Consider the following 72,089-nt stretch of genomic DNA (forward strand, 5'->3'; position numbering starts at 1 on the left):
ACTCTCCTCAATTTCAACCTGTACCGCATGAAGATTACTGGATCACGCACCCTAATATGCCTGTCTTACATCCTGATCCATCGTTGTTGAGAAGACCTGGTAGACCGAAAAGTTCACGTTATCACAACGAGATGGATTGGATAGAACCAGCCCCTCGACAATGATGTGGATTTTGAAACCAGTTAGGACATAATCGAAGGAAGTGTCCTTCATTACTAAGACGAGCTCCAGATACTTAGGGATTGAATAATAAATAATAAATAATTTTTTTATTATATATTCATTTTATTGTATATTCATTTTTTTTTCTTTTATAATTTATTGTATATTCAATTTTTTTATAATAATCTACTGTATATTCATTTTTATTTTTTTTTTTTGTAATCAATAAAGTTTTACATTATAATAATCTAATATTTTCAATTTATAGTATAATAATCTAGTATATTCAATTTATTCAATTTATTGTCTAATGATTATTCAATTATAGTATAATAATCTAATATATTCAATTTGTTGTCTAATGATTATTCAATTATAGTTTAATAATATAATATATTCAATTTGTTGTCTAATGATTATTCAATTATAGTTTAATAATCTAATATATTCAATTTGTTGTCTAATGATTATTCAATTATAGTTTAATAATCTAATATATTCAATTTGTTGTGTAATGATTATTCAATTATAGTTTAATAATCTAATATATTCAATTTGTTGTCTAATGATTATTCAATTATAGTTTAATAATCTAATATATTCAATTTGTTGTCTAATGATTATTCAATTATAGTTTAATAATCTAATATATTCAATTTATTGTCTAATGATTATTCAATTATAGTATAATAATCTAATATATTCAATTATAGTCTTATGATTATTCAATTATAGTATGATTATTAGCTCTTTTTTTCTCTTTTTTTATATATATTTCTATGGAAAGTTCAAATAAAGTGAAGACTCTCGCTCTCTCAATCTTGCTCTCTTAGTCTCGCTCTCTCCTAAGATCTTGCTCTCTCACTCTCGCTCTCTCCTAAGGTCTCGCTCTCTCCTAAGATCTCGCTCTCTCACTCTCCTAAGATATCGCTCTCGCTCTCTCCTAAGATCTCGCTCTCTCCGTTATTGTTGTTATTTTTCCATTAATGATTACTAGCTTTCATTTCTTCTGGAACAATCACAAACACTTTTTTGATTATGGATCTACTACCAGAAACTCAATGTGTAATCTTAGCATTCAATGTATATTCCTGAATAATCTCATTTTTCAATTATTCAACCATTTCATTTTACCAAGTTCAATGTTAGTCAGATTAGTCATCTCGCTCTCTCCAATATTCTCGCTTTGAATCTCACTCTCTCCAACATTCTCGCCTTGAATCTCGGTCTCTCTTAAAATCTCGTTCATCATCTCGCTCTTTCCTACTATTTCGCTTTGAATCTCGCTCTCTCCTTAATCTGCTTCAGCCCACTTATCTTCTTAATCGCTTTGAAGTTTCGACATGTGTGTAACCTTCGACAACCTAATATACAAAATTTTGTTCGTAGACAAAGCTAATTCAGAATTGTCTTTCATTCCAAGGCATAACTTGTATCCATGCGCTTCATATTCGCCTGGAGTTTGCTTCCAGAAATATAGCCATCCTCACCCCCTCACGTCAATCCCACAAGCCTCCGTCTAATTCGAAATGATAACAAAATGCATAGGTTGTTAGAAGCAGCTCGAGTACACAGATACATATAGTATACCATCTCATTACTTTATTTCCTCTATGAGGGAAAAAGAAAAGTAATAAACTTGCAATCTCGAAGGTGGATGTGTGTCGAAACTTCAACCTTCGACAACCTAAGCGAGATTCGCGAGATTTCCCTTGTCGAGAGTTGAAGTTTCGGCCTATGTATTGTTTCCAAAGTTCTCAACGTTCGACCTCCACATTAGTCAAGTTCTCAATGTTCGACCTCTAGCCTCAAACTTCCAAAACAACAATATTAATATTAAAGGTCCAATTCTATTTAGTACAATTTATTATTATTTTTTTTTAAAAAAAATCTTTTCACCCACGAAAATGACCACTAAGAAAAGAATAATTGTACTCAATACAATTGTTAGAAAAGAAAAGTATGAAAGTAAAATCTAATTAATGTGTAACGGTTAATTAAGGATCAAATTAAAATTTGTGATAAATATATCCAAAAAGTAACTGAAATCTATTTAATCTCTTCCCCTTCTTTCTCTTGACATTTATAAATAATAAAGTAGAGACCGTTGAAATTAAAAATAATAAAACTAAAGAAGAGATTGATTTATATAGAGACAAATTGAGGATGCCAACTCAATTTGATATATATTCCAACCAAATCTTCTTTCTCAAACAAGTCAAAGCCAATTTATTTATACCTTCGTCAAATGTATGGTTAAATACGATCGAAGAGAACTGAAAGATGATATCTATAGTTTCTAGACAATTAAAGTGAGGCACGACAATTACACAGTGATATGACATAGATTACGACCCAAATATATAATGTGTGATTTTAGAGGTGATGGACGATATTTTTTTACTAGAGTAAAAGAGAATATAGTAAATGCGATAAAGAAAAATTTCAAGTGCTTGAATTAGGATAAGATCAAACAAATATGTATGTCAATTTTTATTGTAAGTCAATTAAAATTTTTGTTTTTTTTTAATCTTTTTTAGTGAAATATTCCACTCTCTACTTTGTGTGTGTGTTTTTATGGCATAGATATGCAGGAAAATGCTCCAAAATTTTGTGATGTTATATATATATTAGATAAAAGTTTATTCCACGTATAATTTATATTTGGTTTTATAAACACAAAATTCTCTATTTTTTAAAAATATATATATTATTATTACTTCTACTCCAATTGTAGCATCTACTTATTTTTGAAGAAAAATATTATTATAATTTTGGGTTTTTTTTTAAAAAAAAAAAACTAATGGTCAATATTATGTTAATTCCAAGGAAACGTAGAAACATATACAAATAATTGAAGGATCAATAAAAGAATTCAGTTTTATTTATCTTTTATTTTCAATAATTAAAGTGTAATATATATTTACGTTTTGTTATACTTTTTAAAAAGGAAAATTAAAAGGATATTGTCCTTTTAGAAACTATTTAGGAAAATATTGTTGTTTTCAAACTATTTGTAAAAATATTGTTTTTTTTTAAAAATAAGTCGAGGGTTGAAAATTCGACCTAGATAGGTCAAATTTTGAACCCCCGACCTTCCTTTCTTGTACATCGAACTTTGAACCATCGACCTTACCATTCCTAACATGATTATTGAGTCTGTTTAATTATCATTTCGGAAACCTTCCTCTATCAAAAGATCGTATTTCTAAACTTTCATAAGGTCCCCCTGGAATTCCTTCCAAAACTTGTTGAATAATTTTTACGGATTCTGTCATCTCGGCAAGTTTGACTAAATAACGAGCTAATGAATCTCCTTCTTTTTGCCACTGAACTTCCCAATCAAATTCGAGAGCGAGATTATGAGAGAGAGCGACATTTTGAGAGAGCGAGAGTTTAAGAGAGCGAGATTTTGATAGCGAGAGCGAGATAGCGAGATTTTGATAGAGAGCGAGAATACCGTACAAATTTTTCTTTTTTTTCTTTTTAATTATTACACATTCCACATTCTTCTTTCTAATCCCTTTTTTTTTTAATTTTTCATTTTATAAAAATAATTTCTAAAAATATTTTATTATTTTATTTAAACTCTAAAAAGAATAAATTAAAAAAAATAATAACTCATAAAAATTTAAAAAAATGTAAATTAAATATCTCATTTATATAAAAATAATTACAAAATCAATGTGTCCCACGAGGCGGACGTCGTATATTTCAAGCTGGTTTTCGTCGTCGATTTCGAACTTGAGGTTGCTCGGGTTCTTCTTGATGTTGCTCTGGTACCTCTGCAGGCGCTTCATAAAATAAATATTCATTATGCTCTCCATGACCCCGATCATGTCCATGCACGTATGAAGATAAAGGACCAGCCTCTGAGTCATAATGTCTTGAACCAAATGCTAGCATCATCTTCATTGGACTAACATAATTAGTTTGACTCTGCGTCAGCGTCATACGGGGCAACTCTTCCACATTATGTGCAACCTCATCAAACTCATCCTCTTCCCAAACAGGTCCTCTACATCTAGGAGCTGGTGGAGGAACAATAGGTATATCGTACATATAATGAATTTCCTCCATATAGCTTTGGTTGTCACTACATATAGCAAGAACCTGGTTCGAATCATTCGCAACCTCACGGAGTCTACTGTTGTTCGATCTCTATCTCTCGACCAAGGCTGTGATCAGATACCAGTCCAACTGAATAAATCCTGCCTCTCGACGTCTGCAAGATATTTCTCTAGTAGTACGATCTCGCCATACAACATATGATCGATGAATGGACTGGTCGTACAAAACATCAGGATCAACAGGTCCTGGGTTTATCTTGATGCTCCAATGTATCCCTTATTTCTGCTCTTATTTTCTCGAAATAGTTCACGCATTTGAAGAATGTTATCTGAGCAAGAGTATTTATAGGCAACATTCAAGCTCCTTTGAGGACTCCATTTATGCACTCTGATAGATTTGTCGTCATCCACCTATATTTGAATCCTCCATCATGTGCTTGAGTCCATTGCTCTAAACTAATATTGTCAAAAAAACTTAGACAACTCAGATTTATTCCTTTGATATCTTTAATTGGTTTGTTGAACTTTTGAATTTGAAACTGACACCCGACACGATAAACATAATTTTTCAATGAATTAAATTTATACTTTTTATTAAAGTTGCTAGCGATATGTCGTAAGCAGAAACGATGGTGACATTTCGGTCCCGTCCAACCATTTGTTAGGTTGTTCACTGCTGTAATTATATGAGCATGTCGATCTGAAATTAAACACACCTTTTCGTGTGGTACAATTTCTCTCAGGTGTTTCATACTTAGTAATCTCGAACAAGCCATCATACCGAGCGGTACTGTTCATGTAATAAGTGGCAAGCATTCGGCATTCCATGCTTGCATTTTATGGCCGTTTGCTCACATTTTAACATGAACTACATAGATTTTATTGAGGACTACTACAAATTGTCAACGTATGCTGAATGTTACTCTCCTCAATTTCAACCTGTACCGCATGGAGGTTACTGGATCACGCACCCTAATATGCCTGTCTTACATCCTGATCCGTTGTTGTTGAGAAGACCTGGTAGACCGAAAAGTTCACGTTATCACAACGAGATAGATTGGACTGAACCAGCCACTCGACAACGATGTGGATTTTGTAACCAGACATAATCGAAAGAAGTGTCCTTTGTTACTAAGACGGGCTCCAGATAGTTAGGGATTGAATAATAAATATTTTTTTTATTATTGTATATTCATTTTATTGTATATTCAATTTTTTTATAATAATCTATTGTATATTATATATATATATATATATATATATTTGTAATCAATAAAGTTTTATAATATAATAATCTAAAATATTCAATTTATAGTATAATAATCTAATATATTCAATTTATTCAATTTATTGTCTAATGATTATTTAATTATAGTTTAATAATCTAATATATTCAATTTTTTGTCTAATGATTATTCAATTATAGTATAATAATCTAATATATTCAATTTATTATCTAATGATTATTCAATTATAGTATAATAATCTAATATATTCAATTATAGTATGATTATTAGCTCTTTTTTCTCTCTTTTTTTTATATATATTTCTATGGAAAGTTCAAATAAAGTGAAGACTCTTGCTCTCTCAATCTCGCTCTCTCCTAAGATCTCGCTCTCTCCTAAGATCTCGCTCTCTCTCAATATCTCGTTCTCTTAATCTTAGCATTCAATGTGTATTCCTGAATAATCTCATTTTTCAATTATTCAACTCATTTCATTTTACCAAGTTCAATGTTAGTCAGATTAGTCAATATAAACTAAATCTCGTTCTCTCCAACATTCTCACTTTGAATCTCGCTCTCTCCTAAAATCTCGCTTTGAATCTCGCTCTCTCTTACAATCTCGTTCAACATCTCGCTCTCTCCTACTATCTCGCTTTGAATCTCGCTCTCTCCTTAATCTGCTTCAGCCCACTTATCTCCTTAATCGAAGTTTCGACATGTGTGTAACCTTCGACAACCTAATATACAAAATTTTGTTTGTAGACAAAGCTAATTCGGAATTGTCTTTCATTCCAAGGCATAACTTGTATCCATGCTCTTCATATTCGCCTGGAGTTCGCTCCCAGAAATATAGCCATCCCCACCCCCTCACGTCAATCCCTCAAGCCTCCGTCTAATTCGAAATGATAACAAAATGCATAGGTTGTTAGAAGCAGCTCGAGTACACAGATACATATAGTATACCATCTCATTACTTTATTTCCTCTATGAGGGAAAAAGAAAAGTAATAAACCTGCAATCTCGAGGGTGGATGTGTGTCGAAACTTCAACCTTCGACAACCTAAGCGAGATTCGCGAGATTTCCCTTGTCGAGGGTTGAAGTTTCAGCCTATGTATTGTTTTCAAGTTTTTCTTTGTTCGTCGAGTTTTCAATATTCGACCTCCACATTAGTCGAGTTCTCAACGTTCGACTTCTAGCCTCAAACTCCCAAAACAACAATATTTCTCTAATAAGTTTTGAAAACAACAATATTAATATTAAAGGTCCATGTTTTAGAGAGAACCCATCCATGTATATAAATTCAACCAAATTTATTTTATCGATTAAAATAAATTATAAGAACGAAAAAGTTTGTTGGGTAAAAAATATGAATCCTTGTGACACAACTAGCATACAAAATTATATATATAATTTAAATTTAAATAAATTATTAAGTTCGTTACATGAAAATTAAATTTACAAATAAATTAACATATATCGAATAAAAATATTCAAACCAACTAAATGAAATAAAAATAATGAGAAAAATATTAGAAGTTATTAAAAAAATACACGAGATATTACACTAATACATTAAAAGGTGAGTATTTTAAAAGATATTTTTGGACCATTTTTCCCTTTTAATTATTAATAAATAGCAAATATGGGATTACACATTTAAAATTAAATCATGTATATACGCCTTCTCAAAAATATAAATGTGTGTACGTTATTTTATTATTTATTCCATAACAATTAAGAGTTTTCTTATCTAAGAAAGCTGCTACAATTTCTTTTAATTATTTAATTATAAATGTAATTGTTATATGATAATGAATATTGAACTGTTTTGTTATGTATAAAATGAAGACACATTAGCCATGTTTCCGAACGAAATTTTCTCAAGCAAAATTTACAACCTCCATTAGCCATGTCGTCATATCCTTCGTTCAAGTAATCTGACAACCTAAATTATACTCAACTTAAACTATAAAAGTTGCATTGGGCTGAGTTAATTTTATTTTTGGGTTTAGGACTAGTTTCTATTTTTCTTAGATTGGGTTGGATCTAAGATTGAATAAAAAAAAAAGGAAAATTCGAGGGTACAAAATTTTAGGTTTCATACTGATAAATGGCAAAACTGATTCGGAATAAGATTTATGGCAATTCACTTGACATGCACATGGTCACAAATTTCTAAAACCGTTATTTGCCTTTGTCTGGTTCGTAGTTGTTATTGATGAAACTACAAATACAAGGTAATTGTAGAATAAAACATAAGGTCGAGTTATGTATACAGTGTAATTGAGATTATGTTTAACCACTTTTTGAATTAATCTCATCTGAATTAAATATCCAGATTTTTCTATCAAATTAATGTTTTAAATATTCTTATATTATTAAATTTTATTTTATCTAATCAAATTTCAAATGTATTCAAATCTTTGAATGGCTTTTCATTACTTTTTACATATTCAATTTTATTCAAATCTTTGAATTGTTTTTCATAATTTTATATATATATTCTTAATAAATTAGTTATAAATTTCTTATATCCTTGCAGGATTAAATTGTTTTATATACTATTTTTGTTATTATTTTAATGATTTTCATAATTATATACATATATTCTTAATAATTAGCTGTATATTTCTCACATCCTTAAATGACCATTTTTTACGAAGTGATATTTCTTTTTTCCATTCAAATATTCTTCAATTTTTTTTAATCAATTTTAGCACTTATCATATTATTATAATTATGTTTATATAAGATTTCATCAATTAGCTAACATATAGTTACACATACACTGCAATAGTAACATGAAGCTATGAGATTTAATTATTTTACATTTACACATACAACGTAATTGTAATGTAAACTTATGAGATTTTAACCATAATTTTTTTTGTCCGTTATTATAACAAAATTATATATCTTCTTGATTTTTCTTCATGATTATCTATCCAAATCTATCTTTTGTCATAAGATTTGACTTGATCTTATTCATTGTCGATTTATTTATACATTTATAACAAAATTATATATCTTCTTGATTTTTCTCCACGATTATCTATCCAAATCTATCTTTTGTCATCAGATTTGATTTTATCTTATTCATTGTCAATTTATTTATACATTTTCTTATCAAATTTGGTTTTATCTTATTCCTTTTTAATTTATTTATACGTTTTGTTATCAAATTCAGTTTTTTATTACCTTCTTTTTTCAAATTGATTAAGTTATATCTAATTCTTTTTCAATTTTTTTTTATATATTTAGGGATTTGTATTCTTATCATAGTTTAACTATTTTTTTATTTCATACATCTTTTTCTTTTATACTATTACTATTTGTATAATTTATTTTTAAAAAAATGTAATATAATAATATATCATTGGTATATAAACGGCAATATTTTGAGATCTTGTGAATTTAAATTAATTATCTCAAATTATTAGATTTTTTTCCTTTTAATTTTGTATTTTAGTATCAAAACTAATATAATTGAGAAGATAATCCATTTAAATTTATTTGATACGAGATTTGAAAATTTTGCATTTAAATCAATAAAAGATTTGAAATTTAAGAGGGAAAAGTATAAGAGTCAACCTTACTTGAAATTATGTATATGTATATATGTATATACGAACGGCGGCACACACCATGTAGGAATATGAACTTCAGATTTGGAGACATATGATTAGTGTATCAAGTTTGGGTGCTTATTTATCAAACCGAGAGTATAAGAAACAGAAAAAAATGACTAAAGAGAGAGCAGCAGAACGGGCGTGGCGTTTTGACAGAACGAGCTTCACCCACGATCAGATCCAGGTTGGCTGTGGCACTTTGAAAAAACGAGCAGTAGATCCAGGCGACTGGGTGCGGCGGCACGGGTTACACGACGAACAGGTTTGCACGGAAGCCAGATCTACACCACGACAGACTCTTCACCCATGATCGACGGACGAATGACAAGGGTTTGGAAGAGAGAAGTGAGAAAGAAGAGGGTCTGAAGAGGGAAGTGTGAGAATGAGAGGAAAAATAAAATAGGAGGAGAGTGAAGAGGAAAAAATGAAAAAAATGGGGGAAAAATAGAAAATAGGGGGAGAGTGAAGAGGGAAAAATTAAGCGGGTCTTTAATGTCGCTTTAAAATCGACATTAAAGGTACCCCTATAATGTCGGTTTAAAACTGACATTAAAGGTCCGCTTTTTTAAAAAAATAAAATAAAATCGACATTATACATTCGATTTCACTTTTTTCAACCGACATTAAAGCCCAAAATTCTTGTAGTGTACCTATAAAATCATTAAATAAAGACATTAAATATAGTTACGACCTATAATTAAGAAGTAAATAGCACATTTTTTGTGCTATCAATCGTGTATTACTTACTGGGCTATCAATTACTTTAATAGCAATTCTAATCTAATTGTCAATTTTCTGATTGTAGATCAATGACGCTACTTTCATTTTTGTATGATTTGGTGGGGAATGGAACCAGTCCGGAAACAATTATATTGGAGGTCATATGAAAGGTTTGAAGGTCAGAAATGATATAACGATTAATGAGTATTCTACACTAATGACTGAATATTAATCTGGATATGCTTGATATACGCATCAAATATTGATACATTCTATTGGTCCCAACTCTCCCGATTCACATAGTTGATGATGAAAATCTTAGCTTTTTTTTGGAAGGCAGTGACGCATCCCGGATGCCATTGTTTGTATCTATTACATCTCATGAAAGTCATCGAGTAGGCACAGATAGTATGTACCAACAGTGCAATCCAACGATTTGAACCAATCCAACCAATTAAAACTTTGACTTTGCAACCATTCCATCACATAATATTCCCACCATGTCTTCACTAGATGAGAATATTAAGTCATGTAACCTAAGGGATGATAGAAATGAAGATTGGATTGGTGACAACATCCAATCTAGATGTACTCCACAATTTGATTCTAACCAAGTACGCGAACAATCTTCGGGACCACAAACAATTCCAACACCCTCCATTCATGTTCCAACCTCACCTGCTCTCATCCCACTAGTGGCGATGCCTTCAGTTAAAATGAATTCTATTATTCCAACCCAACCATTTATAAATATACCTAGTGAAGGAAAAATTGGATTCGAGATTTCCATGAGCAGCGAAAGAAAGATAATTCCAAATCAAAATCATGAATGAACAATACATTTATAGTCGACTTCAAACAAGCGGTTATACAATTCATATAGAAATTACAGCATGAAAAACTCAAATGCACAAAGGGAAAAACTGTACAAACAATTGCATATGCGTCTCCACACTCCTTTGCACACGACCGCTTGGGCAACAGCAACTTCGAATGCTCGATCTACATGACCGCAACACCGTAGCACGAACACCACGGTGTGCAACATGAAAACGAATTTCTATTTTCTTTTTAAAACAAAAAATTATATTAAATCATTTTAATTCAAAATTTTATTTTCTTAAATTAATTTCATAAATTAATTTTTTCACAATAATCATCTTTATATATTTAAATCATACTTAAATATTTATTATCTTCTTCCGTTTAATTTAAACGTTTCAAATTAATCTCTCAAGCTACCCTAAAGCTTATCTATTTACGAGCTAGTAGGGGGATCTCACGGACCTACAGATCATGAGCTCCAACGATTTGAGATTAATCGGCTAAACTCATTAGTCTGATCTAACCCCCATTCGTTAACTATGGGACACTCCACTGTAGCCCATAGTTGAACTCCCTTCACTGTAGATATATTATGTCTACTTAATAACCATAATCAGTAAGTTGATCATTCACAGGTTGTTCGTAATCACAACTAGGTCAAAATACCGTTTTACCCCTGTGACTACATCTTGTTCCTTAGATTCCCACTGATTCTCTAATGAACAATTCTGATTCATAATCTCTATGAATCAAATATTTTCTCTATCATGAGAAGGGGGGGCGCCAATTGTTCAAGACCTAGAGACAATACTTAAGAGAACAATCTACTTAAGAGAACAACCTATCTGCTAACTCTAAATAGGGAAGAAGTGAATTCTATCTTGCAAGGCTATGTCCCCAACTATTCATCCGGTCTTATCCCCAAAATGGTAAGCTTATTAAGCAGTGCTATTAGACTACTCTCACCGTTTGCAGATCAAAGGATAATCCCGAACAAACAAGAGTTCATAGCTAGCTCAGGATTAAGATCAAGTTAACCTAGGGTGTATAATAAATGAAATAGTTAGTTTTAACAGTAAATGGCCGTTATAAAGAAAAGTGACCATTTTCGTGGTCTAGTCTATATGCAAACTCATTGTATAGGATGCCCCACACTCATGTCTCAAGATGAATGATTTGTGGATCACATCGTTTGTAGCACCTTACAACTTCTTGTAATAACTACAGAGTGGGCCACATCCAATAATGTTACCAGGATGAGATACCCAATTTCATCCATATACTTATTAGACCATTTAGGCTATATACTATCAACTTGATCCTGTTTATGTCACTACATAAAGTTACAGCATTCAGACTATAACCAATGATGCGTTTACTGGATTTTCATAATAAGATGCAAAATCAACAAGTCATTGTTATTGATTAAATAGAATGTTTAACACGAACTGCGAGTTCTAAGACATTCCCAACAATCTCCCACTTGGACTAAAACTCCAGTGAGAATAAATATATACAATATAATGTTGAGATACATAATGGGAAAATACAATAAATTAGGGCATCTACAATACCATAAACATTCTCCCACTTGCCCTAGATTACACTACTCGGAGTCCTAGTCCCACTAAGTGGCCCTCGAAAACTTTAGCCGAGAGGGCCTTGGTGAATGGATCAGCAAGGTTGTCTTCAGAGACTATCTTTGTGACGAGCACATCTCCTCTGTGTACAATCTCCCGAATGAGATGGTACTTTCATCCAATGTGTTTTCCAAGCTTGTGACTCCTGGGTTCCTTTGAGTTAGCAACAGCACCACTATTGTCACAATATAGTATGATAGGCAGGTGCATATTTGGAACAACTTCCAAATCAGCTAAGAATTTGCGTAGCCATACTGCTTCCTTAGCAGCTTCGCATGCAGCCACGTATTCTGCTTCCATGGTGGAGTTAGCGATACAACTTTGCTTGATGCTTCTCCAAACTATAGCTCCTTCGTTAAGAGTGAAAACTGATCCTGAGGTAGATTTCCTAGAATCTACGTCAGTCTAAAAATCAGAATTAGTGTATCCTGTAAGGATCAAATCTTTATGTCCATACACAAGCATATAGTCCCCCGTTCTCCTTAGATACTTGAGAATATTTTTTTACAGCGGTTCAATGATCGTGTCCAGGATTGGATTGGAACCTGTTGACGGTTCTAACTGCAAAACATATGTCGGGGCGTGTACACAACATAGCGTACATTAAACTCCCAACTGCAGAAGCATATGGAATTATGTTCATCTCCTCAATCTTTTGAGGTGTCTTAGGACATTGTTCATTTGAAAAATGAATTCCATGCTTGAAAAGTAATAAACCTTTCTTGGAATTTTGCACATTATACCTTGACAACATCTTGTCAATATAAGATACCTAAGACAGTGCTTATGTTCTATTCTTTTGGTCTCGAAAGATCTGTATTCCTAGAACATAATGAGCATTACCCAAATATTTCATTTGAAATTATGATGCTAACCATCTCTTTACGTCAGCAAGAAAGCTTGTCTCATTCCCAATGAGCAAGATATCATCAACATACAGAATTAAGAATGCTACAGTTTTGTTGACTATCTTCTTGTATACACAAGGTTCGTCAACATTCTGTTCAAAGCCATAAGATTTGATTGCAGTGTCAAATCTTATATTCTAGGATCTGGACGCTTGTTTCAATCCATAAATGGATCGATTAAGCTTATAGACTTTTTATTCCTTTCCTGTTTCGACTAATCCCTCTGGTTGAGACATAAAAATACTTTCAACAAGATAGCCATTCAAAAAAGTTGACATGACATCCATTTGCCATATTTCATAGTCATAATATGTGGCAATGGCAAGAAGTATTCTTATTGATTTAATCATGGCAACAGGAGAAAAAGTTTCTTCATAATCAACTCCTTCTCTTTGGGTAAAACCCTTTGCCACAAACCTGGCTTTATAGGTTTGTACCTTGCCAGTTTGGTCTCGTTTTCTCTTGTAGATCCACTTACAACCTATAGATGTAACACCTTGTGGTTGATCTACAAGTTCCCAGACTGAGTTGAAGTACATAAACTTCATTTCATCCTCCATGGCTTATCCATTGTTTCCTGTCAACATTTTCCATTGCCTTCTTAAAGGTTAACGGATCCTCTAAACTATCATCTTGTATGTTGTTTTGAGTTTCTGTTAAACCCATGTAGTGTTCAAGTTGTTGAATAACCCTCCCACTACGACGAGGCATCCCCAATTCTTGGGATGGACATGTCGAGACAACAACTATTGTTGATGGACCAGCTTGATCAACAACTCTTGTTGATTTATCTGAAGTATCTTTAGACAGTTCTTGCAATATTCGTTTACTGCGAGGTAGATGATTCTTAATATGATCCTCTTCCAAGAAAGTTGTATTTGTTGATACAAACACTTTATCTTCTTGGGGGATCATAAAAGTATCCTCCTTTTGTTTCCATGGGATATCCTACAAATAGGCATAATTTTGAATGTGTTTCCAATTTTTTAGGATTCTGTACCAACACGTGTGCTGGACAACCCCAGATGCGGAAATGACGTAAACTCGCTTTGCATCATTTCCATAATTGATATGGTGTTTCTGAAACACTTTTGGATGGAACAACATTCAGAATATAAACAGCAGTCTGTACTGCATATCCCCAAAAGGATTGAGGTAATTGAGCATAACTCATCATAGACCGAACCATGTCTAACAAGGTTCAATTTCTCTTTCTTGCAACACCGTTTTGTTGCTAAGGTCCACTTGTTAAACGATCGTTTAGCTTTAGACGTTATACGATGAGAAGAAAAGCTAAATGATGGTTTAGTAATATGTGTTGTTCGTTGTGATGTTGAGCACTAAACGATCATGTACCTGCGGAGCTAAGTGATACGTTCATTTGCTATACGATAGCATTACACGATTGTTTAGTTTTTGTCGTGGGAACTAGACGATTCATTGATTTTGCTAAATTATGGCACTATACAATTGTTCAGCAATGATATGCGCTAAACGATGCGATGAAGTGCTACGTGATAGCACTGAGCGTTCGTTTGGTCGCGGAGCTAAGCGATTGTGTAGATAAATGCTATGCGACCCGATGATGTTTTATACGATGGAGCTATGCGATCGTTTAGCTATGGGCGGATACTAAACAACGACTTGAATGCGGTGGGCGATGGTGTTATACGATCACTTAGTACTATGCAATGAAGCTAAGTGATTGCACTGTGATGGAACGAAACGATCATCTAGTCCTATGCAATAGAGCTAAACGATCGTTCAGGTTTCAGGAAACACTATGCGATCGTGTACTTCCTCACAACCCCAAGCGATGACACTAGACAATTACATCTAGGCGTTACACGATCGGCCTTAACAGCATATTGAGGTTGGACTGAAAGCAACTATTTCAACCGGTTTACTCAAGCTTTAATCTGATTCAGCCTCAATGGTTGTGGTTGGTCCGGTTCAGACTCGTCCAGCCCGGTTCAAGTTGTTTTGGGTTCGGTTTGGCGGTTCAAAGACGGTTTTGAAGCTGTTTGTAATAATTAGCTATCTGTTTGCTTATTTATGCCAAAACAAAAACCATAACAGTTAGTATTTAATTGTTTATGCATGAGATATAAGTGATAATTAAATAAATTCATGTATATGCATACAGTATGCCATGTAGATTTAAAACCCCACCATAGGAAGCATGTTACATGCATTGACAGTGTATTATAATTGTTATAATATATAGTATGCATGTTAGGGTTATGTTTAATATAATAGTTACATTAGATACCTTTGTTGAATGTTGTGGATGTTAAGCATGCTAAATTTTGTAAGTTGCTATAAAATTGGTTAAAATCCATACCAAAGAACAGTTGCATGCTCAATTAGGTTAACAACTAATTTTAATCATTAAAATAGATTGTTGTCTTATAAAATACGGTTACAAACTCATATCGGTTCATAAACATGTCTAAGGCTGGGGGTACTTAAGTTGACGGTTTACGGAACACTTTCTACCTGGGGATTATGACCAAATAATTGAGAGTTGTTAACTAATTTTATGAGCTTACGTGAGTGATGTGAGGTAATAAAATGGTTTATCACCTAGACATTTTAGGTTAAATTCAATTATAAGAGTTATATTTGGATAAACCACTTACACTTAGGTTGTATGAAATTAGCCGTCATGCCTAAATAAATTACCCAAACATTTAGAATACTTCAATGGGAGATTAACAATATATTTGATATATAGTTATTAGCTCTCAAGAGTTCACACCGTGAGATCCATGCTCGGCTTCTTGTCGATTTTACCTCAACTACTCCATACGGAAAATGTTTGCATGGGTCAATAACAAGGTGAATGAAGGAAGTGGTTCATAGTAAGTGGGTGAAGGAAATGTGTCAACATTGTCCTATGGTCTCCTCCATTAGTTTGAACCGTGAGATTCTTATATTGCGCCTGCTGTCGTTTTTATGCAGTACTAGCTAATCATTAACCGCGGCGATCCCTACGGAGGGTTGTAACATATGATTTAGAACAACCCAAGCTTCAGTAAAATGAATAGGGTCTTATAGTTCCATCTTGGATATTGTCTTCTCTCTCGGAGGCATATTCATACCGTCCTATAAGATCTTAAAATGGCGGGTCACACTTACAAGAATTACTAAGTGTTAGTAAAGATCTTGATCGAAAACAATAACCAAAAGAACTATTGGGATATGAGTTATTCTAGATAATAGTATTTGGTCAAGAACTGTCTTGCTTCTGTGAAGGATTCTTAACTGCCCCACGGTAGCACTTGTTTTAAATCACTTAAGTATCGTTGCAAATAAATAAAGATTTATTGGATACTTTATTAGTTTTAGCAAATGGATTTAGATGCATATTTTAATAGAATTTGTTTAAAATGTTTTAGCAATGTCGAATTCGATTATACAACTACTTGCTTCTGAAAAATTTAATGGAGAGGGTTACTCCAATTGGAAATCAAATATCAATACAACATTAGTAGTAGATGACTTGAGATTTGTGTTAACGGAGGAGTGTCCTCCAGTTCCCATTTCAACGGTGACCCGAAATGTTCGTGATGTTTATGATAGGTGGGTAAGGGAGAACGAAAAAAAACCCGGTCTTATATCTTGCCGAGTATATCTGATGTACTCAACAAGAAACATGAGGTCATGCCCACAGCTTGTGAGATCATGGCATCATTACAGGAGATGTTCGAGCAGCCGTCATCGTCTGTTAGACATGAAGCCATTAAATATGTGTATATGACACGTATGAAGGATGGGACCAACATGAGAGAACATGTTCTTAACATGATGGTTCATTTTAACATCGCAGAGGCTCACGGGGCTATGATAGATGAAACAAGTCAAGTGAGCATGATACTAGAATCTCTTCTTGAGAGCTATCTGTCGTTCAGGACAAATGTTGTCATGAACAAAATCACTTATAACTTAACAACGTTGAATGAATTGCAAACTTATCAATCGATGATGAAACTCAAGGAAAAGGAAATAAATGTTATTTCTAAACCCAAAAAGTTTTACAAAGGGTCAACGTCTGGTATAAACCCGTTGATGATAAGAAAGTTGGCCCTTCTTCTTCTTCTAAAGATAAAACCGTACAGATGAAAAAGAAAGGAAAAAGGGAAAAAGAAAACCGCTACGAAGAAAAACAAAAATAAAACTCCCAAGGAAAAATGTTTCCATTGTGAAGAGGTTGGGCATTGGAAGCGTAATTGCCCAAAATATCTGGCTGAAAAGAAAGCAGAAAAGAATAAACAAGGTAAATATGATTTACTAGTTATTGAAACATGTATAGTAGAAAATTCTCACCTTACCTGGATATTAGATTCAAGCGACGCTAATCATGTTTGTACTTTTCTATAGGAAACTAGTTCTTGGAAAAGACTTTCTGAATATGAGATGAGTTTCAAGGTGGGCACAAGTGAAGTTATTTCAGCTAAAACAGTGGGAGATGTGAAATTGTTTTTTGGAGATTCTTTTATCTTACTCAAGAATGTGTTCTTTGTACCTACGATGAAAAGGAATATGGTCTCCATTTCTTGTCTTTTAGAGAATATTTACGGTGTATCTTTTGAATATAATGAAGTGTTTGTTTATTCAAGAGGTGTTCATAGTTGTTCTGCTAGACTTGCAAATAACTATAACAGCTTCTTCTTCAAAAAAATTTCTTTCGAAATTCTGTATTACCCTTTTCTCCAACAACTCCACTCTTCTTTATATATAATAGATGAACATGCAAAGAGATGGAGTGCATGGCTTGCAGCTCATGCTTGGAGAATCAAAATAAAGAAGATAATGCATTTTGTGTGAGCATAAAGATGATGTTAATGGAAAAAACCCATTTTCTATTTTTGTGCAACATGCAAACAAATTTCTATTTTCTTTTTAAAACAAAAAATGATATTAAATCATTTTAATTCAAAATTTTATTTTCTTAAATTAATTTCATATATTAATTTAATATCAAATATTAAATTAATTTTTGCACAATAATCATCTTTATATATTTAAATCATATTTAAATATTTATTCTCTTGTTTCGTTTAATTTGAACGTTTCAAATTAATCTCTCAAGCTACCCTAAAGCTCCAAGAGCATAGTAGGAAAGGCTTTGAGGTGGTTGACGTTGATAACAAGTGAAGACAACAGCTAAACATGCGTTTTTTGGAGAGTTCATCAAAGGTATGTTTAGAAAACCCACTTTTTGATAAGAGCATGCTTTAGTTTTTGCTAAAATTAGTGAATTAGAAAGCTTATGAATCCTTGATACTTCTACTGCATATTGTTTTACTCTTTCAATTGGTATCAGAGCATCTTTTAAGCTTTCAATTCGCTCTAATTTTGGCAAGGTGGATGTTTTTTCATGAGATATATGAAATTAATGCACAGATATGATTTTCTCTATTTTGGCATTTTAATTCTCTTTAATTTCTCAATTAAATTTGTAATTGGCTCTTGTTTGATGAGCATTTATGTGTTAGCAAGAGTCTGTAATTTATTTAAAGTCATTAGAGTTGAAATTAAGATGTAATTGAAGAAACAAGCGAAGAAGGTCGAGTTGCTGTTCGAGATTTTTCACCTTCTGCTTAAATTTGTTGCTGAGGTCCAGTTGCTAAACAATTGTTTAGCTCCAGACGTTTCACAATGAGAAGAAAAGCTAGATGATCATTTAATAATATGCGTTAATCGTTGTGATGTTAAACGCTAAACGATCGTGTACCTGTGAGAGCTAAGCGATACGTTCATTTGCTATACGATAGCATTACACGATCGTTTAGTTTTTATCATGGGAACTAGACGATTTGTTGATTTTGCTAAACGATGACGCTATACGATCGTTCAGTAATGATGCACGCTAAATGATGCGATGAAATGCTACGCGATAGCACTGAACGTTTGTTTAGTCCCGGAGCTAAGCGATCGTGTAGATAAATGTTATGCGACGCGATGATGAATGCAATGTTGTGTACTCATCCCGACATATGCTATGCAATAGGAATTGTCAGCAGATTTCAGTATAATCCTGGTCATGACCATTAGACTGCGGTTAAAAACATTCACAAGTATCTTCGGAGAACGAGAGATTATATGCTCGTGTATGGTTCTAAGGATTTGATCCTTACTAGATACATTGATTCTGACTTTCAGACCGATATTGATTCAAGGAAATCAACTTCAGGGTCAATATTCACTCTTAACAGAGGAGCAGTTGTGCAGAGAAACATCAAGCAGAGTTGTTTGCGGACTCCACAATGGAAGCTGAGTATGTTGCTATAAGCGAATCAACAAAAGAAACATAGCTAATCCATTTACGAAGGCCCTCTTGGCTAAAGTGTTCGAGGGTCACCTAGTAGGACTAGGTTTACGAGTTTTGAATTATTAGGGCAAGTGGGAGAATTGATGGGTATTGTGATTCCCTAGTCTATTGTATTTGTACATTTTATTCTCTCCATGTAAACTTAACATTGTATATATTTGTATATATTGATCCACTGAAGCTTTAGTCCAAATGGGAGTATTGTTGGGTTTTATGTCCTAAAAACTCGCAGTTTGTAAAATGATAAACATTTTCTATTATCAATATACTTGTTATTGATTTCATAAATTGTACAAAAGTCTAAATCCAATAAATTAAGACCCATGACTATTGTATGAGTACTTGAACTTTATGTGGAGACATAAGAGTGGATCGAGTTCGAGTAAATAGTCAAAATGATCTATGGTACATGAATGAGGTTGGGTACCTTATTCTGGTAACACCATTGGATGCGGTCTACTTTGTAGTTGTTACAAAGAGTTGTAAAGTACTACATACGAAGTGATCCTAATTCGTACATGTTATGACATGAGGAGTGGGGGCGTCCTATGCAATGAGTTTGCACAAGAGATCAGGACCAAGAAATAAGTCGCTCTTACTTTATAACGTTGTTTACTGTTTAAGACTGACTATATCACCTATATAACCTAGGTTAACTCGATCATAATCCTGAGCTAGTTATGAACTCCTGTTTGTTCGGGATTATCTTTTGGTCTGCAAATGGTGAGAGTAGTCCAACAACACTGCTCAATAAGCTTAACATTTTGGGGATAAGACCGGATCAATAGCTGGGGACATGGCCTTGCAAGATGGAGTTCACGCTTACCCAATTTAGGGATAGGAGAAAGGTTGTTCTCTCAAGTACTGAATCCAGGTCTTGAACAAGGGGCCCACCCTCTCACTGGGTTGAGAGAGTTTGGTTTGATGATTGGATCACAAACCAGTTATTCATTAGAGGATCAATAGGGACTTGAGGAATAAGACGTAATCTCGGAGGTAAAACAGATATTTGACCCAACCATTATTACGAACAACCTGTGAAGGGTCGACTTGCTGATTATGGTTAAATCATGTGGACATAATATATCTATAGTGAGGGGAGTGCAACTATGGGCTTTAGTGGAATGACCCATTAGTTAATGAATGGGGATTAATTTGGTCTAATGAGTTTAGTCAATTAATCTTGGAACGTTGGAGCCTATGATCTGTAGGTCCACAAGGTCCTCGTACTAGCTCATAACGGACTAGTTTTAGAATAACGTGATAAGTTATTTTGAAACGTTCAAAATAGAATTAAGGGAACTAGTAATTATATGAGATATAATTATATGTTTAATTTTAGAATTAAACGAAATAGGAGAACTTATATATTTAAATATGATTTAAATATATAAAGATGGATATGTGTTAAAATTAATTTAATATTTGATATTAAATTAATTAAGTTTTATTTAATAATTAATTAAATTTTCATTTTTAAAAATCAAAATAGATTTTTTAAATCAAATTTTTTATTTTGAAATAAAATTGAAAAAGGAAAAGAAAACAAAAACACAAAATGGAAAAATGGATTTTTCCATTATCCATCACCTAAGTAGCTCACACAACATGCAACGGAAGTATTAAGGATCCATAAGCTTTCTAATTCACTAATTCTAGCAAAAACTAAAGCATCTCTCAAGCTACCCTAAAGCTTATCCATTTACGAGCTAGTAAGAGGACCTCGCAGACCTACAGATCATGAGCTCCAACGATTCGAGATTAATCGACTAAACTCATTAGTCCGATCTAACTCCCATTCGTTAACTAATGGGACACTCCACTATAGCCCATAGTTGAACTCCTCTCACTGTAGATATATTATGTCTACTTAATAACCATAATCAGTAAGTCAATCCTTCACAGGTTGTTCGTAATCACAACTAGGTCAAAAATACCGTTTTACCCCTGTGACTACATCTTGTTCCTTAAGTTTCTACTGATCCTCTAATGAACAATTCTGATTTATAATCTCTATGAATCAAATCCTTTCTCTATCATAAGAAGGCAGGGCTCCGATTGTTCAAGACCTGGAGACAATACTTAAGAGAACAACCTATCTGTTAACCCTAAATAGGGAAGAGTGAATTCCATCTTGCAAGGCTATGTCCCTAACTATTCATCCGGTCTTATCCCCAAAATGGTAAGCTTATTGAGCAGTGTTATTGGACTACTCTTACCGTTTGTAGATCAAAGGATAATCCCGAACAAACAGGATTTCATAGCTAGCTCAGGATTAAGATCGAGTTAACCTAGGTTATATAATAATGAAATAGTCAGTTTTAACAGTAAACGGTCGTTATAAAGAAAAGTAACCATTTTCGTGGTCCAATCTATATGCATACTCATTGCATAGGATACCCCTACTCTCATGTCTCAAGATGAACGATTTGTGGATCACATTGTTTGTAGTACCTTACAACTTCTTGTAACAACTACAGAGTGGGTCGCATCCAATAGTGTTACCAGGATGAGATACCCAATTTCATCCATATACTTATTAGACCATTTAGGCTATATACTGTCAACTTGATCCTGTTTATGTTACTACATAAAGTTACAACATTCAGACTATAGCCAAGGATGCGTTTATTGGATTTTCATAATAAAATGAAAAATCAACAAGTCATCGTTATTGATTAAATAGAATGTTTAATATGAACTGCGAGTTCTAGGACATTCCCAACATGTACGATCGTTTAGATCGCCCTAGCCGTCATTTAGTAAATTCGTATTTACTTGACGACTACGTGAGTTTCTTTTTCGTGAGAGAGAGAACTCAAAAAACTTTTTACGAAAACTTTTCAATAGTTTGTAAATCATAGTAAAATTAGGAAAACTATTTTCCTTTTAAACTCACGGTTACCATGAATCCAATAACCACCCACTAATTTGGTTATTTAAAGAAAAATAATTAATTATCCAATAAGTAATATTATTATAAATATAAATGATAACTAACTTATCATACTATATGTATACCCTATAGTTTTTATATTTCATCTCATGAAATATATAAATCATAGTTCTTTTTCTATTCCATGGTACTTAATGTAAATCTCATTTACATCAATCCTCTACTAGTTATATCTCATAAATCATACCGATTATATCACGTATAATCAAAATACCTCTTGTTAATTTGAACTTTTCAAATCAACACCAAGAACTGATCCTCAACTGAATCCAATGAGCTACAAAGAGAACCTTATAGACCTGTAGCTCGAAGTTCCAACAGTATGTGAATAACTGACTAAACTCTTTAGTCATGGGATCTACCATCTGTTAACTGTCAGGCACTTCACTAAAGACCGACAACTGAACTTACCACATATATATTATGTGTCCATCTTAACCAATTCGCAGTTCGACAACCCTTCACAGATCGCTCGTAAATACAGCTGGGCCAATAACCATTATGCTCCTTTAGTTACATCTGTCTCCTTAAGTACCACGGATCCCTCTAATGAACATAAATCATAGTCCTACTATGACTGAGTCTTCTCTTCGAAAGAGAAGTTGTGGCCATTATGTTCAAGCCCCGGAATTAGCCCTTAAGGGAGCAATCTCTCTACTTATCTTTGCTTCGGGAAAGGAGTGAATTCCATCTTGTGGATTGAGTTTCCAACTCCTAGATTAGAAAAATCCTCAAAAAGGTAGGCATGTTGAGTTGGCAATCTAACCACTCTCACCCATACTAATCAAAGGACCTCCCTCAAAGGTAGAAGTTTCCAAAACACTCAGGATTGAGGTCGTGTCACCTATGGTTGTTTAGGTGAGATGCAAGTCTCTAGTATCAACGGTGTTATATACAGAGTCTAGTCATCTCGTGGTCAAGGTCTTATACAAACTCTTTGTATAGAACACCCCCGCTCGCACGTCTCTATATGAATGGCCAGGATCTGCCATTTATAGTAGTTTACAACACTTGCAAACCTCTACAAAGTGGGTTGTATCCGTAGTGTCACCAGGATCAGATATCCCACCTTAATCCTTATACTACAAACCTTTTTAGGTTATCACTTAAGGCATGATCCACTTGTATATCACATATACATGCTTAAGTTCACATAAGATAACCAAGGAGCTTTGTTTATTGGATATGAGTAAATGCCAGAATTAATTAACACTTATTTTATTCATTAAACAATGTGCATCTTTACAAAATAGCGAGACTTTGGGAGAATTAGGACGCCAATCCCAACAATCTTCTACTTGTCCTAATGACTCGGAAGGCTAATGTACAATACAATAAAAATGTACAATATACAATAAACAAGGGCATATCCCAGTATCATCTCCCACTTTCCCTAGACAAAATGCCACATGTCCCACAGATCCAGACTCTCTAGGTGACCCTCGAACACTTTAACTGTGAAGGCCTTTGTAAAGGGATCAACAATGTTGTGCTCCGATGCGATCTTCGTGACTATCACATCACCGCGATGCACAATCTCCCTGATTATGTGATATTTCCATTCTATGTACTTACCCTTACGATGAGTCTGAGGCTGCTTCGAATTTGCCACAGCCTCGCTGTTATCACAATAAAGAGTGATCGACAAATCCATATTTGGAACAATCAAATTGGAAAGGAACTTCCTCAGCCAAATAGCCTCTTTAGCTGCTTCACAAGCCGCTACGTATTCGGCTTCCATAGTGGAGTCCGCAATGCATCCTTGCTTGATGCTTCACTAGACTACAACCCTTCCATTCAGAGTAAACACTGACCCCGATGTCCATTTACGAGAATCTCTATCGGTCTGAAAGTCGGAGTTCGTGTATCCTGTAAGGATCAGATCCTTATCTCCATACACAAACATGTAGTCCCTCGTTCTTCGAAGGTACATGAGGATCGTCTTGACCGTCGTCCAGTGATTAAATCTTGGATTGGACTGATACCGACTGATAATCCCTACTGCATAGAAAATGTCAGGTCTGGTACACAACATTGCATACATCAAGCTTCCTATAGCAGAAGCATAGGGAATCCGTCTCATCTCCTCAATGCCTTGAGGTGTCTTAGGACATTGATCCTTAGACAGAACGATTCCATGCCTGAAGAGTAATAAACACCTCTTGGAATCCTGCATCTTGTACCTGATCAACATTTGATCAATGTACGATGCCTGAGACAGGGATAATCGTTTGTTCTTGCAATCCCGAATAATCTAGATCCCGAGAACATACTGTGCCTCACCCAAATCTTTCATTTGGAACTGAGTAGCTAACCAACTCTTAATGTCAGTTAGATACCCTACATCATTCCCAATGAGTAGGATATCATCCACATACAGTACCAGGAAAGCTACTAAGTTGTTGATGATCTTCTTGTAAATACAAGACTTATCAACATTCTGGTCAAAGCCAAACGGCTTGACAGTAATGTCAAATCCGATGTTCCAAGATCTAGATGCTTGTTTCAGCCCATAAATAGACCTATTAAGCTTGCAAACTCTTTGCTCTTGATCTGGAACTACGAACCCCTCTGATTGAGTCATATAGATGGTCTCCACAAGATTACCATTAAGAAAGGCAGTCTTGACATCCATTTTCCATATTTCATAATCATAAAATGTGGCTATGGATAGAAGTATCCTGATAGACTTCAACAAGACAACAGGTGAGAAAGTTTTCTCATAGTCAACTCCCTCAACCTAGGTATAACCCTTTGCCACGAGTCTAACCTTAAAGATTTGCACCTTTCCATCTACACCTCGCTTTCGCTTAAAGATCCATTTACACCCAATAGGTCTTACCCCATTAGGTGCATCAACAAGCTCCCAGACGTTATTGAAGTACATAGACTCCATTTCCTGGTTCATGGCCTTAACCCATTTATCTTTGTTAACATCCTCCTTTGATTTCTTAAAAGACAACGAATCCTCAACCCCATCATTCGTAATGACGTTTTGGGCTTCAGTCAAACCCATGTAGTGATCCGGTGGGTTCATAACTGATGCGTTATTTTATGAGGTGGAATTATGGATGAAATACGGTGATGGAATGCGTTAAGCAATCAAGATTTCTCAGTGGAATCCAAGTATAAACCCCACTGAGTTTCCTGGTAAGTCCAGGGTCGAATTCAAGGACTTAGAAAAATAATATACGGTGGTAATTTTTCAGGAAACTTTGCGGTAACCGGTAACTTAAATAGTTGTTTGATGTTGTTGGTTGTGGTGATAAAAATAAAAAATGCAGCGGAGTTTCGAAGAGAGTTGATAAAACGGAAGATACGATGAGTATGCGGTGAACGGGTTGAGAAGGGTTTGGCTAACACTTCATAGGATGCGTTCATGTTATACGACCATGCAACACACAAACAATAGTAAACCATCTCTCGATGTGAATGCTACGGCTTCCAAGGCTAGAACGCATGCGATATATGCGATGAGTCTATAGGACCTCCACATAAGCCTCTATTCTTATTCATGCGATGACAAGAAGAAACACACACAAATAAGGGGACCACATAATATCATAATCTATCTCTAGGGTGCATGCGATGCATGTTGGCAAACAGAGTTTATCTCTAAGTCCCTATCTCTTGTTTATCCAGTTCCATCTTGCTCTTTCGAGTCTAGATTCTAACCTAGCTCTCTCAAGTCTTAGGTTTTTTCTTTAGACACTCTCTCGAGTAGCTCTAAAGGGTTGTTGGGTACAACATAAAACAAGATAATCGCAAACAATAAAAATCCTAGGTCATGTTAGCTTAGTTCTTCTCAACCCATTCGACAAGTTTAGCTACTCATGCATGCTAAGAGAGTGAACAGATGTAGAATAAGAACTTCCATTGTATAAATATAAATTTGAAGTACAAAATAACAATGCAAGAAGAGAATAAAGAGACTGGTTGCAATCTCTTGCTTCCCAGGCTTTTACACTGTCTTTTTTACTCGTGTTCAAAAGATAATCTCGCTCTTGCGAGATTCGGCCCGCTCTTTGCTTTCTACGCCTCCGGGTTCTCTCTCGAGTTGCCGTGAGCGATCTTCCGGCATCTCAGCTCTTCTCTTGCTCTGACTTTTTAAGAATAAAAGAAAACTATGGACAGGCTAAACTATGAACAAAATCTTGCTGAATTGCTGAACCAGCTGAACTGAACCCCTTTTCTAAAGGATGCCTTCGGTATTTATAGACCTTCGAGGTTAAAGTGGCTTCTCGCTTATGGTTGCACATATGGGATGACTTTAATTCTCTGACTGATGTGCCAAATATTTGTCACCAAAAAGCTGAGTATACTTGTTTTCATTAGTGGCTTGTCAACTTAATTCAGATTCGACCGTCATCAGCTTTCTGTCCCATCGTGGTTAATTATGCCTTTCACCTAGATGCGCCCACCAAGTTGTACTGACTCTATGCGATAATTCTTCTTGAGAAAATGTTTGCGAGCACAAATCATCGTAGAGCCTTGCGGTAATGCTGTGCTCGGCCATTGATTTCTTTGATCTCGCTTTCCGCCTTGCATCAACGCATATTCTGCATAAAATACAAGAATTAATTGTTCTTATGCGATGAACGCATGCGACCACAATATTATGAACTTAATGCTTTTTGGACGCAATCTAACATATTTTATCAACGCAATCCTTCATTGTTTAATAACTTAGCACTGTAATGACGTGCATTTCTACTCGTTAATAATAACCCTTCCACTACATTGAGGCAGTCTCAACTCTTGAGCTGGTTGACTAGACATTCTGACCTCAACAACTCTTGTTGATCTGTCGACCTATTCAACATCTCTTGTTGAACCCTCAACAGTCTAGGTCTCAATAGAGATCTCACGTAAAATGAGCTTACTTCGTGGCTTATGATCCCTCATGTGATCTTCTTCCAAGAAGATAGCATTTTTGAAAACAAACACTTTGTTCTCACTCGGATCATAGAAGTATCATCCTCTCGTTTCCTTGGGGTAGCCTCCAAAGAGGTAAACCTTCGAACGCGGTTCCAATTTCTTTGGGTTAGTCGCTAGCACATGTGCCAGACTTCCCCAAATCCTGAAGTGGCGTAAACTACCTTTACGGCTTCTCCATAACTCAAAAGGTGTTTCAGAAATACTTTTTGAGGGAACGTTGTTAAGGATATAACATGTAGTCTGCACTGCATAACCCCTAAACGAGTCTGAAAGATGAGCATAACTCATCATAGATCGAACCATGTCCAACAAGGTTCTGTTTCTTCTTTCAGATACACAATTCTATTGAGGTGTACTAGGGGCCGAGAATTCAGACACAATCCCATGTTCTATCATATAGTTCTAGAATTAAAGTCCATATACTCTCCACCATGGTCAGATTGTAGTGTTTTTATCTTCTTATCTAACAAGTTTTCAACTTCAGCCTTATACTCCTTGAACTTGTCAAGGGCTTTAGACTTACGTTGCATTAGGAAAAGATACCCAAACCTTGAATAATCATCTATAAAAGAGATGAAATATTCATACCCTCCTTTAGCTCTAACATTTATCGGATCATAGAGGTCTGAATGTACAAGCTCCAAGGCTTCCTCGGCTCTGTAACCTTTTCCAGTAAAAGGTTGTTTGGTCATCTTGCCTTTGAGGCATGATTCACATACCGATAAGGAGTTTTCTTCTAAACTCTTTAGAAGTTCATTTTGCACCAACTTCTCAACCCTATTGAGGTTGATGTGACCTAACCTTAGATGCCAAAGATGGGCGTTTTCCTTTGGAGAAACCTTTGGTCTTTTAGCTATTGTTTCCGTACTGAATATTTCAGTGTTAAACAAGGTTTTTATGACTAATGACCTTAGTACATATAAGTTATTTTCCATTGAACCATAACCAATCTCTATTCCATTCTTGAAAATAAATACTTTATTTTCAGAAAAGGAGACGACATAGTTTTGTTCAATGAGACAAGAAACTGAGATCAAGTTTCTTTTAATATGAAGAACTACAAAAACATTATCCAGTAATAGATAACATTTCTTGTCAACAAATAACTTCAGCCTGCCTATAACAATAACTGAAACAACCTCACCAGTTCCGACTCGAAGAGTCATCTCTCCCTGTGGCAACGTTTGCCAGGAACTGAATCCTTGTAAGAGAAACTGACATGATTGGTAGCACCTGAATCAAGGATCAGGCAGAATCATCATTCTCTACCAGACATGTCTCCAAGACCAATAAATCATATTTATTGTCTTGTCTCCTCTTTTGGAGAGTAGTGGGATGGAGGTCGTTTTCCACGAAATTCGTTTCACACGATTCTTTCCACCATATATAATCAGTCATTTTTAAAAGCTTTAAACGGAAATACTAATGAGTTTCTGAAAGGAAAAACACATTGATCTACGTTAGGTTTTAAGCAAATACTCGTTGTAAAACAAAACAACATCCAATAAGATTTTATCAAAACTAACATGAACACCGTGTGACATCTAGTTTCGCAATGACGCTTCAAATGCTTAGGACAAAAGCTGCCGAAGGAAGGTCAATTATCCTTCCTCTAAATTGATAAGTTCTCAACCAGTCATTAATACTAGAATAAATCTTGCTCCTATAACGACAAGTCATCATTGATTTGACCAAGAGATCATTAACTTAATTAACAATCTCCCATAAGTGTGACCTGCCATTTTAAGCCCTAGAGGTCCGTCCCAAAAGGCCAATCCGAAGGGAAAAATTTGGTTGGGGTAAAACCTAAAGCGATCCTATCCATTTTTGGAGTTCACCTTGATATCGACCAACTGCACAAAACCCATTCGAAAGAGGACTCTCCAAAGGCGACACGAAGGCATACAGAATGATCTCACGGTGTGAACCAATGACAGAGACCATAGGACGTGTTGACACACACCCTTCACCCACTTACTATAAACACTCTCTCTGTTCACTTTGATATTGACTCATGCAAACACCATCTGAAGGGGGATGCATCCTGGGCACCACGAGGCCAAACATGAATCTCACGATGGGAACATAGAAGAAGAAACGTGAGTGGAATCATTGACATATCTGATATGCCTCTTCCTCTATTGAGTATTTTATAACCTAAGGTTTAGTTTACTTAGAAAAAACACGACTAATGATTTTAAGTAAGTGACTTTTGGGTTTGCTCAAGAGTAACTTTTATCTTGGATAGTGAAACAACTTTTGATCATCGTCCATTAAACTCTTTAACGAAATTTTTGACCAAAATGTCGCATGCTTGTTGAAAATCTATCTAATTCACTTTTCCAGGTAGGTTCCCCAGGTAGGGGTGTTATGTTTCCGTCAACTTAAGAACCCCAGCCTAGCCAGAATCCGCCTTAGACAAAAGGTCCGTTATAGATAGGTTCACAACAAATTTAATCTTTTATTTAACTAATTTAATCCTATTAAACTAATTTTAAAAGACTAATCTAGGTTACTAAACTCTTTAGAACCACTTGACTTTAGGTCTATCTCAGTCCAATTTTAAAACCCTTTTAAAAACTTGAGTTCACCCTAAGTTCGCATGCAACTCTGAATTATTGATTTTAGGTTTAATTTCCTTTATAACACTTATAAACGGAAACAACCATCACAATACAAAGCTAATACATGCAAGGCATTCATAACGCCTATAAACAGCCTATATGTCATGCTCAATGCATTGTCCATTCATTGCTACTTCTTTTATATAACACTTATACAAAACGGTAATGAAAACAAGCAAAACATGCTTCCATTCACCCTTAGATTATAACATTTATAATAAAAGGATGATGCATGATAATGCTCACTACATGTAAAATATAACTCTTATATTTCATGATGCATGCCCATGCTTTCAAGTAATTTTTTCATGCTCGATTATAACAATTATAATACATGATGCATGATAATTGCACAACCTAAGGTGAGTTTTAACTATATGACAAACACTTTGGCATATAAGTACCATACATCACATGTATAAACAATACAAGTTGATGAACATAGTAAAATTGCCTGAAAAACACAAAAATAAAGCCAACTATTACAAAGACAAGGAGTCTCTGGTTCAAACAAGCGAACTGGGTCTTAAACCGTTTGGGCAAAGCATTGCTTCTCCAACCATCGTGTACTAAGCACCCCGCGATCGGTCACAGGATCCGCGGTCAGTCAAACCCATGTAGCAATCCGGTGGGCCTATAACCCACAGGTCACAGGATCAAAACCTGTCTCTGATACCAATTGAAGAAAATCATATTCGACATTTCCATGAGCAATGGAAGAAAGATTATTCCAAATCACAATCATAAATGAACAATACATTTACAGTCGACTTCAAACAAGCGGTTATACAATTCATACAGAAATTACAGCATGAAAAACTCAAATGCACAAAGGGAAAAACTGTACGAACAATTGCAGATGTGTCTTCACACTCTTTTGTGCACGACCACTTGGACAACAACAACTTCAAATGCTCGATCTATACGATCGCAACACCGAACACGAACACCGCACTCGTCCTCAACGATCACCTTAGTCATGAACTCCTCTGCAATAGCGCGAACTCCTTCGCATCACCACGAACGGCCTCCACAGAACCTCGATGGTGTCGAGTTGAGTCTGACACCACCAACAAGGCTACCTTGGTATTCTCGGTGTGAGAATCCAGAGGGTGGACTCTGTTCGGACTTGGAATGAGGCAGATGAAGGAGGAAATACCGATTGTGTACACAACTAGGCAAGTGAAAGATGGTGGAGACCTATCGTATAGGTCGATGCCTAATCGTTTAAATAAAGCTATGCGATCGTCTAGCAAAAGCTATGCGATCGTTTAGCTCGGTCTGTCGCGTATAAACTCTACACGATCGTTTACTTAGGGCAAGCGATCGTTTAGTAAAACTATACGATTGTTTGGTAAATACTGTACGATAATTAAGCTCGCCACTGTACGATCATTTAGGTTGCCCTAGCCGTCGTTTAGTATATCCATATTTACTTGACGACTACGTGAGTTTCTTTTTCGTGAGAGAGAAAACTCAAAAACCTTTTTACGAAAACTTTTCAACAGTTTGTAAATCATACTAAAATTAGGAAAACCATTTTCCTTTTAAGCTCGCGGTTACCATGAATCCAATAACCACCCACTCATTTGGTTATTTAAAGAAAAAGAATTAATTATCTAATAAGTAATATTATTATAAATATAAATGATAACCAACTTATCATACTATATTTATAACCTATAGTTTGAATATTTCATCTTATGAAACATATAAACCATAGTTCTTTTTCTATTCCATGGTACTTAATGCAAATCTCATTTACATCAATCCTCCACTAGATGTATCTTATACATCATACCAATTATATCACATATAATCAAAATCTCTTGTCAATTTGAACATTTCAAATTAACACCAAAAACTAATCCTCAACTGAATCCATTGAGCTACCAAGAGGACCTTATGGACCTATAGCTCGAAGCTCCAATGGTACGTGAATAACTGACTAAACTCTTTAGTCACGGGATCCACCATCCGTTAACTGCCAGACACTCCACTAAAGACTGATAGTTGAACTCTCCTTACCACAGATATATTATGTGTCCATCTTAACCAATCAGCAGTGCGACAACCCTTCACAGATCGTTCGTAAGTACAGTTGAGCCAATAACCATTATGGCCCTGTAGTTACATCTGTCTCCTTAAGTACCATTGATCCCTCTAATGAACATAAGTCATAGTTCTACTATGGCTGAGTCTTCCCTTCCAAAGAGAAGCTGTGGCCACTATGTTCAAGTCCCGATATCAACTCTTAAGGGAGCAATCTCTCTTCTTATCCCTGTTTCGGGAAATGAGTGAATTCCATTTTGTGGATTGAGTTCCCAACTCTTAGATCAGACAAATTCCCAAAAAGGTAGGCATGTTGAGTTGGCAATCTGGTCACTTTTACCTATACTAATCAAAAGATCACCCTCAAAGGCTCCAAAAACACTCAGGATTGAGGTCATGTCACCTATAGTCGTTTAGGTGAGATGCAAGTCTCTAGTATCAACGGTGTTATATACAGAGTCTAATCATCTCGTGGTCTAGGTCTTATACAAACTCTTTGTATAGCACACCCCCGCTCATATGTCTCCACATGAATGGTCAGGATCTACCATCTGTAGTAGTTTATAATACTTGCAAACCTCTACAAAGTGGGCCGTATTCGTAGCGTTACCAGGATCAGATATCCCACTTTAGTCCTTATACTACAGACCTTTTTAGATTTTCACTTAAGGCATAATCAACTTGTATATCACATATACATGCTTAAGTTCATATAAGATAATCAAGGAGCTTTGTTTATTAGATATGAGTAAATGTCAGAATTAGATAACACTTATTTATTCATTAAATAACATGCATCTTTACAAAACAATGAGACTCCGGGAGAATTAAGACACCAATCCCAACACATAGACCATTAGAGGGTCCATTATATGATGACATTGTCATAAGACCTCACGACTGTTTGAATGACGATGATATAAAGGTTGGTTAAATTTTCTTATCGTTTATGATTATATAAACAATCGTTTATTATTATATAAATGATCATTTATTAGCTAAAGGATCGTTATGATTAGCTAAATGATCGTTTAGGAATAGTTAAACGATCGTTTAGGACTATCTAAACGATCATTTAACAATGCATAAATGATCTTTAGCTTATCCTAAAGGATTATTTATCACTCAGACATTTTAAAAAATACACAGCAGATACTGAACCAACAACTTCATTTCATTCAGTTTTTGGGTAATGCGTTCATGTTGATGATTAAAGACATCACTCAACTAATGGATAATAATTGTCAAGTTCATTAAATCTTTGCAAACTTCCAATATTTCCCCTTTCAAGACCTTATAAGACTTTGAATGCTTATTGCTTCCCGAGGACTTAGATTGCTTTTCTGAAGAATCATGCCTTTTTTTCCCTTATGAACATTAGTCGGGTCGGTCATGCATTCACGAGGTCGTACATTTGGCTATGATGAATGCTCAATCACAGGCTTCTCCTCCACAAACGGACGTGATGACTAAGGGGGATCATACTCATGAGTATATTCATTAAATAGTTCATGACCCTCAGACTTCTTATGATGACCAACATGGGTATCGTGGGAGTGTTGATCAGTGTTGTTCTCATTAAGTCTTATTTGGCAGTCTGCTTGCATCAGATCCACCACTCCTAGTCGATTTTCCTTGTACCTCAACTCATCCGCTGTTGGTATAAGTCTCGATGTAACAATAGTCTACATGTGAATGATGTAAACAAGTCGATACATATCAAATACACAAGTAGTTACTAAACGATCGCCCACATATTTCTAAACGCTCGCTTAGACAAATTTCAGCGATTGTTTAGATAATTTCTAAACGATCATTTAGATTTGCTAAGCGATCGTTTAAATAATTTCTAAATGATTATTTAGATTAATGTGAGAGATCGTTTAGAATTATGTGGGCAAGTGTTTAGTGTGATTACAATATGGGCGATCATTTAGTAAACTATAAGCGATCGTTTAAAAACTCTAATAGATGCTTACTTTTCTAGGTTGGAATACATTTCTATCCAACAACTTATACGATGGAGTCTGAGACCATGTCCACCTAAGAATTCGTGGTATTGCCTTCTTGCTCACTTTATTGGCTCTAAACTTACTAGATATTGATAGTGTTTCGTAAGCCCAAGCCTACAATATGGAAGAAATATATACATAAATAACAAACCAATTAAAATTATATTGAATTAAATTGGAATAGCAAGTACGTACCTGAAATGCAAGTACAAATCCCTTTATACAGTAGTATGTGACGTGTTTGGGATTTGCTGCTTTTTTTATATCGTGTGACTCTTTCTTCCCGCGTAAAATGCACTTCATGTTATTCAACAAATGTTGGAATAAGACAATCGACCTGTCATAATGTCTAAAGACTTTGGTGTCATCGACGATCCCAAATATCTTATCATGGAATTGTGTTTTCTTGTGTTTTCCCATCATCACAAATTCTATTTACAATGCCAATGCAACCTTTATGACATATTCATCGTTTGTAAATCTATATTTTTCAAAAGCAGTCTCAACATCCTTACAAAGTTTTTCCTTCTTCTCATTTGGGTCCTTTGGTTCAAACAGTAGATGTCGTAGTCTCTCACCACTTATATCTCTTTCAATTGTTTCCTCGGTCGGTCGCAACCCAGTTATCAGATTAAAATCATCTTAGGTGAATGTAACATTCTTTCCCAGTATGTTGAAACTTATATATTCGGGTTCTCATCACTAACCTCCCTTAACACAAAATGGTGGAATAGTTGCTCATTAAACACAAGGTCCACGTCCAACAGTGGACCAAAATAGGTTTTCCTAAACATAAACATATGCTCTGTGGTAAGTTTCTTCTTAATCAGGTTATTCATTTTGTAGACCATGCAAGAGAAGGTAGCAGAGAAATATTTCTCAGTAGGGAGCCATCTTAGTAAACTATAACAAACATATACATTTGCAATAATAAATAGAATATCGTGCAATAAAACCTAAACGATCGCTTACTAAAACCTAAATGATAGCTTACCAAATCCCAAACGATTGTTTAACCTAAGTTGAGCGATTGATTGGCCTAAGTTGGGCGATTGTTTAACCTAAGTTGGAGATCTCTTAACCTAAGTTGGACGATTGTTTAACCTACGTTGGGTAATCAATTTCGTTAAACTAACCATTTTGATATGGCTGAACGAAAAAATCAACATGCATTGAAGGAAACGAGTAAGATACCTTTCAAATCACGAGAACGCTGGTGAAAAATGTGTAGAAAGTGACCGATAAGCAGTGAAGAACTGTTCGAAGATGACATTGAAGGCAAAGGAGAGTTGAGAGAAAACTGAGAGCAAAAAATAAAAGTATGAGAGAAATGTGAACGATCCCTTAGTTTTAGTTTGCCACCTATTTAAGTGCCACCTGAGTTGTATTAAAAGTGGAGGTAAAAATAGTATTTCACATGACAAGAAGGTCAAACATAGACAAGTTTTTAGAAAGATGTCATCTATAGTTGGTTTTTAAGTTTTTTTGTGAAATTTTTCGGGGTATTTGACAATTGACAGAGATTAACCTTGTATTTTAACTTTGCCATATACATGGACGGGGGTAGTATAGTAATTACGAATCCATCTGGGAATGGGGTTGTAACGGCGTCAGATTGAGTAAGACGAGTTGAAGAGAAGCTCTTCTTCTCGAGCCGGTTTAAGAACTTCAGTCTCCTCTTTCCAGCGAGCTTCATCATCGAAAGGGGTATGTGTTTCTCTCTTCAATCCAATCCTTCTTGTTCTACTGTTCATCGATTTACTAATTTGCAATACTTTTCGACCTACGATTATCGCATTCGATGTAATTGTTAACGCATTTCGTCTAGGTTTTACCCCTCTGGGTTTGCTTTGATCTGCCTCCCATTTTATCGCTGAAGTTCATTTTCATGTTTCTCTTGATGAGGGAATAGAGAAATTGAATATTTATCTGCAGTTGTAGCGGATATCGTTTGGGGCTTCCGGCTTGATCTGAACTTATTCATTTGGTTTAATTTTCGAATTGTTCGTTATCTAGCGGGTTACTGGTTCGAATTGACGATGTTAGATTGCTCGACTCTTTTTGCTGTTTCATTAGCATATTTGCATCTAGCTGCTTGTATTTCACAGGATATTAGAAATTCTCCGTGGTTTTTTTGTCCATTTTTTCTTTTTTCTGCTGAGATAACGAATTAATTTACTGTTAATGTAAATGATTTTATTATGGGATAGTTTGAAACGTTTAGGTCTGAGTCTTTGTTTCTTTTCTTTCTGCAGCTTTGGTCATCACGTAAACTTGAAGGGAAAAACAACTCATGGATGCTTCAGAGCGTAGGTACTTGGAGGATGATGATACGTCATTAATGAAAACGATTAAAGGTGCAACTACAGGATTTGTTGCTGGGACAATTTTTGGGACAATTGCTGCCACTTGGTATGATGTGCCCCGTGTTGAGAGGAATGTTGCTCTGCCTGGGCTTGTGAGGACATTGAAAATGATGGGAAACTATGGAATGACATTTGCTGCTATTGGAGGGGTATACATTGGCGTTGAGCAGCTTGTGCAGAATTATAGAATGAAGAGAGACTTCATTAATGGAGCTGTTGGTGGGTTTGCAGCTGGAGCATCTGTTCTTGGATATAAAGGTTCGACTTTCTACTCTTCCTAGATCTAGATGCAGTTGCAGTTTGAATTCTTTCATTAGCAAATGTGAAGTTGTTTTCGAAGTGTTGTTTCTTCTTTCTCTGCTTTCATCTCCTGGAGGATGGGATGAAGTTTTAATTTATGAATGTGGAGAGATTTTTTGTCTAACTGCAGTTTATGTGGCATATTTACACCTGTGGATGGGTGATAAATGCAACCTCAAATTGATGCATGTTTGAGTTTATAAATACTAATTCCAAAAACTTAACACCATTTGTCATCTGATTCACTCATTGTCGTGTTCCATCTAACCTTTTTGGTTTTCTTACTCCACCTTTTTATGAATGGTGCACTGTAGGGGGATTGAAAATATGTTTCTTAAGCTCAGCTAATTAGGAGTCTTTTCAACTGTGATTTTTGCATCCTTTTGGTGTTCTCTTTCTAATCCTGATTATGATTTTGTGCATATTTTGGCTAATTAGGAGTCTTTTCTATAAACCCTTTGGTCTAGTGGGGATATCTCATCTCCCTTTTTATATGACTTTGTTGCTGTCGATATATTCCTTGTTTCTTATAGGAAAGAATACACAAATTGTGAAAGACCACTGCTATTCTGCAGTTCAATACTGACATGGTTACAAACTAAGCAAATGGAAGTAGCACTATGGCATAACTGTGTGAAACTGATACCGTTACTCTCAAGACTTTAAAAGGCTTTGAACCCTCCCAACTAACGTTTCATTCCAGTGCAAAGATAATATCTACTTACTGCAGCCCCCTTTACATCTATATTGACATCTAACTACCATACCATTTGCAACAGAAATATAGAAAATGACCAAAAAGTCCTTGCTCTAATGATGTTGCATTGTCAAAATGAAACCTCTTACTTGTCCTCTTTCCCTCGAATGTAAGTGATGTGGGTGTGTGACATGAAGACACGAGGAAAGAGGAGGAAAACCAAAAAAAAAAAAAAAAAAAAAAAAAAACGTGGAGAGGAGAGGGAGAGAGAGCTATTGTGTCTTCTTCCTTCCACCCTTTTCTCAATTTTCTTTGTTTTTTCCTGGTTATTTTTTCTTCTCAGAAATCTGTTTATGTCTGATTTCCTTTCCACCTTTAGTTTGGCCTCTGGTTTGCCACCCTTTTATCTTGCTTTTTTGTTTTGTTTTGTTTGTTTGTTTGTTTTTATTAGAAATTTGGAGGAAATAAAAGGTTTATTTTCTTAGATGATCTACTACCCCTTAGTTTTTTTGTTAAATTATTGAGTATTATGTTATGTAAGTTTATCATCAACGAATTTAAATTATCACTAATAGTCCGGGACTAAACTGAAAATTGTTGAAACATAAGGGACTGAATTAAAAATTTAGATAGCAAAGCAAGCATAAGTAGTCAAGAAAATTGTAGAAACATTTTGGAGCTTTATTCATAGAGGTTTGGATGAACTGGAATTTTTAAGATCAGATGGTATTCTCACTCTTTGAAATGAAGATAAGGTGAAGGTAAATACGATGGAAAATTTTCAAGAAGCCTTTTCTATTTCTGTGAAAATAATGTTGCAGGATAGGAAATAATGTTGGGTGTCTAAATTTTGAAGATAACAGCATTCAAGAAGAGATTTTGCATATTTTCAGCGAGCACTACGACAAGAATAATGAAGTACTGTTCATTCTCGAGATTTTTCAATCTCGAATGTTCATGGGAAGTGGAAACTCTTGCTCACCTATTCCTCCATTGTTCTTTTGCAAGACAGTGCCGGTTCCTTTTGTTTAAAGTTTTTGACCTCTCTATTTGCTTAGCTTACCCAAGTTGATTATGGGTTCCGGAGGTTCTTGGTGGATGGTGTTTGAAAGGAAAGGCTAAGGTATTTTGGAGGTTGGGTCTTGTGTGATTATGTGGGGTATTTGGCAGGAACATATTGAAAGAATGTTTGACGATAAGTCTAATGATATCTTTATTGTTTGGAACTTTGTCCAGCTCACCGCTTGTTGGTGTTGTCACAGTTATAGCTAATTCTTTTGTACCCCCCTTGCATGATCCTTCAAGATTGGAAGATGTTTTGTAAATAGCTGCTTTGGGAGGGGAATTTCTCCTTGGCCCCTAGGATGTCTTTCTAATGCATGTTTCCAGGTTTCTTATAAAAAGGAATACTCATTCTTGAGGTTTTAATTGGCATCCTATTTGAATTGAGGGTAGTAAATGATATATTGAAGATATTCCAAGACTTTTTGGGAGAGTCACCTCATTTTTTTTGGTCTTATTAAGAGCAAAGCGCTGAAAAAGGGAAGGACTAACCAAGCTATCTACCAAGTCGTTGCTTTAAGGTCTTGGCTAAGAGATTAAACTGTCTGTTGCTTACAAAATGTCAGCAAGTCCGAATGCTTATACGAAAGGACTGCAGATAAATGATTATATTCTTGTTCAGAATGAAAAAATGTAGGATTATATAAATTGGAAAAAGTGGGGATGGATTCTTAAGTCTAGTCGATTGGGAAGTTTTGCTAATGGCGTTTAAAAGAAAAGGCTTGGGATGAGATGGATAAAGTGGACTAGAAACAAATTCTTGGATCGTGTGATAGCAAACACTAGCTCCCACTTATGGAATACAACTTTATATATATATAATTTTTTTTTGTTTAATTTAATTTAATTTAATTAATTTATTATTTAAACGGAGGATCAAGAGGGTGGTTGAGGGCTAGATTCAAAACAAGGAGATGCTCTTTCTCATTTTCCATTTGTCTTGGTTGGAAATGTGTTGAGTAGGTTGATTGAACATAGTATTCACGGGGTCTTCTTGAATATTTTTTTCTTGGGAAGAAGGAGCAGTTTCACAAATTCAATTTATCAGTACTTCTATGCAAAGATGATAGGAAAATATTAGATCATTTATTCAAGGTACTTGAATTTTTTATATTTATGCGAATCAAAAAATAAATGCGAAAGACCTCAGGTTGTGGTCTATAATATTTCTTTGCTGAAGTGAGGAATTCTGCGAAGAGACTGGGGTGCAAGCATGTACCTTGTCAGTCTCTTACTCGGGGATTCCCTTGGGCAATAAATCCATAAGGCTAGAGTTTTGGAAGCTCTGGAAGGAAAAATGGAAGCTTTACCTTTCTAATGGGTGAGATTCTCTTTGTCAAGCAGTTCTTGCCACCTTACCTACCTACCTATAATTTCATGTCATGTTTTCCTATGCTTAGGGAAGTGGTGGTAAGTTTTGGAAAGAAAGTTAAAGGAATTTTTATGGGGATGGTAATTCAGATAGGAAGCTTAGCCATCTTGTAAACTGTAATGTGATGTCTTTTCCTATCGATTGTGGTGGGTTAGGGCTATTTGAGATTGAAAAATGAACTTTTATCGCAAATGGGTACGACACTTTTTCGATGAATCAAATCAGTTTTCGCATAAAGTGATCTCTAGCAGTCGTAGAAGCCTAGGAAAAAAGGGGGAGAATAGTCGTATCCAGATGTCATTCCACGTCTCCCACCTAAATATGGAACCAAAGACTGCAGGACATCTCTATACCTGGTGATACACCTACTTATCCTTCCCATTCTTGCTAGCAGCATTTTTTTTGCCATAGTGCATTGTTTTCTAAAGGAGCCACGAAATGCATATCGTTAAGAATGAATCGTTTCACTTAGCTATATTCATGAAGCCAGGACCCTCGTGTTCCAAAGAGTGAGAGATAGGACACTACTTTATTAATAGACAACCTCCATCCTAGTGTGCACCTCCCTAAAGGATCCCCTCTCATGTGTGTATCAAAGCTTCTACCAACTGGAGCCTTAAAGACACTAATAATTAGTCTGCACATTAGCAACAACCCCTTAGGCAGGGGAGAGCCATAAGTTTAGCTGGACCTCACATCACTCTGTGATAATCCCGACCTAATCCTGGCGTAGCTGAATGAATGAAATTCGTATCCACACTGTAAATTTCTCCGAAGAGGTGGAATTGCCCAATATGGATACAGTTTGTTTGTTATATACTTGTACTTATCACAATAATCCCTATCAACACATGGTTGTAAAGTGAAGTGGCATTCTCATCTTTCTGATCCATTTCTTTAGGATGTGGCTATAATCTGTTTTTTTCATGTCTCTAATAAGTTAACTTACTCTGAAAAGTGGTTAGGTTAAATGTTGCTGTTGTTTTGTTTCAGGAAAAAGCATTTCAACAGCCATATCTGCTGGAGCTGCTTTGGCAGTTACTTCTGCAGTAATTGATGTTGGTGGTCAGACCACAAGAATTGACAATGGCAAGGAGTACTATCCCTACACCACCAAGAAAAGATCCCACATTGAGTAGCATTAGTAAACTTTGCAGCATATTGGAAGAGAAGAAATTGGTTGGCTTTCTCTTTTGGTTTTCCAGAGATGTAATTATACTCTCAGTTTCTCTTTGAGTGAGCTTAACAGGGAGATGGTTGTATGAATAAAAGGTACTGTCAATTTGTTTGACTTGTTTTTGGTTAGTTTTGGGCTTACCACCATTGATATAAGTTGGAAGCTTTTTACTAGCAATTTGGGATATGAATATCAAAGTGGTTGGGAGAAATTGTCAATGGTACTCTGTTTTTCCTTTTCAGGGCTTTTTTTTTTAAAAAAAAAAAATATTTTAATCTCAATTTAAGTCCTACCTGGCTACCTATGAAGTTAGCATATGGCCAAATATTATTGTCACCTCACCATTTGTTTTGTCAACATCTTCTGTTTGGTGATATAATATGGGTTGCTTTTAAGTTTTAAGGTCAACAATGTAGCTAAAAGGAAGGGCTGAAATATCTATGGTTATTTTATCCTTTAGAGTAGAAGAAATGAAGCATAAAAAAAAAAGGCTATTCTAATTAGTCAAGGGAGTAGAGTCAATAACTTTAGGTAAAGAAAGAATTGAAGAAGGCTGCAACAAAACGACTTTTCGTTGGCCTATGCTAATACGTGCACCTTGTGTCAGTGTAGTCCTGTCTATGTTTTCTTCTTCTTCTTTTTTTTCTCTTTGGGGTAATATATATATATATATATATATATATTTTGTATTATTGTTTCCTGAAGAACCTTGTTCAATCTTTCATTGTATTGCATGAATTTAAACCATACTTTTATTTTCTTTTAAGAGACAAATAGAACAAAGTCATAACTAAAGAGACGACATGTTACAAGACACACAAGATATAGTAGCATCCAACTATGGAAGGTGGTTTTAAGCTAAATCATGAGTAACAAAATTACTACTTCGAAGACTAAAAGAAAATCCCAAAATGAGTCTTTAAAGGTAGGAAAGTTAACATACCATCAATAAGGACTAATGGTTTCGAACTTCAAATAAATTTCAGAGGATGCAAAAATCTATCTGTGACTCAAAATAGAAAAATCTTAGTTTGAGCCACTAGAAGGATACTGTCAAATGAGCAACAACCTCTTAGTGAGTTCCACAGAATCAATAAACTTCCAGAACTGTTTGCATTTAAATCATATTTCACCCTTAGGTTGCAAATATAGCTCCAAAGTCCATCAATCTCATACTTATGTTGCTCTCTAATGCTAAAGGCATTGAAACTTTAGTTGTCACATTACTTAAGCATTTAATATTACTCTCTCTCTTCCCTGCCTAGCTTAACACAACAGATTAAAAGTTTGTTATAACCCTAAAAAGGATAAGTGGTAAAAAGTGAAAAAAAAAATGATGGAAATAGTTTTTCCTTGCTAGCATCTCTCTAAAGATAAAACACAAAAAGAGAGAGAATATGAAGTTGTGGTCCATATATCTCTAAAGAAACAAAGAAACCAAATTCTATAACTTTCATAGAGAAATTGGAGGACGTGTAAAAAGAAGGCTTACATGAAATATCACTCATCTTGTGCTAAAAAAGGCACATATCTCTCTTACTTTAATCAATAAATGTACTTGATAATAAGATTAAACTCACATAAGCTTACACTTTGTGGTATATTAGAGTAAGAAGTCCTATATTCAAAGTTGGGTAATGTTTTTTTCTTTCAAATTAATACTGTGATATTCACTTAGGAGGCATTTGGTCCACTAAGTAGAGTTAACAAATCTAGGGTGGGTTAATATATTGGAGTTAGTAAGTTTGTATTTGGAGTGTAAAGTAGTAGGGATGTTCATGGATTTGATTGAAAGACTTTTTAGACCCAATCCAATTCTTCGGGTTGTAAATTTCTTCAACCAAAATAACCCTTATTAAAAAATGAACCCAACTCAACCCAACCATGAAATATTTGGGTTGGGTTGGTTCCGATTAATCGGGTCATTTGTTTAAAATTTTGTTCTAAAAAGCACATGTAAATATGTAAAAAACTTATTTAATTATTTTCATACATTGAATTAAGATTAACAACTCAATTTCAATTTATATAGTGAAAATTTTCTTTTCTAAAGTGCAAAGAAACTATTTTAAGAGTTGTTGAAAAATAAATTATTAAAAAAAATATTAGAATTAGATAAAATTAAAATCAATATATGTATAAATAGTTGTGTTATATGTAATAAAAAAATATATTTTAAAGTTAATAATAAATTTGGGTTGGTTTGGGTTATATTAGGTAAACCCATGAACCAACCCAACCCATAACATTTTCATTTATTTGAACCCAATCCAGCCCAAATGAGTTGATAACCCAACCCTAAACGGCACGAATTGGGTTGGGTTGATCGCTTTTTTCAGGTTATCGGATTTTTTGAACATCCATATAAAGTAATAAAGATTGAATTTTTCGATAATTGTGTAAAGTAGATTAAGAAAGTAATATGAAGTTACTTGGTAAATGCGAAAAGTAGAAATAAAGAGGAACAAGAAGTTCCTTGATAAATATAAAAAAAAATTTAAAAATAGAAAGATGAAGTTACTCGATAAATATGCAAGTTCAGTGCTGTTTAGTATTGAAGTTAGGTTATTTACACCAACTTAATAAGTGGTGGGTCAAACGATCCCTTAGTGTTTTTTTTTTTAGATTGTTTCTAAAACCCAAACGGAAGGTGAGAAAAAGAATATTAAAGTATTGATTAAAAAAAAATTAATTTATCCCTATGTATTAGCTTTACAACTTTAATATTTAGAATTAGAAATAGCATGTGGTGATTAGATTTTAGTGCAAATCTTTATTTATGAATATATATATTTTTTTATGTAGGGTTACATGAGATTTGAAAAGTAAAGTGATGCTAAAAGAGATATCTTTATGGTCAAATGGTTATGTGGATACAAGTACACTAGGTATTTTTAGGTAGTTCAATCCTACATTTATAAATGAAACATTTTGTTGTACCATTTTTTGGTAGCTGCTTTTATTTCTTTATTGAACAAATATAATATGGTTGTTGATTTGGAGACATATCTTATTAACTTACAAAGCCATCCAATAGGTATATAAAAAGGCCAATTTAAGGATAATAATTAGTGAATATTGAATAATTAATAATCCTTTATTCATAGGGGTATCTTTCTTAAAGGATAAACTCAATTACAACTTAAATAATTAGTACTTTAAAAGGTGATCTATTAAAAAAAAAATGAAGAAAAGTGCTATCTTGGATGATTAAGTGACAGAGAAAAGGGGCATTGTTATTTCAAATGTTTTTTTTTTTAATAATAAAGTTAGCTATAAGCACAATTGAACAATTGAACTTTTGTTTAGCTATTGTGCATGGGGGTTCCAATTTTTTAAAAATGTTAATAAATTAAAGATCTATAAACAAAAATATGAATATTTAAGTACTTAACAATCTTTTTCTAAGTTTCAAAGATATTTTAGAAAATACTATAGAACGTTCAAGAACCTTCTAGAAGCTATCGTGAAAATTTAAGGATAAAACTTGTAGTTTAACCCAAATTTAATTAAATCATTATATATAAAAAAAGGGTTTAATAGAGAGCACAAGTGTCATAATATTATTGTTTTAATAATATACTAAGACGTGTGTGATGTGACATGCCATAAAAAATAAACAAACTTTTCTACTAAGTTGGTAATTGGTTTTTTATTTGGTCGTCATTGTCGTCAAACGAAGTCCACAACTTTAATTAAGTAGGTTAATGAAACAATAATGTAGGGATGCAATAAATTTTTTGTTAACATTTTTGGCAATTTTATTTTGGTAGAATTGGATATATTGAGAGTAAAGTTAAAGGTAATAATAAAAAAAAAAAAAAATTAAGAACCATCCAAATCGAGAATTACACTAAGAATATAACACAACCGATTTATTTATTTACCTTCGTTTTAAGAGGATAGAGATTCAAATCCTCCAAATATAGTTGAACTGAAAGAAGAATTCAAACAGATATATTTCTATCTATTTAGTCTCGCATTAATTTATGTCTTGAATTTGAACTCTATTGAATCTAACACTTTTTCCATTGCTTACATTAAGGCAATATAAAAATTGTGTTTGGCAAAATTTGGATGTTGACAACATCCATGTTAGGGTGCCAAAGTTTTGTTTTGTTAGACTTTATTACTTTTATGCCCAAAACTAACAAAGATTTTCATTTGTGTGAAGTTAATTCCAATGATGTTGACTAGATCTTATTTATATTTATATATATACAAGTCCCCATACTACATCTTTTTAAGCCAACTTTAACTTTCGATAGTTTGGTTTACATTTCATTTAGGGGTGTTCATCGGTTTGTAAATTCTTCGACCCAAATCATTTTTATAAAAAAAATGAACCCAACCCAACTCAAGCATGAAATATTTGGATTGAGTTGGTTTGGATTAATCGGATAATTTATTTAAAATTTTGTTCTAAAAAAAAGCAAAACGTAAATATATAAAAATCCAATTTAATTATTTTCATATATTAAATTAAGAATAACAACTCAACTTCAATTTATATAGTGAAAATTTTCTTTCTAAAGTGCAAAGAAATTACTCTTAAGAGTTGTTGAAAAATAAATTATTCAAAAAATATTGAAATTAAATAAAATTAAAATCTATCTATCTATCTATCTATCTATCTATATATATATATATTTAAAGTTAATAATAAATTCGGGTTGGTTCATGTTGGTTTGGATTATATTAGGTAAACTCATGAACCAAGTCAATCCATAAAATTTTCATTTATTTGAACCCAACCCAACCCAGTTATAACCTAACCCAAACCACATGGTTAGGTTGATCGATTTTTTCGGATCATCAGATTTTTTGAATACCCCTAATTCCATGGTAGCCTAAACAAAGATTATACTACAATAAACATAACATAGTATTACATAATCTATTCGCAAATAAGATCTATAATTTAAAGAAAGAACATCACACAAAAGTTTGACAGCCACAACACAAGATAGATTAAATATTGTTTAAAATACTCTAGCTAACAACATAATTACCAAACATAGTTTTCAAACCCATATGAACAAATTTGACAATTTAACCATAATTCTTTGACCTAAAAACCATAAAAACATATAAAATCCCTTCCTTTTTCCTTCCAAAGTGTCAAAATCTTGAAATCAAAAGGGTAACTTCTCTTCTAAGGAATGTATATATACATACATATAGATATATATGAACCAATATACATAAACCCTAATATCACCTCTACCATGGGATTCTTCTTCTTTTTTCTTGGCCAAAGGAATAATTGGGTTTCTTCAAAAGCACTATATCTAACCAAAGCTTTATTCTTTACATTTTGTTGTGTTTCAAAAAAGAGAGCCATCTCTCTTTCAATGGAATATGTGTTATATATATGGAGTTGTGCTTGGTTCTGATGCTTTGGATGCCACCCCACTACTTTTTCTTCTGCCATATAATATATGTTTCTTTTTTCTTTTTCCTTTTTTTGCCATTTTATCCTTCTATAATATAAAGTCATTGAGTTTATGCAATTTATCCATGCAACTTGACTTGCTTGGTTAGTTTACCCTAGAATAGTATTGGTTTCTAATTACTCTTATATCATACCTAAGAGACCTAATTTTAATTTTAGTTAATAAATAAGGATGAAAAAATCCTTGAACATGTCGATATATTCGTAAATCGAAAGGTTTGATATCAATGTTGAATATCCATTGATATCTTCAACATCTTTAAATGCTCGTAAAATATAAGAATGTCATCTCTCTTGTCCAATATTAATATGATTGTTAATAATAATATTCGTTACTTAATTTTGGAGTCAAAATAATTTAATTATTAACATAAATAGATTTTACAAATTTCGTGACTTATAAAAATATTTAACGATATCAATATTTTAATCCTTGTTTATAAGTTGTAACTAATCAACTTTATAGAGTAGTTTCATGCATCTTTTAACATCCATATTGTTCACATCTAATGAAGAAATAATCCTCCATAATTATTGATAATACATTATTTTATTTTATTTTCACGATAAATTAACCATATACATAAAAAGAGTGTTAATTACTTGGAGCTGTCTCTATGGTAGATTAAACTAGAATTTTTACATATGATTCTCTCTAGAAAGGTAAAATTTTTTGGCCTACTGATGCTTTTGATCACTACTTTTCTTGAAATTTTCTTTTAAAACCTTTTTTCTTCCATCCCTTGCTCTTACTCCGTTTTTTGGGTAAAATATTGGATGTGCAAAAAAAAAAAAAAAAAAAAAAAAAAAGAAAAAGTCTTTTAGAAAAGGGAAGACAAAAATAATACATTAAAAATATTGGAAAGTTACTTCTAGGATCATTCACTCTCATGACAAAATTTACCTACATATGTCTATATATTTACATATCTACTCATATAAATGTACGTTTAGTAGGTAAAAATGGTTGGCCATTTATGTAAAAACATCTTAGTATATGTTTGGCAACAAAATCCACAATAAATATTGAAGTTATCTATCTACCTTGAAAAGTACCATTTTCAGTCTTATCTTTTGGGCTAACATGTAAAAAATTCCACAATAAATTTGTGGTCAACTATCCAAATCCTTGAGTTAGCCACTTAAATACATTTTAGAATTTTCTAAATGCTTTTTTTAATTTAATTTAATTTTTTTTAGATGAATAGGAATGCAAAATTTAAACTTCAATCTCTTGTTGAGAGGTATGCACATGTTAACAACTAATTGTGTTATGTTCAAGTTGACATACTAATTTGATTAATTAATTTTGAGCCAAAAAATACAGTAAATGATCTCTCATTCTCAACCTTCTATTTTTCTTTTATTTTATTATATCTTATTCTAGTATGAATTGTGCAACAAATATATATTGGCATAGTATCTAACCTTTCAAAATATTGATTCTCTCTATGTCATTTTTAATATATTTTAAAGACGTTCTTGAATTGAGTTGAGCTTACTTTATTATTAATTTAGGTTAACAATTCTATAATTCATTCGATAAGAAATTATTTGTAAAAATTTGAACTATTAAATGTATTGAAGAGAATTTGTAAAAATATCTCGTATTCAATTGAGAGCATGCACGTAACTCTTTTCTTCGTATACTTTATGCCAAAAATGCAATTTCTCAATCAAACTTTTTTTTTTCTAGACATCTCTATTTAAATGAAGGTTGATACAACCCCTCTTACCAAATTAATATGCTAACACTTAGACCTAAATATTATCTCTTTTTTATTTTATAGGCTTAAATCATATTTCAATCCACTACTTTTAGCTTTGTCTCTATTTCTTTAAAGGTGAACGTTTCAATGAACTTATTTATTTTTATCACAATATATTAACTAAAAACAAGAATCAATAAATTGTTTGAAATATTGTCAAACATATGTATTAAAGAGTTCTTAGTATGTATAGAATCTATATTAGGATTTCACATGTAACATATATGAATGAAAAATTAAAAGGGAAGAAAATTAAAATAAACCTTTTGGGACGTTTGGGACAAGGGTTATCATCAAAATATAATAATCACTTCTTGCTATAGTAAAAACTATTTCAAAACACTTATTTGCTAAGGTATTTACTATTTACTATAGTTTTACTATTTTACATTCATCATTTTTTTTATTATTTGTTACAGTGTTTACTATTTCATTCCCAAACTAAAATAGTAAACACCTCAACCACATACTATTATAATCCAAGCTAAAATAATCTACACCCCAAACGCAAACTATCATAACCCAACTATAATAACTTAGGATTATAATAACTAACTCATTGCTCTAAACGTCTCATTTGTGTTAAATTTAGAAGGTAGATGTTTAAATTTCCTACTTTCACATATTGTTAAACTAAAAAAAATGTACATAGATGAATTAAAGTAGGTAAAATTGAAAATATTGAAATTCAAAATTAATAATCATCAATACCTAGTCGACTTATAAACCAATTTAGAAATATACTCGCGATTCTATCTATTATCTTTTATTGAAGTAAAAGATTCTAAAATAATACCAATTTAAACGACTACATATCTATAAAAAAAAACGATTTAATTATAGATTTAGTGTTTAAACTTTGAAATTCATTTTAAAAGAATCATTTTTCATTAGAATTTGAGTTTGGTCATTTTTGAAGAGGAGAAGATCCTTCTAGACTCGTATTGTCATATCTAATCCAAAGTTCTATTCCATTAACATTGTTTGTCCAGAAGTGAGAGGGAGAGAGAAGAAAAGAAAAGCATTAGAGAAGAAGAAGAAGAAGAAGAAGAAGAAGAAGAAGAAAAGAAGAAGAAAAGAAGAAAGAAAGAAGGGTTGTTGATTCTCCATTATACTATATGTGTGTGTATATATATTTATTAGGCCAAAGGCACAGAGAAATCCATGGCACCTGTGAGCTCCCATGGTGGTCCTTCACACGCTTCTTTTGGGCCCCTCCACCTTCCATACTAAATACTCTACTCCACACCACACCCCCCTTCTAACCATTTCTGTATATTTCTCGCAGATTCATCAGATCCCAACCCATAAAGCAATTCTGCAAAAAGCAAAAGCACTTCTGCTCTGCAAACTCCTCTTTCCTTTCCTTTCCTTTCCTTTCCCTTGCTTTCCCTCTCCCCTCGTTCCTTTTTTCCTCGTTTTCCCTCCTTATCCTCACCCCCCCTACCATTCTCTTCCTTATCTTTTTGCAACTTCACCATTTTTCTTTTCCTCAACTGGGTTTCTGTTGCCGATCATTCTTTTTCCCTCTTGTAATCGCTCTCATCAATCGCCTTCACCCCATTTTAGGTACTCTCTCAATCTCAAATGGGTTTGCATTATCGTTTTGATTTTCGTGTGAAATGCTTGCTTCGATTGGATTTTCCCCCCCGTTCTGTGTGTGTGTGTTTGTGTGGCTTAATCGGGTTTGTTCTTTTTTGCTTTTGGGTTTTGTGTTGGGGATATGATTTATTTTGTTGTTGTTGTTAGTGGCTTTAATGCCCTGTTTTCTCTGACTCTGTTTCTTTGGAAATTTTTTTGAATGGGGCATGAAATTGTGTTCTGGGTTTTTGTGGTTTTGAAACTAAACACTGATTGGTGTATAGAAAGTTCTCGAAACCCAAATGGTTGTTTTGGGTGTGGCGTAATTAGCATTATACACGAAGGTCTGTTTTGTTTCCACAAAATGACGAACTCACCGCTACTTTCATGGCTGTGTATTTGTTTTTGTCCTTTCTTGTGGATGATAACGTAGTATTCTTCATCTTTAACCGGCATTTCTCTTTTGCGTTTTTGCATCTTTGTGGTGTTTTTAGATGAAAGCCCCTTCCTCTCTCTGTTTCTGATTGTTTTTCGTTTTTCTTCTTTTGGTTTAAACTTGTGGATTTCTCTGTCTTGAATGTTCAGGGTTCTGGCATTTAGATCTGAAACCGTCCGACAGGAACTGTTTGGATTTCTTTGTACTACTTTTGAGGTAATATTATTTTATAAAGTTCTAAGATCTATGTCTTTTCTCATTCCATTTGCATTGGTGGTATTCAAAATAGTTTGGGATATCTTAGCTACTTTTGTGTTGTTTAATTTTGCGAGTTCGAAGCAGCATGACTATGTTTGGAACTGCTAATATTTTGAGTCTTTTAAGAAACTTTGGTTTAAAATTCTCATATTTTGAGGTGATCAACGGCTAGCTGATTCTGTTTTAATTTATTATGTTCTTCCCTATTTTATAGGCTTCTGAGAACTGTTTGACATAAATTTGGATTCAGCTTCAGCTTCTGTGAAGAAATCTGACCGTCTTCGCCTACTAATTATTTTGGACTTGTTTCTTTATCACCAAGAAGATGCAGAGGCCACCACCAGAAGACTTTCTATTGAAGGAGACCAATCCCCATCTTGGTGGGGGGAAGGTCACCGGAGATAAGCTCACGAGCACGTATGATCTCGTTGAGCAAATGCAGTATCTCTACGTCCGTGTTGTCAAAGCGAAAGAATTGCCTGGAAAGGATGTTACTGGTAGCTGTGACCCTTATGTGGAAGTGAAGCTTGGGAACTACAAGGGTACAACTCGACATTTTGAGAAGAAGTCAAATCCTGAGTGGAACCAGGTTTTTGCCTTCTCAAAAGACCGGATTCAGTCTTCAGTGCTTGAGGTTACTGTGAAGGATAAAGATTTTGTTAAGGATGATTTCATGGGTCGTGTTCTGTTCGACATGAATGAGATTCCAAAACGTGTTCCGCCCGACAGTCCATTGGCTCCTCAATGGTATAGACTGGAGGACAAGAAAGGCGATAAACTGAAAGGAGAGCTGATGTTGGCTGTTTGGATGGGCACTCAAGCTGACGAAGCATTTCCTGAAGCATGGCATTCAGATGCTGCAACTGTCAGTGGAACTGATGGTCTAGCAAATATTCGATCGAAGGTGTATCTTTCACCTAAGCTCTGGTATTTAAGGGTTAATGTTATCGAAGCTCAGGACTTACAGCCTACTGATAAGGGTCGATACCCTGAAGTTTTTGTTAAGGCTATCCTGGGAAATCAAGCTTTGAGAACAAGGATTTCTCAGAACAGGACAATCAATCCAATGTGGAATGAGGATTTGATGTTTGTAGCTGCAGAACCATTTGAGGAACCCTTGATTTTGAGTGTTGAGGACCGAGTTGCTCCAAATAAGGATGAAACCCTTGGTAGATGTGCGATTCCTTTACAATATGTGGACCGGAGATTGGACCATAAACCTGTGAACAGCAAATGGTACAATCTGGAGAAGCACATCGTCCTTGAAGGAGAAAAGAAAAAAGAAATCAAGTTTGCTAGCAGAATTCATATGAGGATCTGTTTGGAAGGTGGTTATCATGTTCTGGACGAATCGACACACTACAGCAGTGATCTTCGTCCTACTGCCAAAGTACTGTGGAAGCAGAGCATTGGGGTGTTGGAATTAGGTATCCTCAATGCTCAGGGATTGATGCCCATGAAGACTATAGATGGGCGTGGGACAACGGATGCATATTGTGTGGCGAAATACGGGCAGAAGTGGGTTCGAACTAGGACGATCATTGATAGCTTCACACCCAAGTGGAATGAGCAGTACACTTGGGAAGTTTTCGATCCATGCACGGTGGTTACGATTGGTGTTTTTGATAATTGTCATTTGCTCGGTGGAGATAAAGGTGGAGGGACAAAAGATTCACGGATTGGGAAGGTGAGGATACGTCTTTCAACTCTCGAAACAGATCGAGTCTACACACATTCATATCCTCTTCTGGTTTTGCACCCAAATGGAGTGAAGAAGATGGGTGAGATACACTTGGCTGTGAGGTTCACTTGCTCTTCCTTGCTGAACATGATGCACATGTACACACATCCCCTGCTTCCCAAAATGCATTATATTCATCCTTTGACGGTCAGCCAGCTTGATAGCTTAAGGCATCAGGCGACTCTGATTGTGTCAATGAGGCTTTCCCGGGCCGAGCCACCATTGAGGAAGGAAGTAGTCGAATATATGCTGGATGTCGGTTCCCACATGTGGAGCATGCGAAGAAGCAAAGCAAATTTCTTCAGGATTATGGGAGTTTTAAGTGGATTAATAGCAGTAGGAAAATGGTTTGATCAGATTTGCAACTGGAAAAACCCCATTACCACTGTACTGATACACATCCTGTTCATAATACTCGTCATGTACCCAGAGCTTATCCTTCCTACCATTTTCCTCTACCTCTTCTTGATTGGAGTTTGGTACTACCGGTGGAGGCCGAGGCATCCGCCACACATGGACACTCGTCTGTCACATGCAGACTCTGCACACCCTGATGAACTCGACGAAGAATTCGACACATTCCCGACGTCCAGGCCTGGTGACATAGTGAGGATGAGGTATGACCGACTTAGAAGCATTGCTGGGAGGATTCAGACTGTTGTGGGCGATTTGGCGACTCAAGGAGAGAGGTTGCAGTCCTTGCTTAGCTGGAGAGACCCAAGAGCCACTGCCTTGTTTGTTCTGTTCTGTCTTGTTGCTGCCATTGTCTTATATGTCACACCATTCCAAGTTGTGGCCCTGCTCACCGGATTTTATGTTTTGAGACACCCCAGATTCCGCCATAAGCTTCCTTCTGTGCCACTGAATTTCTTCAGGAGGCTGCCTGCAAGGACTGATTGTATGTTGTGATGAGAGCCTGACCAATGTCTGCGTCTCCCCCTCCGATTCTCTTGGACTGACCGACGACGATGACGACATCGCCACAGTATTGCAGTTTTTTCTGCATTTGTCTTTTCAGTTAGATAATGAAGACAGGGAAGAAAGAAAGCAAAAGCAGTCTTGTTTGCTTCTTGCATCTTGAGTGGCTGATTTTTTGTTCTTTTATGTGATGCGTATGACCTTTCTTTTCCTTCCTTTTTTACCCTTTTTTTTCCTTCTTAACAAAGCCAATGCAGTGGCATGTGGGGTTTTTCATTTCATTTCATTTTATTTTTTTCTTCCTTCCCTCTGTGAATCATGTTATAAAATAGAGATATCTTCCCTTCCCTGAACAGAACAGACCCTTGTGTCAAAAACTCTTTTCCCATGTTCATATATTACTGTTAACTCATTCATCGTCTTAGTTTCGCCCAAAAACTAACTTGCCCCTCCGATCGAACAGGGAAGCGATCGTATCCAGCGACCGTGGCTGTCAGATGGCGGGTCGAGCTGACCATGGATATGAAATTGTTGCTATTACTATGTCGAGAATGGGATTTGGAATTTGTGTGTTCTGTTTTCTGTTTTGAAAGTATATGAGGCTGTTGATTGATGGTGTGGAATTTAGTGACAGTGATATGGCTTTTATCGTATAGATTAATGTAAAGGGAAAGACAAGTTCATGCGAGACACGAGGCTGTATGGACTGGTCTTTGTGCTAAAACCAAAATTGTCTGTCGGTTCTCTTTCTTTGTTCCTTATCTGTTTGGTTTTGGGTCTTTGCTTTTTCTTAAATTATTAGCCAAAAATTCCTGTTTTCTGGATTCTGTCAATCGACGCTAATAATTTCAATCTCGTTTTTATATCCATTTCAATTTCTATGGTCACTTTTATATAGTGCACCCTTGTATTTTATCTAAAGTTTAAGTACTATTTTAATTTTCACTCTCCAAGTTTATTCCATTTTGATTTTTTGATTTTTAAACATTTAGAATGTTAAAGACGCTATTAAATAATCATTTAGGTTTTATTCTGTAATCTTTTCGCTCTTTTTGATAACCATATAAGCTTTATTGGGTAATAATTTGGTTTTTGATTTTTTGTTTTTGAAAATTAAACCTATTTCATCTTTTTTTAAGTATAATGGTTAAATTTTTAGTCAAATTTAGTTATCAAATGGGGCATTAGTTTTTGTTTCTATTTTTGAAATTTAAGCATATTTCAACTACATTTCTTACGATGTTTTGTAACGTGTTTACGTATAATGGATGGATTCTTAATCAAATTTTAAAAATAAGAACAATTTTTGGAAAATTACTTTTTTGTGGGTAGTTTTGTCATTTAAAATAATTTCTTCTTTTTAGTTCTCAAAATTTGGCTTGGTTTTCTTAAATAATTAGTAAAAAGTAGATAATAAAGGAAGAAATAATTTGGAAGTAAAAATAGCATCCATAGGCTTAATTTGTTTTTAAAAAAACAAAAAACAAAATGGTTATCAAACATGATTTTTGTATTTTGTTTTTGATTTTTGAAAATTAAATCTATTTATTCTCCATTTGATTTGTATCTTTTTTAAGTACAATGATTGAATTCTTAGTCAAATTATATAAAAAGAAAAATTTTAAAGCAACTTTTTTAGTTTTCAAAATTTAGCATAGATTTTTAAATTATTGGTAAAACGTAGATAAGAAGAAAAAAAATTGAAAGGTAGAAATAGTGTTTATATGCTTAATTTTTTTTAAAAAAATAGAAAATCAAATGGTTATCAAAAGTGTTTTAATCTTTTAAAATTGTGTTTGTTTGTTTGTTTGTTTTTTTTTTTTTAATTTTTGAAAAGAAACAAACGTCTAAATTATTAGTTAAATTTTTAAAACAAATATGATCTTTTATGGTATTGAAAATACTCCTGGGGTTTAAAAAATTATACTTTCAGCACTAAGTAAGGATTAATGTAGTTTAAAAATCCACCAAGTAAAGCACCACAATTAACTTGTTAATTAACAGAAATTGATTGTTATAACTAACAAATGTAGTTGCAAAGCAACAATAGAAGATTGTAATTAAGTAATTGTCACAAGTAGGGTTAAAAGTTAAAAATGTCTAATTCTCAACTTTAATTAATGACTGAAAAGTGGTAGCTAATTTCTTGACTTTTTGAAGCAATGAAAATTCCTTGAATATAATTTTTATGAGGAGAATTGTTAGATAGTTAATATATTTGAGTTAATATTTGTAAATTTAGATCCATTAACGTTTAATTAGCTAATTGTTTTATTTTCTTGTAAGGCTATAAATAGTCACTTTAAGGTTGTAATAAAAATCTTTTGAATATTATTTGAAATAAAACATTTTGTTGTTTGGAGAATTTCCTCTTAATATTAGAGATGGATTTTTCTTGTTTGAACATGAACTTAGCCTAATATCTTTGCCTGCTACATCAATTTTTGAGTGATCAAAATGTACAATGTTATTCAGTTATTGAGATGGTTTAAAAGCTTCTATTGGATTTTTTGAGCCCAGAAAATACTTCAAATTCGAAAACAACTATACATAAACTCATTAGTTTGTTCCACAATTTGGCTCAAATTAGAGATACATCATTACACGATGGTTAGTAATAGCATGCACGATCAAACTAGGGTATGATTTTCCGTTGTTTCATTTTAGATGACGAAAATGGTTATTTGTTAAAAATAGATAGATCAAACTAACAAAAATTGGAAGTATAGAGATCCAAATGAGCTTTCTGATTCGTCTGAAAGAAAGACATGGACCAAAATAAATTAATCTCAAAAGTAAAGTGACCGAGGTAGCATTTGGTTGGTTGTAACTTTCATTTTCTTGCCGTTTGCTTTTCATCTGTGAGTTTTTACCCTTATTCATGACTGTATTTGTTTTAACTCCTTGAAATGGTTAAACTTCACAGTAAATTTCTTTTCATCTATGGTGACTACTTTGGAGAGAGTTGTAAAAAATTCAAACCATCTTGTTTAGGCAAATCTTTAGAACACTCAATATTGCCATTATTATTGTGTTTGGATCTTTCAAGCCCCTCCATTATCCAACTAATTAATGGTATACCTTTTTGTAGTGGAGTAAAAACCACACTTTATTGTCATTCCATGACTTTGAAACTCATGACATATTTATAGCTTGTCACCAGTTTATTGAAAAAAGTTGCATTGAGGACCTAACCATTCATGAATGGGAAAGGTACATCATAGGGTTGAAAAGTAATAGTGTATTAGTTAAAGATATTGAGATTGTTATAAAATTTAAAAATAAAAGATAATCAGAAAAACGTACACGATAGAGAATCGATACAAAGATTTACGTGGTTTACTAATAGTGCATTAGTTACGTCCACGAGTAGAGAGAAAAAGTAATTTATTACTAAAAAGAATGATTTAAATTACGGAAAATATAATTTTATACTCCAAATTTTGTGGTTGTATCAATTTAAACCTCAAACTAATAATTGTATTAATTTAAACTTTAAACTTTGATAGTTGTATCAATTTAAATCCCAAACTAATAATTGTATCAATTTAAACCCTACACTTTTATAGGTGTATCAATTTAAACCCTTAACTTTCCTAAGTATATCAATTTAAACCCTCCATTATGTTTTATTTTGATACACTTATAAAAGTTTAAGGTTTAAATTGATGTACTTATGAAAATTCAGGGTTTAAATGATATGCTTATGAAAGTATAGGATTTAAATTGATATATTATTAGTTTGGGGTCTAAATTGATACAAAATCCAAAATTCCGAGCTTAAATTCATACAATTATTAGTTTAGGGTTTAAATTGATACAAATCTCAAAGTTTAGAGATATAAATTGATATTTACCCTTTAGATTATAGATCAAAGGTGTCTTTAGAGTTAGAAAGGTTATACAGTGCATTTTTCTAAACTAGATCGCATTTGTTAATTCAAAGTGCTAGATAACTGATTCAAGACATTCTAACATAGATTTTATTAAGTAGTTTAATTTTCCAATTCCTACTAGAGGATATTTGTTCCTCTCTCCCGTCCGTATACATTCTTAGATTCTTTCGTATTGAAGTAAATTTTTTCTTCCATATTCACAGAACTCAACCTCATGCATGTTAAATTAGATGTCACGAATGTTGCTACGATGTTAAAGACTACGGCCCTGAAAGCAAATATGGCGCGACCTCGATGCAAAAGGATAAAAATTTAATTCCTTTTCGCATAAGCACAATTTAACCACCCATTCAATGATGTCACACATGTGATGAAAGGATTATACTTCCATCATTAACTCACTTTAGATTCTCATCTAGAATGCCTTGGTATTTAAACCTTCTAGGCAATTCATAAACTATCCATGTGGGACAAAATTTCTCACTCTCCTTTACATTTTCTATGCGCCTAAGCCCAAAAGTCATTTCCTACAATCCCCACAAATGTCTGTTACAGAAAAGTTAACAAGTAAAAAGTTTAAATGAAAAAAAAAAAAAAAATAGGTGTTCTAAGCAAATAAAGGAGATCACGTAAACATCAATATCTAACGATTTGAATTGATGCATAGTGAAGTAGGGCAACGACCTTGTTAGAGAGAGTGAGTTACCTCTTGAACTTTCAATAACATTGGTTGAGACCCCTAAAATATGCCTTACTCCTCGTCCTTCTCTCGATTCTGCGATATAAAGTATGCTTATTATGGCCATACACATAAACCTCGAGTCACTGTGAAAGCTCTAGAAAGCAACCTTCAAACTCTTTCATAGAAGGCGGCCACATCTTCACAATCACGTTAATTACTTCATCAAGTCTATCGCAATAGACCACTTAAACTAAGCTATGAAGACTTCTCATCTAGTCCATACTAGGACCTTCTTCATTAAGTATGTTAAAGACAAACCACTCAAAACTAAGCTATGAAGATTTTACACTTATCCATCAAGTCCATACTAGGACCACCCAAAGAAAGGCTATGGAGCATCAAGTCTATCGCAATAGACTACCCAGATAAAGGGCTATAGAATCCTATAAGGATTTAAGTCCCATGTTTACTGATGATTCTAAAATTATTTTCCTTGTTAAGCCTTTGGTCACAGGGTCAGCCAAATTTTGCTCATACCTCACAAAATCTAAGGAAATAATTCATCCCTTTATCACTTGTTTCACAGCTCCATGTCTAAGATGTATATGTCTCCTTTTGCCATTATATACACTGTTCTTGGAAATACTTATGGCAGCCTGTGAATCACAGTGCACAGATATTGGTACTGATGCCCCCCACAATGGTACATCCCCTAGTAGGTTTCTAAGCCATTCAGCTTACTGTTCTGCTAGTTCTAAAGCAATAAATTCTGATTCCATAGTAGATCTAGCTATGCAAGTCTGTTTAGCAGACTTCTATGATATTTCTCCTCCTCTGAGTAAAAACACATAATCACTTGTAGAATTGACTTTGTCATTATCAGATACCTAGTTAGCATTACAATAACATTCTAAAACAGTAAGGAAATTGTTAAAATGTAAACAATAGTTCACGGTTCCTTAAGATATCTTAATAGACGACGAAGAGCACTCCAATGTTTTTTTTTTTTTTTTTTATCAGGATTATGTATATATCTACTCAATCAACTAACAACATATGCAATATCAGGTCTGGTATAGTTCATTACAAACATAATGCTACCTATAATCTTCGCATATTCAGACTGAGATATACTATCACCTTTATTTTTCTTAAGAAATATACTAGCATCATAAGGTATTCTTGCAGGAGGATCATCAAAACAATAAAACTTCTTTAGTAATTTTTTAATGTAGTGTGATTGGCACAAAGAAAAACCATTTTCAGTTTTCCTTATCTTAACACCAAGTATTACGTCAGCTTTCCCTAAATCTTTCATTTCGAAATAGGAAGATAATAACAATTTGGTATTACGTATCACCTCTATGTTTGTTCCAAAAATGAGCATATCATCAACATACAAACATTTTCACACATTCTGCTCCAAACAACTTTGAATAAACACACGTATCTGAAGAGTTTATCTTAAACCCATTATTTATCAAAGTATCATTGAATTTTTCATACCATTGTTTGGGAGCTTGTTTAAGACCATAAAGAGTTTTTTTTAGTTTACATACTTTGTTTTTCTGACTGACCGTTGTGAAGCCTTCAGGTTGTACCATATACATTTCTTCTTCTAGATCACCATTGAGGAATGCAGTTTTTACATCCATTTGGTGAATTAGAAGTCCATGGATAGCAATCAATGCAATCAAGGCCCTAATAGTAGCTATTTTTGTTACAGGGGAATACGTGTCAAAGTAATCAACACCTTTTTTTTGTGTATACCCTACTACTACCAATCTAGCCTTGTATCTTTTAATCGAACCATCTGGCCTCATTTTCCTTTTGAAAATCCACTTGCACTTAATAGGTTTACTTCCTTTTGGAAGATCTACTAAGTTTCAAGTTTGGTTCATGATTAGAGAATCTAATTTGCTCTTAATAGCTTCCTTCCATAAACTAGCGTCTACAGAACTTAAGGTTTATTGGTAAGATTTAGGATCCTCATCTATAAGGTACATACATGCAAACTGATAGTCAATATCATTTGATCTCTTAAGTAAAAAAGTAGTTAAAAAATCAGGACAAAAAATTTTCTCAGTTCTCTGTCTCTTACTTCTTCTTGGTTCTATAATAGGCATTTTATTCGTACTGCTAACATCTACAATGTCAGACATACTACTAAAACCTATATCATGCATACTATTAGACAAAGAAGGCATGGAAATAGAATCATTAGACAAAGAAGGCATGGAAATAGAATCATTATCATAATTAACTGTTCTAACAGATTCATCATTTCCCTTTTTCAAAGGAAAAACATGTTCAAAAAGTTCCGCATCCCTATATTCACACACAGATTTATCATTCAAGCACATAAATCTGTATGCAACACTATTTTGTGTATAACCAATAAGTACACAATCAAAAGTTTTAGATCCTACTGTAGGTATCTTGAATGGAGGATATGGAACCTTAGCTAAACATCCTCATACCATCAGATAAGAGAGATTAGGTGCATATCCCTTCTAGAGTTCATAAGGCGTCTTATCCAATTTTTTGTGAGGTACTCTGTTAAGAATAAAGCAGGCAGAAAGCACAACTTCCCCCCATATGTTATCAGACAATCCAGAACTTATCAACATAGCATTCATCATTTCCTTAAGAGTTCTGTTTTTACGTTCTGCTATACTATTTTGTTATGGTGAATAAGGAGCACTAAATTCATGAATAATACCATTCGATTCACAAAATTCTTTCAGTATATTATCACTGTATTCACCATCTCTCTCTGATCTTAACCTTTTAATCCTTTTATCTAATTGATTCTCTACTTCTGCTTTATATTTCAAAAATATACTACTAGCTACATCTTTTGTCTTTAAAAGACAAATTCTAGTATATCTAGAAAAATTATCAACAAAAGAAATGTAGTAATTTTTTCCACCTTTACTTTTGTTGTTTTTGAAATCAGCTAAATCAGAGTAAATCAATTCTAGTAATTCTGTACTTCTAGATGTGACATGTTTAAAAGGTTTATTGATAACTTTGATTCTACACAAACAGGACATTTACTAGTTTCATGTGTTTCAGATGCATTAATCAATTTCAAATCCTTAAGTTTCTTAACTGATGCAATATTCACGTGACCTAGTCTACCATGCTACATATCAAGAGACTCAACTATGTAAGCAAAATTAGAAGTATTTGCATTTATCATATTTGAAATAGAGACAATATTTAGTACAAAAAGACCATCAACAAGATATCCCTTACCAACAAAGTCTCTATTTTTTGTGAGGACAAACCTTGTTAGCTTCTAGAACAATCTTAAGCCCAACCCGATTCAACAAACTCCCAGATACCAAGTTCCTACGTAAGGAAGGTACATACAATACATTACTTAAGGATAAAGTTTTTCCAGAGGTTAATTTTAAAAGAATTTTTCCTTTTCCAAGCACTCCTGTTGTGGCCAAGTTACCCATGAATACACATTCTCCATCAACAGTGTCCTCGAAATCATGGAAGAGCTCTCGGTTTGTCAGAAATGTCTTGAAGCTCCGGTGTCAAGTATCAAATCAATTTTGTTTTCCACCAGGTTTGCTTCCATAATAGTAACAATTACGTCACCTTGTTCAACAAGATTAGCTTATGGTGTGGGTTGCTGATTTAGTCTTCCTTTCCTTTGACTACATTGGTAGGATTTGTGCCTAGATTTTCCATAGACATAGCAGATCGATTTTTTCTTTTCAATCTTCCCATCACCAGTTTTGCGATGTCCATTCTTCTCGAAAGACGTAATTTTTCTAGATTGCTTCTTATGATTTTTGGACCTGTCTTTGTTAACAGCAGAAAATTCAACCAAGTTAGCATTAACTGAATTTAGATTACCAGAAATTAGCTTATCTTTTAGCCTGTTGGCTTCTTCCATGCGCATGTGACTGATCAACTCTTGGAGTGTCAGATCCTTCTTTTTTTGTTTTAGATGATTTCTGTAGTTGCTCTAGGATGGGGAAAATTTCTCAAGCAATACATTAGCTTGTAGAATCTCACACATTTTCATGCCCTTGGTCAGAATGTTTGCCACTAAATTTCATACTCATGTATCTGCTCCATTAATGGTTTCTTGTCCGTCATTTAGAATTGAATCCATTTACCAACAACATACTTTTTGCAACTAGCATTATCTTCTCCATATTGGGACTCCAATGTACTCTAAATTACCTTTGCTGATTTTTGGACCACGAATAAATCGAACATTGAATCTGTCATATGATTCAGCAGATGGTCGTAGACTATTTTGTTGTCTTTCTTATACTTATCAAGATCAATTACGGACTACTTTGATTGATCAAAAATATCAATGAGTTAAACGGAGGATTTTGAATCAGAGACAGTGCTCACCTTTTCAGTAGGCACTTTTGTGGGGATTATGTAATCAATCTCCAGCTGCTCGAAGAAGATCAATAATTTCTGAGACTAGCAACGATAATTTGCTTCGTCCATGGTTCGAGTTGGATAGATCAGGGAGAACCTTATCGTTCTTGATCGAGATCTGTGTTATTTGCTTTCAGATTGTTAAATCAGATATCACGAATGTTGTTGCACCGTGAAAGAAGCACTGCCTTGAAAGAAAATACGATGTGATCTCGATGCTAATCGCTTGAACCGGTTGCTCCTCAAGGTTAACGCAGCCTCCTAATTCAGGTGTGTACTCATCGGAAAAAGGACTAGAATCGAAGAGAATGATGCTCAGAACAATAAAAATGAAATGGTGAAAGGAGAATAAATTTTGTTGTATCCTATTCACAAATCTGAATGTGTTTATATAGAAGAGGAGAGGAGGACACCAACGGACGGAATGGAAACTAAATGGTCTGTTAATGGACGAAACCAACTGTCGGTCAGTTAACAAAGGTCAATCAATGGTCAGAATTCCAACGGACCAATAACGGATTGAATTCCAACGGTAAAGAAGTCAACAATATTAAACAAAAATAAAAGGATAAGTAATAAAAATTTAATTCTTTTTCATGCAAGCACAGACCAAAGGCACAATAGTGGAAACATATGTGGTGAAAGAGTTATACTTCCGCCATCAACTCACTTTAGATTATTATCTAGAATGCCTTGTTATTTATACCCTCTAGGCAATTTAAAAACTATCCATGTGGGACAAAATTTTCCGCTCTCCTTTACTTTTCCTATGGACCTAAACTCAAAAGTCATTTCTTACAATGCATACAAACTCAAAGGTTAGTTTATCCATTTTGTTTATCTATTGTATTTTGAATTTTTCATTGATAACAATTGTTTCAATCTAGTTTTTTCATAACAAACTATTTATTTATATATAGTTAATAGGAAACTACCATGAGTTTCTTCCCTTTTTTTCATCCCCGTAAACTTTTTTTAATGGTTGATTTAGATAAGAATACTATGTCTATTGTTCTTTTTATTTATTGATTCAATTTGTTTACATAAATGTGATGCATTTTTTGTTTTTGTATGTTTGTTTAGATTAGTTAAAGATTGATTGGAGAAGAAATCAACTAAAAGAGGTTTTTATTTTATTTTATTTATTTATTATTTTTAATTCTTCCTGAATAAATTAAATAAACAAATTAAAAATTAAACGACAAAAATTAAAAGAAAAAAAAATTAAATATAAAACAGCAAAAATTAAAATAAAATCATTTGTATACTGAGGACCAAATCGTCAAGGGGCATAATAGTAAATGACTATACTTTCTTTTCATTTCTTCTAAGCATCCAAAAAAAAAAAAAAAAAAAAAAAATTAATTTAAGTCATTTCAAATCACTTTGGTTCTAAACGCAAATAAGAATTTAAATTTATTTCCATATTTTAAAATCATTTCTATCCAAATCCTTATGCCAAACAGAGCATAAATGAAAATACTCTAGGAAATTACGTATGTAATTGAATTCTATTAGAAATGTGTAATTGGTTATATATTTGTTTAAGATTTTTGGTATTTGTTTCTTGATCTTTTTCCATGATGTCCTAGAACTTGTTCCAGAGATTGTCTCACAGGATGTTGTTTCAACATAATATTTCTTTTTTTTTTTTTGGATATTTTTCATCTTTCCTCTATGCTATTTAAGTCTAAGAAATATCTTTACTAGAGTTGCTGCATGTACTGCTATGTCAAATTTTTTTTTTTATTGAGTTTTTAGGAAAATGTATGTTCAGTATTCGAAAAACAAGACATAATCTTAGCTCTTAGGTCTTGGTGGCTCGTTCTCTATCTGTTCTTGTGGTGAATACTTTCATCCTGGAGAAGCATTATTTTGTCTTGGGGATGTTGGCTTTTTGGCTCTTAATCTCAAATTTAATTAATTTTAATTAATAAATTAATTAATATTTTGATGATAACAAACCTGATTTTATTTCTTAAGAATTTGAATGTTTTGAAGTATCCATTATGTAGAGCTTGGAACAACGATTTCAACGCTATTTTAATCACTCGAATCGGAGTTTAAACAAAGAAGATATGGTCGAAACAAGTTGAATGGAAAAATCCTGAACTGATGATGTGCTAAAATTTTTCTGATTAAAATGAACCAATTGAAAGGTGTCACTTAGAGCAGTGGAGGAGTGACACATGTTGGTCTTTTGATTTTTAGATTAATTTTTTTTAAAAAAATGAATTTTTAAAAAAGAATTTAATATTATTTATGTTTGTGTCTAAATGCTAGTTTTTGACACAAGGTAGGCTTTTACTTTTTGTTGGATTTTAAAAGAAAATGATTTAAAAAAATTATTATTATATTATATTATTTTGTGTCTTAATGGCTAGTTGAGTTTAAATCTCCACCATTCAATTTTCTTTTACCAACATCCAATGTTCCAAATAAAAGGTGGTTTTCATATACTTCCTTTTTAAACTCTTCATCTTCTCCAAAATTAAAAGCAACAATTTCACATCTTTTTACAGTCCTCTATAATTCATTAAATCTCCATTGTTGCTTTGTTCAAACTTTAATTTTCTTCTATTTCATCTTATTCTTGAGACAAATTTATGTATGGTGAGGACTGATTTGTTGTGAGCATAAAATTTGTAAATCTACTCTTTTAGAGAGTTTGTCAAGTGTATTCTTTAATTTTTCCAAATCATTGTAAGGGTTGCTTTTCATTCAAAAAAACGAGTGATTGCAATAGTTTGATCCTCAACTGTGAAAAGGATTGGGTTCATTCTTGCATCCAGAAAAGGAACGTTGTAGCGGTTTGACTCTAAGCTGTGGAAAAAGTTAAGTTCGGACATATCCAAAAGGAGCTTGGAAAGTGGATTTAGGCCGAGTTGTGCCGAACTATTATAAAATTATTGATGTCAATTTTCTATCCTTTTCCTATTTAATTTTGCAATTAATTTGTCAATATATTTCATTGCATACAGTCAATTGCTACAAATTATTTTATGTCAATTTATTGATCTCTTTGAAGTGGATGGATTTGCATAAAATTCTTGTTTAAATTACTTGTTGGCAAAAAGTTTATTAAAATTTTCAATTGGGTCTACATTAGGAAAAAAAATCTTCATTAGTTTTAAATATACCCTACTCACCCCCTCTAAGGTTTGTCATACCGATCCGATGAATGGAGCCTAAGGCATCATTGATTGAGAAGGGTTTCTCAATGTTAGGCGGAGCCTAAGAGTTCGTTCTTAGAGAAGGAGTTTTCAAACTTGGGGGGAGTCTAAGTTATTCAAGGGAGTTCATAAGGAGGAAAGACATCTTCATAGTGAGAAGAAGTCTCACACTTAGGCCTAAATGTTTCTTCATTAATATCCATATACTGAGGAGAGCCTAATTTCGACAGAGAAGGAGTCTCACACCTAGGAAAAATCTAGGTGTTCAAATAAGTTAGACTCTACATGTATCATTTTAATTGATTGTCACACCCCACCCCAAGTTACCCTACAAAACCTAGAACGTGGTATGATGACAATAGATTTCAATTAAACTATGACATCCATTGTCAAACTCTAAAACATTTTTCAAAATAACTGGCCAGCAAATATTTCTTTTTAAAATTCTATACAAATTTCGATAGAGTTTTCTCTAAATATTGTGTTAGAGATGTGTGAATTGGCTCTATATTTTTTTCTAAAGCAGCTTGTGGTGATTTTTGTTGTTGTTACAAATGTAGTCTTAACATCAGTCACAAACAATATTATTTCCTATAGTGTATTTTGTATCCTCATATGAAATTTTTTTGCATATTTATTTTGTCGAATATTTTTCTTAATTATGGTGCTACTTATTACTTCAATTGAGGAGTTTGTTTCCTTTCTTGGTCACGATTTTAAAAGAAGAAAAATGGTGTTTGTTTAGGGCTATTGCATTTGTTTATGGTCTAAAAGTATTTTTGTTCTTGGCAGTTGATTTCTGCAATATTGAAGGTTATTTATTTATTTATTTATTTATTATTTTTTTATATCTATACTCGTTGTATTCTACTATGTGATTGCACTAATTGAAAATTGTAATACCTTGTGTTAGAGTATATTAACATGTAGCAGAGGAAAAACAAAATCAATAAGTACTATAATCATACTTAATTTGAGTTTAAAGCATGCTTCAAAGTAACTTTTACAAAAGAAGGTTTGCTGAACACAATACCTTTGAAGTATCCTCTTCAAGTCCAGCTGAGTTCCACGTGAAAGCTTCAATCTTCAAGTAGACAACCACCAAAATCTTCTCTACTATTCTCTTACATGGATCGTGTGGTGGAAACACTAAATTGAGCTGGAAGTATATAAGATATGAAGAGGGTTTGGAGGTTTCTGCAAAGTTCTCTTTGGAGTTCTTGTAAGTATGAATCATTATTCATCTCAATACTTCAATTTATAGAGCTTTCACCATGCAAATTCATGGCTTGCATTAAGGCAGCTCCTACTTCATGGAGGAAATAGAGTTACGTGAATAAGGTAGTTAAATATATAGTGGAGATTTTGGAAATCTCCATTTTGAAAAAAAAATTTCAAAAAGTTTTCCCCAAAATGATTTTTAAATTAAATTTATTTAATTTCATTTATTATTTTTATAAAAATTAATTCAATTAATTAATTTTTAAATAAAACTAATTAATTAAACCTTTTAATTAATTTTGTTAATTTAATATCTAATATTAAATTAATATTATACAATTAATATTTAAATCGTATTTTAAACATTAATCGTTTCACCAATTTCGTTTAATTTCGATAAAATTAAACATTTTAATTGTGAACTCTTTGTAATGCTACAGATGTAACCCGTTTTGTGGAATAGTTACAAGTGTTGTGACTTGCTACAAATGGTCTGATCCTGATCATTCGTATGGGGACATGCGAGCAGGGGCGTCATATGCAAAGAGTTTGTATAAGATCTGACCACGAAGTGTTAACGTTTTGTTATATAACGTCGTTCATGACAGAGACTTCACTTCACTAGAATGACCATAGGTAACATGACCTCAATCCTGAGTGAGTTGAGAACGAGCCTTTGAGGGCGGTCCTTTGATTTGCATGGGGTGTGAGTGGCCAAGCTGCCGACTCAAACCTACCACTTTAGGATTCGTCTGATTTGGGAGCTAGGAACTCAGCTACATAAGATAAAATTCACTCCTTCCCCGAAGCAAGGGTAAGTAGATAGATTTCTCCCTTAAGGGCTGATCCCGGGGCTTGAACGATGTGGTGCCACACACTTTCTCATGCCCCAAAAGGTGTCCACACATAGTAGGACTATATTGTATTGTTTATTAGAGGGATCAGTGGTACTTAAGAATTAGATGTAACTACAGGGGTAAAACAGTAAATTGGCTCAGCTGTACTTACGAGCATCTGTGAAGGGTTATCGTACTATTGATTGGTTATATCCAATAGATACAAAAATATATTTGTGGTAAGAAGAGTTCAGCTGTCGATTTTTAGTGGAATGACTGGTAGTTAACGGATGGTGGATCTTGTGGCTAAAGAGTTTAGTCAGCTATTCACTTACCGTTGGAGCTTCGAGCCATAGGTCCATAAGTTCCCTTGGTAGCTCAATGGATTTAAGTTGAGAATCAGTTTTTGGGTCAATTTGAAATGTTCAAATTGACAAGAGGTAGGCCACGGTTAATTATATACGATATGATTGACTTTATGTATGAGATACATTAATTGGAGGACAATGGATATAAATATGATTTATATCTAGTGGAGGAGAAAATACTATGGTTGATATATGATATTAAACTATAGGTTAATGAATATGATATGATTATATTTATTATTTTATTTTGACAATTATAGGATAATTAGTCGCTGTTTTCTCCGTAATCATGTGTTAGTGGGAAGTTCCAATCAGTTTTCGTAACTGAAGAATAAAAAGAAAATTGTTTTCATTTTCAAAGAACATGGTATTTTTGCTCATGAAGTATTTGCTGCTTAACGCTTAGTAAATTGAGAGACTATTCGATAGCTCGGATTTACTACACGATCGCTTACACACGTTCACCATCTTTCTAAACGATCGCTTACATTTTACTAAACGAAGATGATCACTGCCTATTTACTAAACGATCGTGTACTTCACCTAAACGATCAAGCATTTTGTCTATATGATAGACTAAGCTTTCTCCTACTTACTTGATCATTGTATACGATATGCTTATCCTCCTCCCCTTTACCAAATCCCAACAGAGCCCACTCTTTGGATTCTCACATCGAAAATACTAAGGGTTCCAAGTGGTGGTGTCGTCCTCATCTTCGTCTGTTTGTATGGAGGCCGTTTGTGGTAGACGACCGGAGTTTTGGTGAACGATAGCTTGACGTTCCAGCGAGAGTGAGAGCACATGTTCCATTGTAGAGAGCGAGATTTGCTGAGGAGAAAAGTTCTTCAACTGGTAAGTTATCTTGTTCTCGTGTTTGTTAATCTTAAAGCATGCGGATAATTTTATAGTATGATGCATATTTATTTGTTTGAATGTGAATGTGGTAATTCTATCACAATGTCTTTGGAAAGATCCGCTTCCACTCAGAGTTACTCTTGTATAAGAGCTCCTTTAGTTATAAAGAAAAGTGACTATTTCGAGGTCTGGTCTTATGTAAACTCATTGCACATGATGCCTCCACTCACATGTCTCTACATGAATGATTTTTGGATCACATCATTTGTATTAGTATACAAAATGGGCCACATCCAATAGTGTCACCAAGATGAGGTATCCTATCTCATCCATATACTTGTAGACCATTTCGGTTACATACTAAAACTTGATCCATTTTTATATCACTACATAAAGTTAAAGTATTCATGTTATAGACATGGATTCGTTTATTGGATTTTCATAGAAGGATGCAATATCAATAGTAATTTATTGAATAAAAAACTCAACAACATATTTATTGATAAATAGAATATGTTAACAACATTTACTAACTGCGAGTTTAGGTCATTCCCAACAATCCCCCATTTGGACTAACACTCCAATGAGATAAACATATAAATATATAATGTTTACAATGTTAAGAAATAAAGAGAGAAAAAATACAATAAACTAGGGATCCAAAATACCCTTTAATATTCTCCCACTTGGTCTAGATTATGTTGCTTGTAGTCCTAGTCCAACCAGGTGGCCCTCAAACACTTTAGCCGATAGGGCCTTCTAAATAGATCAACAAGGTTGTCTTCTGAGACTATCTGCGTGACTATCACATCTTCTCGGTGTACAATCTCCCTGATGAAATGGTACTTTCTTTCGATATGTTTTCCACATCTGTGACTTCTAGGTTCCTTGGAATTAGCAACTGTACCACTATTGTCCCAATATAGAACAATGGGCAGGTGCATATTTGGAATGACTTCCAAATCTGCCAGGAACTTGTGGAGCCACACTGCTTCTTTAGCTGCTTCGCATGTAGTTACATATTCTGCTTCCATCGTGGAGTCAACTATACAACTTTGTTTAATGCTTCTCTACACTATAGCTCATTCGTTAAGAGAGAAAACTGATCCTGAGGTAGATTTCCTGGAATCTACGTTAGTCTGAAAATCAGAATCAGTATATCCTATAAGGATCAAATCCTTAGGTCCATACACAATCGTATAGTTCCTCGTTCTCCTTAGATACTTGAGGATATTTTTTACTGCCATCCAACGACTGTGGCCTTGGTTAAATTGGAACCTGCTGACGATTCCAACTGCAAAACATATGTCAGGACGTGTACACAACATAATGTACATCAGACTCCTAACTACCGATGCATATGGAATCATTTCCTCAACCTTTTGAGGTGTCTTAGGAGACCTTTCCTTCGACAGATGAATTCCATGTCTAAAAGGTAATATACTTTTTTTGGAATTTTGCATGTTATATCTTGACAACATTTTGTCAATATAAGATGCTTGAGATAGTGTTAAGGTTCTGTTTTTTCGATTTCGAAAAATCTAAATCCCAAGAACATATTGAGCATCTCCCAAATATTTCATTTGGAATTGTGATGCTAACTATCCTTTTACGTCAGCAAGGTAACTTGTCTCATTCTCAATGAGCAAGATATCATCAACATAAAGGACTAGGAATGCTACAATTTTGTTGACTATCTTTTTGTATACACAAGGTTCGTCAACATCCTATTCAAAGCTATAAGATTTGATTAAAGTGTCAAATCTTATAGTCCAGAATCTAGAAGCTTGTTTCAACCCATAAATGGATCTCTTAAGCTTAAAACCTTTTGTTCTTGACACTGTTTAATAAACCTTTCTGGTTGAGACATAAAAATACTTTCATCAAGATGACCATTCAAAAAAGCTGTCTTGACATCCATTTGCCATATCTCATAGTCGTAATATGCGGTAATGGATAAGAGTGTTCTTTTTTTATTTTATCATGGCAGCAAGAGAGAAGGTTTCTTTATAGTCAATCCCCTCCCTTTGGGTAAAACCTTTTGCCACGAGTCTGGCTTTATAGCTTTGCACCTTGCCAGTTTGGTCTCTTTCCTCTTGTAGATCCATTTACAACCTGTAGGTTTAACCTCATGAGATTGATCTACAAGATCCCAGATAGAATTGAAGTACATAAAGTCCATTTCTACGTCCATGGCTTTTATCCATTGTACCCTATCAACATCTTCCATTGCCTGTTTAAAGGTTAATGGATCTTCTAGACCATCATCAAGTATGATGTCTTGGATTTCTATTAAACCCATGTAGTGTTCAGGTTGATGAACAATCCTCCCACTACATTGAGGCATTCTCAACTCTTGAGAAGAATGTGATGAAGCAAATTTTGTTGACTTATCTGTAGTATCTTTGGTCATTTCTTTCAATATTAGTTTACTGCGAAGTTGATGACTTCTAATATGATATTCTTCTAAGAATGTAGCATTTGTTGAAAAAAATACTTTATCTTCTTAGGGATCATAGAACAATCCTTCTTTTGTTTCTTTTGGGTATCCAACAAAGAGGTATAACTTCGAACATCATTCCAATTTCTTAGGATTTTGTACCAACACGTGTGCCGGACATCCCCAGACCTGAAAGTAATGTAAACTACCTTTACGTCCTTTCTATAACTCATATGGTGTTTCAGAAACACTTTTTAAGGTTACCATGTTTAGAATATATACCGCAGTCTATATGCATACCCCCCAAAAGGATTGAGGTAACTGAGCAAAACTCATCATGGATTGAACCATGTTTAACAAGGTTCAGTTTCTCCTTTTTGCAACACCATTCTGTTGTGGTTTTCCAGGTGCTGTGTGTTGGGATTGAATTCCATGATCTACCGAATACTTCTGGAATTGTAAATCCATATACTCACCACCTTGATCTGATTGAAGTGTTTTAATTCTTTTACCTAATAAGTTTTCTGTTTCGGTCTTGAATTTCCTGAACTTTTCAAGAGTTTCAGACTTGTGACTTATTAAGTAAACATAGTTATATCTAGAATATTCATCAATAAAACTGACAAAATATTCATATTCACCTCGTGCTCTTACATTCATCGAACCACAAAGGTCTGAATGTATAAGTTCGAGGGGTTATTTGGCATGGAGACCTTTTCCAGTAAAAGATATTTTAGTCATTTTTTCCTCAAGACATGACTCACAAGGAGGTAAAGAACTGTCCTCTAACTGATTTAGATGACCGTTTTTAACTAATCTCTCAATCCTGTTGACATTTATATGACCAAGTCTGAGATGCCAAAGATATGCGTTAGGAGAAATTTTCCATTTTTTATTTTGAGTTTCAGCCTTTTTAAACATCTCTATATTTAAAATGGTTTTTGCTTCAGTTGGTTTTAACACA

At 33.9% G+C, this 72,089-nt stretch overlaps 2 protein-coding genes across 4 annotated transcripts; both read left to right on the forward strand.

Moving 5' to 3' along the window:
• Positions 1-35,660: 35,660 nt before the first annotated feature.
• Positions 35,661-41,284, forward strand: LOC120091918 (import inner membrane translocase subunit Tim17/Tim22/Tim23 family protein). 2 transcript variants are annotated; one of them, XM_039050087.2, is made up of 3 exons: positions 35,661-35,806; positions 36,355-36,723; positions 40,890-41,284. In XM_039050087.2, exons 2-3 carry the CDS (start codon positions 36,393-36,395, stop codon positions 41,033-41,035), a joined length of 477 nt encoding a protein of 158 aa, XP_038906015.1. In that variant the 5' UTR covers positions 35,661-35,806; positions 36,355-36,392; the 3' UTR covers positions 41,036-41,284. The 2 variants fall into 2 exon arrangements, with proteins under 2 accessions (XP_038906015.1, XP_090162845.1); XM_090306719.1 differs by having other exon boundaries at positions 35,797-36,140.
• Positions 41,285-49,269: 7,985 nt separating this feature from the next.
• Positions 49,270-54,128, forward strand: LOC120090378 (Calcium-dependent lipid-binding (CaLB domain) plant phosphoribosyltransferase family protein). 2 transcript variants are annotated; one of them, XR_016524784.1, is made up of 4 exons: positions 49,270-49,866; positions 50,464-50,530; positions 50,787-53,425; positions 53,695-54,128. XR_016524784.1 is itself a non-coding variant. In XM_039048001.2 (3 exons), the coding sequence occupies exon 3, from the start codon at positions 50,898-50,900 to the stop codon at positions 53,220-53,222; it is 2,325 nt and encodes a 774-aa protein (XP_038903929.1). In that variant the 5' UTR covers positions 49,270-49,866; positions 50,464-50,530; positions 50,787-50,897; the 3' UTR covers positions 53,223-53,643. The 2 variants fall into 2 exon arrangements, 1 of the variants encoding a protein (XP_038903929.1); XM_039048001.2 differs by lacking the exon at positions 53,695-54,128 and having other exon boundaries at positions 50,787-53,643.
• Positions 54,129-72,089: the final 17,961 nt, after the last annotated feature.

This window comes from Benincasa hispida, chromosome 11 (genome assembly GCF_027475165.1).
Source record: "Benincasa hispida cultivar pf3 chromosome 11, pf3_genome.v1.1, whole genome shotgun sequence".
Classification (NCBI taxonomy): Eukaryota; Viridiplantae; Streptophyta; class Magnoliopsida; order Cucurbitales; family Cucurbitaceae; genus Benincasa; species Benincasa hispida.

What these genes read in the sequence shown, in the direction of transcription:
- LOC120091918 (XM_039050087.2), top strand. Translation starts at nt 36,393, where the DNA reads ATGGATGCTTCAGAGCGTAGGTACTTGGAGGATGATGATACGTCATTA. An exon ending in ATCTGTTCTTGGATATAAAG is followed by an intron (nt 36,724 to 40,889) that starts GTTCGACTTTCT and finishes GTTTTGTTTCAG; the next exon opens with GAAAAAGCATTTCAACAGCC.
- LOC120090378 (XM_039048001.2), top strand. Translation starts at nt 50,898, where the DNA reads ATGCAGAGGCCACCACCAGAAGACTTTCTATTGAAGGAGACCAATCCC.